We start from the raw sequence: 71,689 nt of genomic DNA on the forward strand, positions 1-71,689 counted from the left end.
TCATGTAACTTATTTTTTTACTTTAAGTTTAAAAAGAAATTAAAAAATGAAGTCAATACAATTTGTCATTTTGTCTTTCCATAACTGTCTACCTGAAATTTCTTTTGCTAAGAGTTTTTTTTGTACATTAGTGCACTTAATAGATTCCTGAAATATTGTACTTTTTTTTTAATTTACAAAAAAAATATGTTAACATAACACAAAAGAAAAAATACAAAACAGCTCAATATCACTGTTTGTTTACTTTTCGACCAAATTCCTATACAATTACACAGATTCTGAAGATGAACAACCTACAAAAAGTAGGTTCCCCTCGGCCCCTCAAGTGAAAGTTCCAGGTGTAGTATACTGTGATGTTCAATGCGTGTGTGTATTTCTGTGTGCGATAAACATATACCATTGTAGATAAGTTTAATGTAATCTTTTATTTTCTAAACAATTTTTAAACAGCCAAAAAACACTCTGCAGTCTGCCCCCCATCCCACTACTAGCAATCATCCTGATGCCCCAGGCAGCTACCAGCTCCCTTCCAGCCTAACACACCAACCTCTAAAACTCTGCAACCTCTGCAGCAAATAGAGTCTGCATTCAACCGCTTCCATACCGAAGGTTAGTGATGGGCAGATGAAGCCTCATGAAGCACCGAAGCTTTTCATCCAATTGGTTCACCCCAACGCGAAGCTTCTTGAAGCTTCATTTGCTCTAGCAGGACACCTACTGGACGTAAAAATATTAGTTGGCATGAATTTGAAGAGTGTGGCATTTTGCACACAGCCTGTAAATGTCAACAACAAAAGGAGTGTGTAAAACATCTATATTGTAGTGATGGCAGTATACTGTGTATATTTATGCTGGCAGTATGGAAAATGATTATTTGCGGCAAAGTTCGAACCGCTTCCTGAACCAGTCACGTGGTACAGCCGGGCAGCGAGGCTTCGGACGTCATCATTTTCAGCTCCTCCCATAAATGAAGCAAGCCTCGATACGCGCTTCGCGGAAACGCCCCCTCCATTACTCGACACACGCTTCGAAGCCTCGATACAGAACGTCACATCACTACCGAAGGTATGCTTTTAAAAAAGGAGTTTCATCACAATTTCCTTGTAATTATAACATCAAAACACTAATTTATATTCTCAACAACCATCTTATTTTTTTTCTTTTCAGATCCCAGACAAATTCCTTGCCAGCAAATTCCTTAAATCTTGTGTTTTGACATTTTACACAGGATTTCATATATGCAGAGAAAAATGTGACTTAAACATAAAACAGGATACAAATGTAATGTGTGCTGTAAAAGTGGTTCAAATTACCTCCTCACAAGGGCTTTGTATATTAGACCACAAGGTGGCAAACCTTGTGGTCTAATATAGAAATTACTGTCTGACTTATTTAAAAAGACTACATAGAAATTGTGACTTTTACATACTGGGGGGGAATACAGTAAAATAACCTGCCCAGAATATACTTTATTAGCACACATCTAAAGTCCTGACTGACAGTGAGGATGATGGCATTCATGAGTGTGATAAAGTGGCTAAGACTGAATTCATTTACGATTTGTCACTTGTATATATTGTTATTATGTTTTCTGTTATCTTATAGTCAATCAGTGTTTTAATGTAGACACTGCACATCTAACCTTGCCTCTGCATACTATCCCGGGTTTGTTTGTGGTAGCATTGTTTATATTCATTACATCTGTGTAAATATTGTTAAAGCAAAATGTCACTTCATCATTAGTTGATTTGAATCTTTCATTTATTTATGTAGTTTGGTTATACTTATCATTGTGTGTTCCTTTGTGCAGGTCCTATATGTGAAACAGGTATATGGGAAGGGCTGCCCCAGGACTTCCTGTTCTTATAGGTTATGATGTCATTGATCATGTCAATTGGGTGTAACCAAATGAAGGGGTGTTTCTTTTGTGTAAAATTGTTTATTTCCGTTAAAATAACCTAATGAGTCAGATTTTGTGAAGAGATTGACTTTTCAAACCATTTGCCGGTAGATCACTGACTTCCTGACGGACAGGAAGCAGCATGTGAGGCTGGGAAAGAATGTCTCGGACTCCCGGACCATCAGCACCGGCTCCCCTCAGGGCTGTGTTTTTTCTCCTCTGCTCTTCTCCCTGTACACCAACTGCTGCACCTCCACCCACCAGTCTGTCAAGCTAATCAAGTTTGCAGATGACACCACCGTTATTGGACTCATCTCGGACGGGAATGGGTCTGCCTACAGGAGGGAGGTTGAACGTCTGGTGTCCTGGTGCAGCCACAACAACCTGGTGCTGAATGCCCAGAAGACAGTGGAGATTATTGTGGACTTCAGGAAGCACACAGCCCCACTCCCCCCCATCATCCTGACTGACACCCCCATCACCTCTGTGGACTCATTCCGCTTCCTGGGTACCACCATCACCCAGGACCTGAAGTGGGAGCCCACCATCACCTCCGTCATTAAGAAAGCCCAGCAGGGGATGTACTTCCTGAGGCAGCTGAAGAAATTCAACCTGCCAACACAGACGATGATGCAATTCTACACTGCAATCATCGAGTCCATCCTCACCTCCTCCATCACCGTGTGGTACGCTGGAGCCACTATCAGGGACAAACAGAGATTGCAGCGTGTTGTGCGCTCTGCTGAGAAGGTGATTGGCTGTAGACTCCCATCTCTGCAGGACCTGTACACCTCCAGGACACTGGGGCATGCAGCTCGGATCTCAGCTGACTCTTCTCACCCTGGACACAGTCTGTTTGACCTGCTCCCCTCAGGCAGGAGGCTCCGGTCCATTCGCACCAGAACCTCTCGCCATAAGAACAGTTTCTTCCCCTCTGCTGTTGGACACATGAACAATAACCGTATGACTGTTCCCACCACTAACACATGACCCTACGCTGTGTTCACTGCATCATTCCATGTTTGGCACTGATCACCACCTGCACTCTCATTTTTATTTTCATGTCTATTTAAGCTTAATTTATAACAGTATTTATAACAGTATGTTTGCACTGAAGCACCGCAGCAATTTCCTAATGTTGTAAACCCGCTCAACATTTGGCAATAAAACCCTTTCTGATTCTGATTCTGATTCTGATTTAGTTGGGGTAATGAGTTTAAGTGGAAAAATGATTTTATCCCTGTTTCTTTGCCTAGACTGTGTTATTTACTCTAACCTGTTTTCTCAAAGATAGAGGTTAATGAGGTTCAGATGTGAATGGAATTCGGTGTAAGATTTTGACTGCAAGGTCTTATGTTTGGTGAAACAATTGTTGAAAGGTGACGCCAGAAAATAAAGAACACTTAAAAGAAACTTGAACAGTCTGCAGATGCTGTCTTCCTTTCCTTTCCATGCTGCTTTTGTTATGCTACGTCACATTGAGGAGGTAAAACTTATTACTTTCATGTGTGGAGAAAAAAGAAATAAACCTGTCAGGAGAAACTAGAGCAAGAGCTGTCTGTCTGTATGTACAGTGGGGCAAAAAAGTATTTAGTCAGCCACCGATTGTGCAAGTTCCCCCACCTAAAATGATGACAGAGGTCAGTAATTTGCACCAGAGGTACACTTCAACTGTGAGAGACAGAATGTGAAAAAAAAAAAAAAAAAAAAAAAAAAAAAAAAAAATCCATGAATCCACATGGTAGGATTTGTAAGGAATTTATTCGTAAATCAGGGTGGAAAACAAGTATTTGGTCAATAACAAAAATACAACTCAATACTTTGTAACATAACCTTTGTTGGCAATAACAGAGGTCAAACGTTTACTATAGGTCTTTACCAGGTTTGCACACACAGTAGCTGGTATTTTGGCCCATTCCTCCATGCAGATCTTCTCGAGAGCAGTGATGTTTTGGGGCTGTCGCCGAGCAACACGGACTTTCAACTCCCGCCACAGATTTTCTATGGGGTTGAGGTCTGGAGACTGGCTAGGCCACTCCAGGACTTTCAAATGCTTCTTACGGAGCCACTCCTTTGTTGCCCGGCCGGTGTGTTTTGGATCATTGTCATGTTGGAAGACCCAGCCTCGTTTCATCTTCAAAGTTCTCACTGATGGAAGGAGGTTTTGGCTCAAAATCTCACGATACATGGCCCCATTCATTCTGTCCTTAACACGGATCAGTCGTCCTGTCCCCTTGGCAGAAAAACAGCCCCATAGCATGATGTTTCCACCCCCATGCTTCACAGTAGGTATGGTGTTCTTGGGATGCAACTCAGTATTCTTCTTCCTCCAAACACGACGAGTTGAGTTTATACCAAAAAGTTCTACTTTGGTTTCATCTGACCACATGACATTCTCCCAATCCTCTGCTGTATCATCCATGTGCTCTCTGGCAAACTTCAGACGGGCCTGGACATGCACTGGCTTCAGCAGCGGAACACGTCTGGCACTGCGGGATTTGATTCCCTGCCGTTGTAGTGTGTTACTGATGGTGACCTTTGTTACTTTGGTCCCAGCTCTCTGCAGGTCATTCACCAGGTCCCCCCGTGTGGTTCTGGGATCTTTGCTCACCGTTCTCGTGATCATTTTGACCCCACGGGATGAGATCTTGCGTGGAGCCCCAGATCGAGGGAGATTATCAGTGGTCTTGTATGTCTTCCATTTTCTGATGATTGCTCCCACAGTTGATTTTTTCACACCAAGCTGCTTGCCTATTGTAGATTCACTCTTCCCAGTCTGGTGCAGGTCTACAATACTTTTCCTGGTGTCCTTCGACAGCTCTTTGGTCTTGGCCATGGCGGAGTTTGGAGTCTGACTGTTTGAGGCTGTGGACAGGTGTCTTTTATACAGATGATGAGTTCAAACAGGTGCCATTCATACAGGTAACGAGTGGGGGACAGAAAAGCTTCTTACAGAAGACGTTACAGGTCTGTGAGAGCCAGAGATTTTCCTTGTTTGAGGTGACCAAATACTTATTTTTCACCCTGATTTACGAATAAATTCTTTACAAATCCTACCATGTGAATTCATGGATTTTTTTTTCACATTCTGTCTCTCACAGTTGAAGTGTACCTCTGGTGCAAATTACTGACCTCTGTCATCATTTTAAGTGGGGGAACTTGCACAATCGGTGGCTGACTAAATACTTTTTTGCCCCACTGTATTTCCTGAGTCTGTCTGTATTGGAGCCTCACTTTCCTGTTCTTAGTTGACAGAAGGGGCACCTGGTGTCGTCTTCTGCTGCTGTAGCCCATCTGTAAATCCTATAGATGGTTGTGTTGGATGTCAAAATTGGCCTTCCCATGCTTAACTGTGAGGTTGTAGAATCACGTGGATTCCTCCTAGCCAATCAGCAAAGAACTGATTGTGACAAATAGCATTTATTATGCCTACATGAGGCACAGTTTATGATTCTAATGTTAGAGATCCTGCAACGGGCGTTTGGGCTGTGCAGAGGTCTCTCTCTTCCGGAAGATGATTGAATAAAAGAAATCGAAATGTTTTAACACACTATGAGTCGGTTTTCTCCGTTCTATCATGGGGACAAAAGAATCAGGGTTAATACCAATCAGCAGTGGTAGAAAATTTCTGTCTTCAGCGTTCTTCCAAAATCTGGGAAATTGAGTCTTGCCCCTACCTGCTCCCACACCTGTTGCCATAATACTGAAACCAGACACTAGTTCAATAGTTGTTCTAAACAATGAGACTGGTGTTGTTCTGGAAATTATAGACATTAGCTTCATAAAAATGGTAGTGCTATATGTGATTATACACCCTGTTTACCTAAAACTGGCAAAAGTGATGATACATTCATAACATTACAGATTTATTTGAAATTTTGTTCAAATTTAGACATATACCACATGTATGTAGTGAGTCATCCTTGTTTTATATCTAAAAACAAAATACTACCACAGTGGTAGTAAACAATATATTGGATATTACCACCATATAGCAATCCAGAAAGAAATGTCACATACTTGCTTAAATTTTGAGTCAACAAATGGTGAAATATATGATTTTGTTTAATGACCTTATAGCAGTTTTATTTTTATTTTCATTTAATTACATACATTGCTTTCTTCTACTGCTAAATTTGTTTATTAATTCAATGTTTTTGTTTGAATATATAATAAAATTACATTTAAGAAAAAAACAAAAACAAATGGGTACCACTAGCAGTTGTAATGCTATTCTTTACATCATTTTTTCTTTTCAGTAGATTTGATATTTATTGGTGCTTTTGTCTTTCACAGCTGGCTTCAAACATGTACTCTCTTTTATTTTTGAGCATCTACTCAACTCTTTCATAGAAGCCAGCCCACAAAGTACATTGCCATAGAATAGTACATTCTATATTTGGATGTATATACATGTTCAATTCAGTGAATGAGCCTAAATCGTTGAAGGCAAATATAAATGTTAAGTCACAGTATCTTATTTGAGATTATTACCACCTTACAGAGTTGCCAGCAAGCTCATTTTGTTCATCTGGACATTGCAGTTTCAGTCTTGGAACTCAAGAAGTCACATGCATGAGTGAAGCACTTCTCCCACTGAAGACACAATGGCCCAATCTACAGAATCATCTTTCTGGGACTTGGATGATCAGCATGCATCAGGAAACCTCCATTAAGCATTATGAAGAAGATGTCTCTGACTAGACTTTGATGTGTGTGTTAAATTTGTGGGAAGTGACAGTGTCAGTCAAGAAAATATTAATAAGAAGTATTCATTTATTCATTTAAGGTTATACATGCTTTCACCTACATTTTTATATACACAATTTTTAATGTTTATTCTAAACATCAGGCAGGGGGGGGGGGGGGCAGCTATGTTCACTTCACTGACCTTCATTTGTAAGATAAAAATTAAACATTGCGAAAAAAAAAGTCAAAAACAAACAAACAAACAAAAAGTTTTGATGCATGCTCAATCAGCCAGGTAAGTCCCAAATGGTTGATTCTGTTTATCTGGACATAATGCAATAGAGAAAAGCTTTACCTTTCATTTTTATATAATTTAAAACAGATGTTTAACAGATTCATGGCTGTAAATCATGAATCTGTTAAACCTTGATAGAAATTAGGACTAACAGCATCACAGTTCTTCCACAGTTCTTCCACATCTCATCCACTTTTACAAAAAATCACCCAAAAAACACAGACAATAAGAGCCACGGCACTTGCTGCGGGTATCCCAATTAGCAGTAACACTGCAGCAGAAAAGGTGATGCTTCTCCGTCTCTCTGGTCGAGGAGTCAAAAGACGTTGATCAGCTGCTATTTCAAAAGACCCAAACACACTTTTTGACAATCATTTACTGCCATTGAAAACACATCATACTGTATGTTTCGGTTATAAATGACAATCAAGAAAATAATGTGCTTCTGAACAGTGAAATCATATTTAAATAACAAAAAAGAAAATAGACTCGTCTTAATAACATACCTGTGACGTTGAGGTGACAGCTCTTATATCCATAACCATGATCAGTGTTCACCTCACACAGGCACAGACCCGAGTCCTCAGTCCTGAGTCTGGACAGTTGAAGTCTGATTCGTCCTTCACCCAGGGCGTCTTTGTCACTAGACAGTCTTCCTGTAAAGTCATTGTCCCTAGAATCTGTGACCTCTACACCACGATCCACATGATACAAGGTTTTGTTCGGGGTTAAAATTTCTGGGATTACAAGGTCCGGTAATATTTCATGCAATTTGTGAGACAAGCTACAAAGGATAAAAAGACTTTTGCTTGATCTGTCAGGTTTGGTGGTGAACGTCCACTCCAGTGTGATGTTGTGGTTCTCCTCTGCCTGATAGCAGTTCTGTGTCACATTGACTACAAATGATCCTGTTGAGGAGACAGAGAGGGAAAGAGAGGAGCAGACACACTGAGAAACTGCATTTACTGAGGTTTCATGAGGCTCCCAGCCAACAGAGGATGTATTCTTAAAACAAAAAGTAATAAATAGACCTTTCAAAAAAAAGGAGGTGAGGTCATGAGGTGATCATACTTTTAAAGTTGCAGTTACTAAACTTTGGAAAATACATCGTCAGCCAACTGTGAAGATGAATTTATAGTTGATTTGAGAAACTTGGTCTCAAAGGCATTTTTTTTAAATGCTGTGTACTTGTTTGGTTATTTTGCTTATGTGGCATTTAAAGTTGACCATTTGTGGACCTTACAAGACAAATAAAATTGTTAACGTTTTAATAAACACAATTCCAGCACCAGTTTTATTTAGGATGCCTCAAAGTGCTAAAATTGCCAAAATAAATCATTATAAATAAATGATTAATATGAAATGGTCTTAATGTTCCAATAAATACACCAAAAATAAATGCAGCTGTTAATTACCTTGTTCTTCTTGCTTAATTGTACCAATTTTTGTGCTAATCTTTAGTTTCCAAATGTGTTTAGCGGTTACATATGTTTGATCTGCACCTCAGGAAATAGCAGTGCATTGAAACGCAGCAAATGGAGACCTTTATAAATAAATTAGTGGACAGTTGAAGTACTTATTAATGAAGTGTAAAGCATGCTGCTTAATTGCTGTTTTCATAATCAGTTCAATAATTATTTAACACCTATATTGTTTTGTATTACTTCAGGAATTGTATGCAATTGATGTGCATTTAATAGCAATATAATTTATTAACAGTTACATTTTTTAATTCGACAACTTGCTCTGACAGTCAAATTTTCTCTTGGAATTGAAGCTGTAAACTAACCAGAGACACATGAGGTGAGAATGGTGAGCAGCAGGATCCTGCAGATCATCTTCTCCCTGTGAGAGGAGACAGAGCAAAACAAGTAAAGAAAAGGAGATGAGGTGGACGGTATGAGAGCATGACAAAACTTGTAAATGTAAATAAAAGATCTATGATTTTACATCTAAAACAATATTGATTAAGAAATTAAGGCTGTATTTAATAGCAGTTTGTATCACGAGATGGTGCAGAATGATGTGGTGTTAAAAAAAATTTTTAACCAGTAATTCAAAAACAGAATCACACACCTCAAAATATTTTGTACAATGTCAGTCTTAATTTTACAGTTTTAAACTATTTTTCCTTTTCTTCATTTTTTTAATCGTTGGTGTAAATATAAAAGTTTTTAGTGACGACAGTAGCATGAATTGTATGCAAATAATGAGCTAATGAGCTGCAATAATGCCTTTAGGTTTCATGTTGGAGTCAAAGCTGACTGGATGCTGCAGTGCTTAGAATAAATCGATCAATCTGTCTATGTAAAATGGTTCGAGTCAGGTTGATTTGATCGGTTAAATGTGCTCTAAACTCATGAATGCAGCTGAAGCACATTAGACACTGATGTGATCTTAATGCATCCTCACATCCATTACATTAATCCGATTGCTGTCCACCACTGATGATGATTGGAGTTGGCAATTTCTTTCTAAGGAAAGCCAGTGTGACTTCATCTTGTACTGGACCAGCACGCCTACCTGTGGCTTTAGTTCAAAGAACAGACAAGAACGATTCTACAGTTGATGCAACTTCTAGTCTTTTTTCAAAGAAATCCATAAAGCAAATTTCTTATTTTACAATCTGCAACTTTTTTTCCTTTAATGGGGATGTGCAAATAAATACAAATAAAACTGAAATTGGATTAAACAGACCAGCTGGTCCTTCAAATTTAAAAACTGTGTCTCTGGCTCAGTTTCAATAGGGCTGTGGAAGCCTTCGGTATAAAACATAACATTTATCAATAGTATACAAAGAGTACAAAGCTGTAGAGCTTCAATAAAATACATAGTTCAGTCATCTTCACTAAAGAATATGACTAAACATCTCATGGAAATTAAACATTATTGTGGCTTAAAGCTGCAGCACAGTGATGGAGCTGTTGGCTTTAAACTTCTGTCTGAGGTGCTACTCATAACAAAAAAATAAAAATAAAAAAAACCTACAAAAAACCTAAACCAACCAAACAAATAAAAAACATATACTTACAGCAAGAAGATACTGTCTTCGTCTGCCTCTTTGGTGCCGCTGCAACCACAAGTACTTCCCACACAAACAACTGGTGTCCAGTTTAAAACTCACTGAGAGCTCCAGAGACACAGTGGGCAGAGTCAGCTACCAGCACAGCCTAATGATGTCATATATATATATATATATATATATATATACATAGGCTTACTGTGGATTAATTTTATTTAATCACTATTAAATATTTTTCATTTTTATGTTAATCTATGTTAATCGCATTTCATTTTGCACAAGCAAACAGACTTCAGAAAAAAGGGAAAATATGTGCACTTAACATGTTTATTGAACACCTTGCACGTTCTTGTTAACAAAAAACTCTGTATGAAGATTTATCCACTCTCTCTGTCACTCTTGGGGAGCACTTCAAGTCCTTGAAACGAGGAACCAAAGCTATGTAAAGTGCATGCTCTCAATGATATTAATAGGTCTGCAGTTTGTTGCAATCCACTTGGCATTGTGTCAGTCAATATGTCCAAGGTAGACTTACTGAGTCCCCGATGCACCATGAGTTGTTTGTCACAAGCTGGGTGACGCGTTAGCGAAAGTGCTAGCAGCATCCCCGGCTAACGTATATTTTGTCTCAATGTGATATTTTAAGCTGGAAGTGCTTTGGTGAAAAGAAAATTCCTTCATGCACAATGTGTGTAACACTTTATGTCAGTCACTGTTCTGTCTTGTTATTTTTTTTAATACTCAAATTTCCCATCAAGAGGGCCAAAGCATGTTTATCATCTTCCAGATTGAGTTGATTGGTTCAGCTGCCCGCCACTACCAGATCAACTGCCCCTTTGCGCGGGTGCAAAGGTAACTACTAGAGATGGACCGATCCGATATTACGTATCGGTATCGGTCCGATACTGACCTAAATTACTGGATCGGATATCGGAGAAAAATAAAAAATGTAATCCGATCCATTAAATATCACGAAAGCACCTCACAAAACTTGCAACACGCCGTAACTCACCTCAGAACGTTAGCACGTCGCAGCAGTATGCATCACGTGATAGAGCAGCTGTGGCATGCAGGACCTGTGGTGGTCTGGATAGCATGTGGAGCTTCGCTAGCAACCCGGCATTTCATCTCCGACAAAGTTATCCCGAGAGAAGTAAAGCAAGTGTGTAAGTTCATCTCTGAATGCTTGTAAAGCATTCCTGCATTAAGCTTAACAACTGATATATGGAGCGACTGCCTCTTCTTGCTGCTACTTCAATCATGAAACTGCTTAATGATCAGCTGATCGGCTTTTCTGTCGCGAGTCCGTCTCTCTTGTTTGTTTTTGGCCCACTTTGCATCAGAAATTAGGAAACCAGCGGCTGAACAACAGCAGAACGTTTAAGCTTGATAAGCTGTTGTTAGAATGTATTTAATATTACTTTCTACACCAGGATCTTTTTTTACGCAGCTGACGGCTGTAACTGTGCAGGGGCGGATCTAGCAAAGTTTAGCCAGGGGGGCCGATAGGGTATTAACAGGGAAAAGGGGGCACAAAGACATACTTTTCTTTCTTATTCTCATTTAAAATGTCTGGCTGTTATTAAATAATTATCTGAATCTTACACCCAAAGTTTTAATCTGATGTAAAATGTATAGAAGTTAATTACTGTATATAGTAACTGTTAAGTCTAATATATATACCCTAGTAAGCTATAGTACATTTTCCTTTGGGAAGTGTTAGATTATAATATTATTTTATGCCATGTTATACCCCTAACTAAAGATTGTGAATTATTATGTAGTTCTCCTGAATTAGAAGAAGCTGATAACTATGGCATTCGTTAAACTGATTTGCATTACATTAGACTGCTGATTTATTGTGGATGAATGATATTGTTTTATGATGTTATAAGAAATACTGTTTGCAGAAAGTCATCGCCTTATTTGTCTGATTAGAAGAGAACAGAGCATGCTGGAGTTTTCTGCCCCAACTCAGCAGGAGCAGATAAACGGGGAGCCAAGGTCGTAGCTTAGGCGCCGTGTGAGAGAAAAGCATGTGAATGTTTAGGCTTTTATGATAAGGTGGGAGAACCAGAGGCTATAAGAGTTTGAGCAGTGCTCCACCATTTTGAGATCTGAGGCTGTCTGCATACATTGTCCATCTCCCACGCGTGTGACTATTAAAATCATCGTTTGACTTAACCCGGCCGGACCAGTGTTGTTATTGTGGTTTTTCTCTTGTCTCCATCCCCAATATTTTGAACCTTAACAGAAGGTACCATCTGTGCAGTCTGCAATTTTGTTGAAGAAAGATGTTGAATCTATTTAATATTTCTTGAAAAATAATTGATTTCTGTGCATTTTTTTCCACACTGCATCAAATTAAGGTTGATTACGTCGATTAAGCATCATGAGGTGGAGGGTGGGTGGTTCCCTATTTTTTATTTATTTATTTTTGTTGTTGCTGGGAGTTGGAACCCTGTTAGTTAGGTTGCTTAATATTTACGCTAAGTACTCTTTAAAATACCAGAATAGGGAGGATGGTGTAGGTTTAAGTTTATTAGATTGATCAGTATTGCTGAACTATGAATTTTTTTTTTTTTGCATACAGGTATAACAGAATAGCCTGAGTGTAGTTGTTGTTTTAAACTTGAGTATGAACTTATACAAAATGCAGCAAGATATTTAAAAAAACAGTTTTGTTGATTAAAAAACACTATATCGGATTCATATCGGTATCGGCAGATATCCAAATTTATGATATCGGTATCGGACATAAAAAAGTGGTATCGTGCCATCTCTAGTAATTACTAGGACAAACTGCCTGAAATGCACTGACAGAAACATTTCAGGGATTTGGAGTCAATCTGCACTCCAGATGCGTTAATATCGTTAAATTTTTTGTCGTGATAATCGTGATGACGGCTTAATCTGCGTTAACGTGTTCATTTTGACAGCACTAATATATATGTGGCTTGCAAAAGTATTCGCCCCCCTTGAACTTTTCCACATTTTGTCACATTATGGCCACAAACATGAATCAATTTTATTGGAATTCCACATGAAGCATGAAAGACCAATACAAAGTGGTGTACACGTGAGAAGTGGAACGAAAATCATACATGATTCCAAACATTTTTTACAAACAAATAACTGAAAAGTGGGGTGTGCGTAATTATTCAGCCCCCTTTGGTCTGAGTGCAGTCAGTTGCCCATAGACATTGCCTGATGAGTGCTAATGACTAAATAGAGTGCACCTGTGTGTAATCTAATGTCAGTACAAATACAGCTGCTCTGTGACGGCCTCAGAGGTTGTCTAAGAGAATATTGGGAGAAACAACGCCATGAAGTCCAAAGAACACAGCAGACAGGTCAGGGATAAAGTTATTGAGAAATTTAAAGCAGACTTAGGCTACAAAAAGATTTCCCAAGCCTTGAACATCCAACGGAGCACTGTTCAAGCGATCATTCAGAAATGGAAGGAGTATGGTACAACTGTAAACCTACCAAGACAAGGCCGTCCACCTAAACTCACAGGCTGAACAAGGAGAGCGCTGATCAGAAATGCTGCCAAGAGGCCCATGGAGACTCTGGACGAGCTGCAGAGATCTACAGCTCAGGTGGGGGAATCTGTCCATAGGACAACTATTAGTCGTGCACTGCACTTAGTTGGCCTTTATGGAAGAGTGGCAAGAAGAAAGTTGTTAACAGAAAACCATAAGAAGTCCTGTTCGCAGTTTGCCACAAGCCATGTGGGGGACACAGCAAACATGTGGAAGAAAGTGCTCTGATCAGATGAGACCAAAATGGAACTTTTTGGCCAAAATGCAAAAGACTGTGTGGCAGAAAACTAACACTGCACATCACTCTGAACACACCATCCCCACTGTCAAATATGGTGGTAGCAGCATCATTCTCTGGGGGTGCTTCTCTTCAGCAGGGACAGGGAAGCTGGTCAGAGTTGATGGGAAGATGTATGGAGCCAAATACAGGGCAATCTTGGAAGAAAACCTCTTGGAGTCTGCAAAAGACTTGAGACTGGGGCAGAGGTTCACCTTCCAGCAGGACAACGACCCTAAACATAAAGCCAGGGCAACAATGGAATGGTTTAAAACAAAACATATCCATGTGTTAGAATGGCCCAGTCAAAGTCCAGATCTAAAGCCAATCGAGAATCTGTGGCAAGATCTTAAAACTGCTGTTCAAAAATGCTGTCCATCTAATCTGACTGAGCTGGAGCTGTTTTGCAAAGAAGAATGGGCAAGAATTTCAGTCTGTAGATGTGCAAAGCTGGTAGAGACATACCCTAAAAGACTGGCAGCTGTAATTGCAGCAAAAGGTGGTTCTACAAAGTATTGACTCAGGGGGCTGAATAATTATGCAAACCCCACTTTTCAGTTATTTATTTGTAAAAAATGTTTGGAATCATGTATGATTTTCGTTCCACTTCTCACGTGTACACCACTTGGTCTTTCATGTTTCATGTGGAATTCCAATAAAATTGATTCATGTTTGTGGCTGTAATGTGACAAAATGTGGAAAAGTTCAAGGGGGACGAATACTTTTGCAATCCACTGTATATAGATGTATAGATATACACAGTGAGCAGACTGTCGAACGACAGCGATATCAACAACAGGCAAGCACATAGAGAGTTGGACCTGACTAAGGACTCTTCATTTATAAACAGATTATTTGTCAAAATCACTGTTGTACGGTGTACATTTTAGGACATCGTCAGTTCTCAAGAAAAAAGTTGTCAGGTATCAGACAAAAAATTGTCAGGTCAGGACAAGCCAGCCTCCTACTTTCTTCCCTCACTTGTCTTTCTCTACTTCCTTACTCCATGCAGACAGAGAAGTGGGATGAAGTTTCTCCTGGGCCTGCATTGACTACCATTCACACCTATTGTGAATCTCCTTATTATCCTAAGTTTTTAGAGACTGAAAGGATGGCAGATATCCTGCATATCTACACTCAACAAAAATATAAACGCAACACCTTTGTTACTGCTCCCATTCCCCATGGGATGGACGTAGAGACCTAAAATTCATTCCAGATACACAATATAACCATCCCTCCCAAACAGTGGTCACAAATCAGTCCAAATGTGTGGTAGTGGGCACATCTGCTATATTGAGATAATCCATCCCACCTCACAGGTGTGCCACATCAGGATGCTGATCTGACATCATGAGTAGTGCACAGGTGTACCTCAGACTGCCCACAACAAAAGGCCACCCTGGAATGTGCAGTTTTGTCTCACAGCAAAATGCCACAGATGCCACAAGCAATGAGGGAGCGTGCAATTGGCATGCTGACGGCAGGAATGTCAACCAGATCTGTCGCCCGTGCATTGAATGTTCATTTCTCAACCATAAACCGTCTCCACAGGCGTTTTAAGAGAATATGGCAGCACATCCAACCGGCCTCACAACCGCAGACCTCATGTAACCACACCAGCCCAGGACCTCCACATCCAGCAGGTTCACCTCCAAGATCGTCTGAGACCAGCCACCCAGACAGCTGCTGGAACAATTGGTTTGCACAACCAAACAATTTCTGCACAAACTGTCAGAAACCGTCTCAGGGACACTCAACTGCATGCCCGTCGTCCTCATCGGGGTCTTGACCTGACTCCAGCTCGTCGCCGTAACAGACTTGTGTGGGCAAATGCTCACATTCGATGGCGTCTGGCACGTTGGAGAGGTGTGCGCTTCATGGATGAATCATGGTTCACATTGTTCAGGGCAGATGGCAGCTGAGAATGTCCCAGTTCTTGCATGGCTAGCATACTCACCGGACATGTCACCCATTGAGCATGTTCGGGATGTGCTTGACCGGCGTATACGACAGCGTGTACCAGTTCCCACGAATATCCAACAGCCTCGCACAGCCATTGAAGTGGAGTGGACCAACATTCCACAGGCCACAATTGACAATCTGATAGACTCCATGCGACGATGTGTTGCACTGCATGAGGCAAATGGTGGTCACACCAGATACTGACCGGTTCTGGGTCCCCAGACCCCCAATAGCGCAAAAAACTGCACATTCCAGGGTGGCCTTTTGTTGTGGGCAGTCTGAGGTACACCTGTGCACTACTCATGATGTCAGATCAGCATCCTGATGTGGCACACCTGTGAGGTGGGATGGATTATCTCAATATAGCAGATGTGCCCACTACCACACATTTGGACTGATTTGTGACCACTTTTTGGGAGGGATGGTTATATTGTGTATCTGGAATGAATTTTAGGTCTCTACGTCCATCCCATGGGGAATGGGAGCAGTAACAAAGGTGTTGCGTTTATATTTTTGTTGAGTGTATATGGCTGCCTACCGGACCCCCACTTCCTCACAATTCATACCAGGGAGTAAGATAACATCCTGCATTCTTTTAAGTGCTGGAATACCATTAAGTACTTTGCCTGCATTAACCCCACCCCTCCTGAGCCACTCTCCAGTCCCCTGTGCAACTGCAGCCAGTTCAATAAACATTTGAAAACTGCCATCAGTGTATCATCTCTGTCCATGGAGACTGGCCTCTGTGTAAATTATGAAGAAACCTCTGATGAAACAGTCAGTAATAGGAAACTGTGGAGATTTACTAACAGACTGTAAAGAACATTCATGTTTGCACACTATGTCAGTTAAAGTTCACTCATACGTTTCCTCCGCTTCCTAACGTCAGTGACTCAGTTTATACATAGTTTATGGCTGCTCTATTAGTTAACAGCAATCACCAACAATAGCTTTCCATTAGTTTAGCTACATTGTAATGAAAAAAGGAAAAACATTCCATAAAAAGACAAACATTAGTATGTTTTTTGTTTGTTTGTTTCTGCATTTATTTTTTAATTTTTTTGACAGAAGTTTCTGTCAGTGTTAAATGGTTATATTTCAGTGTGTTTAAAAACATTTAAAACACATAAGAAATTCCTTATGTTAAAGTAAAAGTCTTACTGAAGGTTTATACTAAAGGTTTCACAGATTTATTTTTTTTTATTTTTTTTTATTATGGGTGGATGGAGGGTTTTTTTTTTATTATCTGTAGCTACTATACATGCAGCTATTAAAATGTGCCATTTGGTTATAGAGTTGTTGGAACTCATGCAGGATAGTAAACATTTACATAAATATTCAATAACGTGTGGTAGCTATTTCCTAAAATAATTTAGCAAATCAATGTATTATTTATTAATTGATTTGCTCAAATGCAAAAAAAAAAAAAAGATTATGGATTATTAAACAGATGGTGTTTAAAAATTGGTTGTTGGTGTTGTTTACCTTGAAAAATATGTGCCTTAAATAGTTTTTTTAAAAAAAAAGAGGTTGTAGTGTAATGGAAGCGAACTATTTAACTCATTCAGTCATAGCACCAAACAGTTATGGTTCCCAAACCTGTTAGTTAAAGGAATAGTCTAGCTTCATTTGTTTTTGTATCAATTCAGTAGCAAAGCTTGTCAGACCACATTCTTAAAAATCCCACACTCTATTATTAGACTTAAAGGCTTAATAAGGGTGTTAGTAATACTATTATTTTTGTTCTTTCCACACCCACAGAAAACCAGTATGGAATCATCAGACCTGTCACGGCCCAGCAGACCAGCCTGAAGATTACTCAGCTTTCAACAAGGCTTTGCTGTTGTTTTGCTTTCTCTCTCTCTCTCTCGCCTGGGGGAACTCTTTATGGGTTCCTGCCTCCTGCGTCTCATTATCCTGCCACTACTTATGTGGAAGAAGCGAGGCTACTCATCGCTGGATTGTTGTGTGAATCGTGTCAGTGTAGCCCCGGCTCTGAGATTGTTCATAGCTCTTGTGGGGTTTTTCCTTCGTTCTAATCTGCATTCTCTTTGCACGTAGACTCCCTGGTCCTGTTTCTGTTTACTTGTGGGGATTTTTTTGTGACGAGTGGAGAGTGACTGGCGGAGTGCAGTGTGTGGCAGAAGAGGAGTGAGAGTGATTTTCCCCGTTTCCTTCCCTTGGATTCCTTGGAACTAATTTTTTTAGTTCCAAGTACCCAAATCATATTTCATTTATTTAAGGTGTTCAAAAAATTTAATATCTTGTTATTTTGCTGTAAATTAAAAATGGTAAATAAATGGTAAATGGCCTGTATTTGTATAGCGCTTTACTAGTCCCTAAAGACCCCAAAGCGCTTTACACATCCAGTCATCCACCCATTCACACACTTAATATAAATCATCAGAAGTGTAAAAAAAATGCCATGAGTGGTTTTACATCTTAGATCACAAAATACAGCTGCAGCTAGATCATAATATAACAGTGTGTATATCCACTGGGACTTTGTAGAGCTGAGTTTCTACATCTGATGACGTAGAAACTTTTGTCGCTGGACTGTGAAGAAATGTGTAGCTTATTTGAGAGTTTAGAAATGTGTTAGGTAGGATGTAGAATTATTGTAGAGACACTGGCACTGCCCTGGATGCAATAAAGGCCTGAGTGTGTCATGAATTTAGGAGTAGATTTTTAGGAGATCCTCTCCCACTTGAACTGCGAAAGTAAGACAAAGAGAAGTTAATGCTGAGTGGAAATTCCCCAGGGGAGACCTGGATGGGGGTCTCAGTGTTTGTAATATATTAACTCTGTTTTCTCTGTTGTTTAGAGGAATTTGGTGTAGCTTGGGTGAGGAGATTACTTTTATGACCGGCAGGAAGTCACGTACACAGAGACACACACACACAGTGCTTAACAAACAAAGGAGTGCAAGATTTGCAGAGGGACACCGGCCTTGCACATCTCCCCTTCTAGAAGATGCATGCTTAAATGAAGATGAATTAAGATGAATAAAGGTTTTTGTGAAAATGACTGAGTTCCGGTGACGTCTCTGGATGCCCGAGGAATAAAAGAACCGGGGTGAAACTGATTTCGTAACAACTGTAGATGGCAACAGAGTTGCTATCAGGTCACAGTAGGGGCTGATCCTTTTCTCCACTTTCTGTGTTTGTACTTTGTCTATCTCTCTGCTGAAGAAACTCCTGAGCCTTTCACAAGTCTTCCTCATCACTGCTCACAGCTTTAGGACCTCTTTCATATAAAACTTTGATCTTTACCCGGATTTAGGATTTAGAACTTTAAAATCTTTAGAAAAAAACATTTCAAGTCTGGACAGTTGAAGTCTGATTCGTCCTTCTTTGAGGGCGTCTTTGTCACTCTGGGCTCGTCCTGAAAACTTTTCATCCTGAGACTCTGACACCTCAACACCTTCATGAACATGATACAGGACCGAGAGTTTATCCTCAGTTATCAGGTTACAGATGATGAAGATGTAGGTCCAGGATCTGTCAGGTTTGGTGGTGAACGTCCACTCCAGTGTGATGTTGTGGTTCTCCTCTGCCTGATAGCAGGTCTGTGTCACATTGATGACAAATGATCCTGTTGAGGAGACAGAGAGGGAAAGAGAGGAGCAGACACACTGAGAACTGCAACAAATCTGTTGTTGAGCTTTATTTGGAGTTCATAAAGTGAAGCTGTAAACTAACCAGAGACACATGAGGTGAGGATGATGAGCAGCAGGATCCTGCAGATCATCTTCTCCCTGTGAGAGGAGACAGAGGTGAAGAGTCATCAACACATGAGGTCAAAGGTCAGTCAGTACAGCTAGAAGAAGGAAAATCTACAGGTCTGTGTCACATTGACTACAAATGATCCTGTGGGCTGAGCAGTTGATGAAAAATGACACACAGGACACACTAAATTCTCTGAAAGTCTGAATTTAAACAGATATATGATTTAGTAGAAAGAAATTGTATTGAGTACATTGTGATTCATAAAGTTTTAAAGAGGAAAACATCTGAATTTAAAAGGGTTTATGTTAAATCGTCTTCTGACAATATGTTAAACTGTCCAAAAACTGTCCAAATATGAATTGAAGGTTAATCATTTTTGACTGAATCTTCAAATGTGATGGAAGTTCTATGTTAAGAGAAATGATGTGACTAAAATGAAATAACCTTAGGTTTAGTTTAAAGTGGGTGAAAGGTCAGACATGGAGAGAACAATATTGTGTGGCTAGATATCGGTGGATTATATGTGAACACAGCGATTGATTGTTTTAGGTGAAGAGGAGGAGTAGGCCATTAACAGAGAATAAATTGGAGTGCCTGGAGACATACTTGGTCAGTTCCTGGGAGTCCTGTGATATGAGTGTTCAAAAGACTGGATATCAGAAGTTCACTGCTGGAAATCCCAGTAGTGACACCAAAGGGATCAAACCAATTGGCATTGTGGACTTGGATTTGCCTCTTTCTCTGCTCATCTTCACCTTTGCCATGTTGGATTATAATTCTGAGAAGAATTTGCACTTCATTCGTTTTAGTTTTATCTTTAACTTTAGCTTTTAACAATTTACTTGCAGACACAAAGCAACAGCTAAAGATAAAATACCTGCTGTTGCTATCTCATTTTTTTTTTATCTCATTACGTTCTGCAGAGCTGCAGGAAAACCCAAAGGCGTAAATGGTGAACTAATGATGGGCAAAGCAAGGTTTCATAAAACACTGAAACATTCAAAGCATTTGTATCAAGACTTTGAAACAATCTGAAACCCTTGCCACAGTGACACCTGCTGACCATTTTGGCTATGACTGCATCTTGATGATGCTGTTCTGTGAAGCAGTGACATAGACAAGCGTATGGGTCTGTTTTCGCAACTTCAGATTTTTAGGTGTTCGTGTCATCAGGTTTGTTCTACACACTGTTAATCAAAGCTCGAAGCTGGCATAGCATTAGGTTTTATTTTGATTTTATTTAAAATATATCTGTTTAAAGAACTAAATTCCTTCTTCATGAAAAGGTAACATTTATCACATTTTCAAGAACTAACTCTGACCAATTGTAACAGTCCACTATATCCAGGCAAACCAGTGCATTTGTCTCTGTTTTCTCGGTGCATCTCATCTATATGACAGCAATCATTCAAAATAGGTATATATATATATATATATATATATATATATATATATATATATTATTCATAAAGCTATAAAACATCTGATTACTTGATTGCACTTTTGATTTCAGTGTTTAAGGCCTTAGATAATCCATATTGGTCTTTACAATCCAAAGGAACAATAATAATGAGAGATGGAGTATTGCTTTCTTTTACACATGCGAATGTCATAAATAGAGGTAATAGGATCAAAAAGATTAATTTGGTTTTTACAAATATCTCTAGTCGTGGAAGTTTTAAAATAAACTGTTAACACTTAATGAGCGTCTTTTGATTTGGTTTAATCACATGAGAGAGCGCTCTGGTCAAACACCAAAGTGATCTCTAACGATGGCTGCCTCATATCTTATATACACTCACAGAAACACAGAAACAAATAAAATTCTGCAGCACATCATGTAGTTCTATACCTCGAAGTTCAATTCATCCTTGAAACCTTTCCTTCAAAGTGAGAGAGACCCCTTTGTTTTTCACTTAGCCATCACCTAGAGATTTACCTCTCAGATCCTCCCTCCTTTGCCTCCCTGAAAAAGGAAGGAGTCTCACCATCTGTTTAACGTCTCTGACAGCGAGAAATATCAAATATGAAAGGGTTTATAATCATTAAGCCATTAGTACCAGAACAGGACATCAGTCCACTTGTTCTTATTGTTTAATTATGAAGAATTATCATATAAAAATAAAAAACTAAAGTTGTGTCTTAATTGATGCTATTTGAACACATATCTTGTCATTCAATATCTATATTTCAATAAAAACATTCGAAAATCAAACTTTCCCTCATTCACAGTACAGCTACACAGTACACACTGCAAATTTTGGTATTGAGCCAATTCCAAGTAAATACAGATATCAGTACCAATAATTTGAAGTTATTCAAGCAGCTATTTGGGGGAGAGTAGTGTGCCATGACTTGGAAGATGAATTCTCAATTTGCAAATTCTGGACACATTTTAATCGCCACTATATCACTGTGATTGTTACTTTCCACATTAATCAGTTAACACAACAAAACACACCTTTCAGCTTTTCATGTGTTTTGAAACTGGGGTTTTGGAGACCTGAAATGTAAAATTTTCAGTCTCTAAAACACAGAAAAATGTTCGGACGTTTTTCATAGTGCATGTTTTAGGTTTATTTTTCCAAAGAAATAATTAACGATCGATCCAATTGTGTAGATAACCTGCTGTCAGTTTGGTATTTTGTCCTAATCTGCTTGCTGTACCTCCGTGTAGGTCTGTATATGTTTTGAGTGGTGTATGTGCATTCGGTTATTGAATCCAAGCATGTAAGTTCTGTGCTGCTCTGCTGGTTAATAAAACCACGTTAACTGAATCTACTGCTTCATCATTATCATACTGGTGTACATAGAACAAATAGCATTACTAGTATTGGTTTGGATCAATCTGCCCACTTCTACTGGCAGCCACCTGGCTTCTCCTTGTCTCCTCTACACCCAACAAAGAGGCAGCTAGTTGTTTGTACTTCTGAGCATTTATGTGAGAATCATGAGCTGCAGTCTTTTTGAAAAGTGTGAGCTATTTTTAATTAAGATGTATTTGTGTTGCGCTAAGACATTTTTATACATAGTTGTTGTAAATGTTCCTTGTAAATTATATTGAGCACTGCAGCAGTTCAGTAGGAGTGAGAAGCCCTCTTTGTTGAAACCCTTTATCTCATGTTTTTTTGGTAGAAGTTTAGGTTAGAAAATTGTCTTTTGTTTGCTTTTACTTTCTGATAGGGAAGAATAGTCTTTGGGTCTGCCTTAAATGAGTCTTTTTTAGTTTCCTTTCTAAGTATATTTTGCTGCATGTGCATCTGCTCTGGGAGGGAGGGTGTAAGCTGCTGATGTGGAAAGAACTTGATTAGGAACCACCATGTTTTTATATAAAACTGAGCTCAGGAAGCACATGTATTGTTTACTGACAGATGGCTGACTTTTGTTGAATTCCGGTGTTGCTGCCTAAAGACACCTTCAAAAAAACATGTGTGCCTAGTCTTTGCTGTCTTCGGCCTTTGCCACTTAGCTTGTACAGTTAATCGCAAATGCTCAATACCAAAACATATGTATGTCACCCTGGGCCCTAACTGAAACAGAAGGTGGTGTAGTCCTTTTCAAAGACTCCCCTTAATCTGTAATCATCCAAAATACCTCATCATTTTTGACTACCCAACTGTATTTATTTCATTTTTTATGTTATTTTCTGTGTTTATAATCATTTCTTGACCTAAGAAATTGTGAGTTAAAACTGGATTATTGTCATCCTGATCTACTCTGATCAGTCAAGCCCATATATATTTAAATACTGACACAAGGTTTGTTTTTTTTCCATGTTTATTGAAAGATATTACAATTATAGTTAAATAATGGCCTTTAATTTGAGGGTATCCACATTCGAATTGGATGAAGGGTTTAGTAGTTTCAGCTCCTTAACATGTGCCACACTTTTTTTTTTTAAGAGGGACCTAAAGTAATTGGACATTGATTAAAAGGGTATTTCATGGGCAGGTGTGTGCAGTTCCTTCCTTATGTCATTATCAATTAAGCAAATAAAATGGCTGGAGTTGACCTGAGGTGTGGTGGTTGCATTTGGAAGTTTGCTGTGAACAGACAACTTGGAGTTCTCCATGCAGGTGAAACAAGATCTCCTTAAGCTGTGAAAACAGAAAAAAAAAACCCACCCGAGAAATTTCTGCAAGATCAGGAGCGGTAAACTCTACTGCGAAAACTTAAGTACTGGAAGCTCAATTGCTAACAGGTGTGGACTTCCTGTAGGAATGCACCGACTCTGCCCAGAAGTGGACCCACTGGCTCTATGGAAAAAACTCTGCACTCACCCTAACAATGACAGTTTCTTGGATCTAAATAATTATTAATAATTTTACACTATTAGAAAATCTGGTACAGATTTTCTAAAAGTTAGGAAACTCTGCTTAGTTTGAAAACTCTGCTTACATCAAGGTCACGTCTTTTTTGTTGAAAATAATGTTTGACTCTGTTTTGAATAAATATTACCCAATATTTAAACCCAAACAATTTTCCCTAAACATATCATATTTGATTGAAAGTGAAAATGAAAGGGTAATAGTCAGAAAGAGAAGAATGTTGGAACTCACAGGAAAGATAAGAAGCTGATCACATCTTGACAGGCTGACTTCTCTATGAAGTCTTCATCCTCCCTGTGAGTTTTCTTTATTTTATCAATATTCATTTATTTATTAATTTCTTACACAGCATATTGTCATGTAGTGTAGGTCGGTTAGTGTAATAATCAGGATCATGAACAGGATCAGATGTTGTAATGAGTAAATGAAGTCAGACTGTAGATTTTTCTTCTTCTAGCTGTACTGACTGACCTTTGACCTCATGTGTTGATGACTCTTCACCTCTGTCTCCTCTCACAGGGAGAAGATGATCTGCAGGATCCTGCTGCTCATCATCCTCACCTCATGTGTCTCTGGTTCGTTTACAGCTTCACTTTATGAACTCCAAATAAAGCTCAACAACAGATTTGTTCCAGTTCTCAGTGTGTCTGCTCCTCTCTTTCCCTCTCTGTCTCCTCAACAGGATCATTTGTAGTCAATGTGACACAGACCTGCTATCAGGCAGAGGAGAACCACAACATCACACTGGAGTGGACGTTCACCACCAAACCTGACAGATCCACCAAAACTCTCAACGTCCTCTGTGAACTCTTCATCAGTGATAAAGTCTCAGTCCTGTATCATGTTCATGAAGGTGTTGAGGTGTCAGAGTCTCAGGATGCAAAGTTTTCAGGACGAGTCCAGAGTGACAAAGACGCCCTCAGAGAAGGACGAATCAGACTTCAACTGTCCAGACTCAGGACTGATGACTCGGGTCTGTACCTGTGTGAGGTCAACACTGATTATGGCTTCAGTGTTGGAAGATGTCGACTCAACGTAACTGGTAAGTTTATCATGATTAATATTAATATTATTATTACCATTATTTATTTACTAATTTATTTCTATATCACTGAGAGACTTGAATGAGTCTCTCAGTGAAACTCAACGTCACTGGTGAGATGATTCAGGAGAGCAATTTAAACATGTCTAGTTTGGCACTTCTTTGGACGAATAAGATCCTTCTTAGAGATGTGAGTTATTTAATGTGGTATTAGTGTAATATTTATTTATAAGTGACTCAGATGTTTGTGTCTCTACAGCAGTGAGGGATTTTCCTGAATCTGCGAGAAAACCTAAGGCATCAAACACAGAGAGTCGAGGTGGGATCGGCCTCTACTGTGGACTGACAGCAGCTCTGCTGCTCTGCTGCTTTTCATTTATTTACTGTCTAAATAACAGGATTTCTACACAGAGTCGAGGGTTGGATGTCGGAAAACTTTGAGCTTATCAGATGAATAAGTGGAAACAGTTTGATCAACAATGTAAATGAAACTGTTAGAGGATTTGGTGGAAAGAGAATAATGAGCCACAATCTAGAGCTGATCCACAAAACAGTGTAGGAAACTCCTCTTCATGTTTATATTCTTCATTACTTCAACAGTAAACTTTTATCACACTGTCACTTATGGGAAAGGTAAGTGTTCTGCTTATTTGTTTTATTATCTCTTAAAAACTGTCAGACTGCAGTTGTGAGTTCAGGATGTTTAGGATTCATTTTTTTTTAAACTTTTGCACGCTGAACTTTAATGTTTTTAATTATCATCCTGCAAACAATAATAAACTTTATCCATATGTTTGTATATATATCTTTTATGCCTATACAACATAGTGATTTTTTAACTAATATAGATTTATACAGCTAAAATGAATTATAGTTGTATAAATTGTAATAGATTTATAACGTTACATATTGTGTCACGGTGTTTATCATTCTGTATAGAATTATATAAACATTCAGAAAATAATCAAAAGCAGAAATATGGTTTGTTTCCACCATAAACCAACAGGTGGCACTTCTTTGTCTTTTCTCTCTTTTAGAGTGTTGGATTTAAGATAGAAAATTGAGCAGCTTCAGGTTTTTGAGCTGTCAGCATGTTTATATGTCAGTGAGTTACTTTGTTTTCTTGTGTTTACCTTTGTCGCCTTCATGTGTGGACATGTAATTGAATCAGCCAGTGGGGACGTTGAATTGTTGACCGATCAGTGGAACTACTGATGATGGACAAATTGCAGAAGTTTTCACTGAAAGCATCTCACCAATACAGAGACTGAGACACAAAAGCACAAGTGTGACTGACTTTACCACTTTCTCGAAGTAAAAGAAAATGGCTTGGGATAAAATAGAAAATGCTTCTTGTTGATGATAGAGAGCTCACAATATTCTGGATTTGAGTATAAAAATTCATTTTAGTTGTAACAATTTTTTTTTAGTATATGCTGATTTTTTTTTCTTCTGTTTGTTTATGATTAACTGATTCTGATACTGTGACATGATGGAGTAGGAAGCTGGGACTATTTTGCAGAAGGCTGAAATCAGTGAGGCCAATATAAAGACATACAGGTGAGGTCTGTGAAATGTGAGCAGTGAACATTGAGCATAACTTTGTTCTGTCACTTCAAAAATAAAATAAACATTTGGCTCACTTTGAGGGAAAACAACATCTTTAATATGTTTCCGTCATTTTAGGTTCAGCAGAATCAGTGAGAGAGAGATTTGTCATGGACTGAAGAGACATGTCCCCACCAATGTCCACCGATTATTGAATTGTCCCCACCAATAATTAGATCTCTTCGAGTAAAGAAAAACGAAAAAAAAAACAAAAAAAACAAACATCTGTCAACGTCTCATTCACCCAGTGGTGCAGAAAGAGTTCAATTACGTTCTCTACTGGAGTCCTACGTCATGTGACAAATATAGCCAATGTGATTGGCTGTGCCTTTCAGGGAGCTCTGTTTAATTTTAGCAGCAGCAAGCCTGCGCTGTGAGGAGGATGGCAGCAAAAAGGAAGAACCTGAATATAAGAAAGTGTTTTTCAAAGAAACCTGTTAGTCACTTAAACTCAAGTTTACTCATAAAATGTGTCCGTCATAATAATGTTACAGGCTATGCTAGGCTTTGGCCCACATCAGTCTAAAATTGTATGTAACCATGAATGGTGGTGAAGGGTGGCTGTAGCTCAGGTGGCAGAGCAGGTCAGCCACTAATCAGAAGGTCGGTGGTTCGATCCCAGGCTGCATCCTGGCTGCAATATCCTTGGGCAAGATACTAACCCCGTGTTTGCCTACTGGTGGTGGTCAGAGGGCCCGGTGGCGCCTGTGTCCGGCAGCCTCGCCTCTGTCAGTGCGCCCCAGGGCAGCTGTGGCTACAATGTAGCTTGCTATCGCCAGTGTGTGAATGTGTGTGTGAATGGGTGAATGACTGAATGTAGTGTAAAGCGCTTTGGGGTCCTATGGACTAGAAAAGCGCTATACAAATGCAGGCCATTTACCATGAATAACGTGTTTTGGAAACTAACTGCACAACAGGCAGCACTATTAGTTCTCTCAGTCTCAGAGCAGCATTTCTAATTTTGATTGAAACTGTCAGAGAAAATGGCAGCCTCGAGCAAGCCAGGACATCAGTTTACAGAGGCTGTTAAAATTATATGTCTAACGTTAAAATGTTGGTGACACAATAATTTAATCCTAATGGTACTGACATATTCATAGGGTTAATTTCTGAGACAAAATATCATGAGGTAGTCATGATTTTGCAAATATTCCATCTTGTAGTGCAGTTTGCACAAATTGTTTTAAAAATACACTCACCCTACAAACATTACTGATGAGTGACTCATCAGTAATGTTTGTATAGTGTGCCTAAGATGTTGCATCATTTTGCTGAGAGATCTTTTACTTTGTGGCATAGCTGGACTGGCCATCGGGCAGGTGGGCCGCTGGCGGTGGGCCGCTGGCGATTTTTTGTTTTTATGGGCCGATGGATTTTTTTTTTTTTTTTTAGGAAGGGTATATATAATGAAAGGTGTTGGATTGGCCAATTGGTCATGATCGACTCTGGGCTGGACCAATTACAGCCGAGGAGGCCGAATGCACCCGCCCCCTTGTTTAGCAATCGCGTGATTTTTCGCGCATTGCATGCCGGGAACTCGTGGCAAAACAATCCAAGTACCGGCATCAAATGCAAGCATTTGCAGCACCGCAAAACGTTCATTCTCCGGTTCCAATACCTTCTTGTTTTTTCTTTGCCGCACAAAAAAGGAATGTACAAAACAAAAGGAGAACAATGCCGGTCCGTACAAAGACAGACTCGACGAAAAGACAAAGATACGAGGAAAAAATCAAAGGAGTGAAAGGGTTATACCCGTACGAGCACACAGAGTGGACAAAAGACGTCAGCGTGCTGCCCAACTTTCACCACGCTCAGATTTATAATCATACGGTTCTTGGAGTGAGTGCATACACTCGTGAAGTTTAGTAACTTCAGGTCACTGCAACAAGCCCAGGTACAGTTTACCGACGGATGGGTACAGGACCTTGAAATGCACCGTGTAGAACGAAAGACCATCGTACGAACAAAGGTAAGTTTACCAGTCTCACAAATCGTCCTCATAAATACACATTCATTAACCGTTTATTAATATAACCTTTGAGCTCAACGGTAATTAATTAGTAGTGGAAATAATTTCTGGTTCATTACAGAAATGTAGCAGTGACAATAATATTGTATGCTGTAATCATACTGGACAATTAGTGATACAAAACAACTGTTTTATCCTGTGAATAAAAGTATGTTTTTGTCAATGTACCATAATAACAGAAGCGAAACACAATATTGTGTCAGGACAATTCACTATTTATGCACAATAAATAAAGGAGCATAGCGCGACAATTTCTGTTCAGCGCCAGACTTGCTTGTAACCTATATCACCAATTATGTTAAGAAAAATGACGTATTAACTACTACAAAACTCTGACCTTTGTGGGAATGCTTGGAGCAGACTAACCTGTGAGCTGGAGTGTTCTGAGACGTTATATTTGGTATATCCAGACCATCCGTCGGCTTACTTCGGAAACATGGCTTAAAAAATTTCTCTTCAATGACGTAATCCGATAAAAAAAAAAACGATCTCTTTACCCGTCGGCTTCCCATGGCTGTCATGTGACCGGCTATTGCAGTTAATAATACAACAGCTTCTTGCCATTTTTTGTGTTTCTTTTTATCGCTGTGTAACTGAGTTCAATTGAAAGCCTGCGTGCGCTAGTACCTCTTGCCACAAGTTCCCAGAATCCTTTGCGGTTTTACCCCTGAATGACGTCACATTTTCAATCTTTATCCTGGTGGGCCGGTCTCTAGTCAAAATGCCCGAGCCGATTTTTTGTCCCAGTCCAGCCTTGCTTTGTGGTAGGGCTGCACGATTTTGCATAAAATGAGATTTACGATTTTTTTGCTTAGAATTGAGATCACGATTTTCTTTTCCAATATAAATATTTATTGCACTTATTAACTGCACATCAATTTCGTATAGTTTAGACTGAACATAAAAACAATAAATAAACATAAAAACAACAAATGTCTCACGTTTTGTTGTTGCCGCAAAATGTTGTACTGTTTGAAATTCCGTCTCCACCGTTGCTCGACACTGCGTGTATAGAGCAGGTAGTGCAACAATAGAAAAATAGTTGCGGGACGGCACTGTGTAGCGTTTGTCTAGGGTGTTGGTCATTTTCCTAAATCCCTTGTTTTGCACAGTGTTGATGGGAGCCATATCTTTGGTCAGGTGATAAGTGATAGCCTCCGTAATTTCTTTGTGCCTGCGGGAGTTCGACGGGTATAGGGAAGAGCTGTATAAGGTTCCCGTTATTGATGTTTGGGTGGTTGACTGGGACGGATTTTCTCCTGTCACTTTCTCGTCATCCCTGACGTGCTCTCCGTTGTTTTTTCCCTGCCAATTTTAGCAGCCAGCTTCTGTATCACGTGGTACAAGGCTCCGCCCTTGTCATTTGTTGAGCAGGAATAGTGAGTGCTTGTTTTCATGCAGATTACGTCCGGATCAAAATGCGGTACAATCGTCCTCGTCTTTTTTTTTTTTTTTTTTTTTAAATCGTTGTCATTTGGAAATGAGATCGCACATAAGTATGAATTGAGATCAGGGGCGGAGCGTGGGAGTGGCTTATGCTGGGCTTATGCTGGGCTTACACTGTGCGATTTTTTCAGTCGCGTGATTCAGCTCCTGCTCAAACTGCACGATTGACTCGCAGGGGTTAGAAGTTCATAGGTCACGATGCAGGGTCTCACACTATACGGCCCGATGCTCTGATGCGACCTGAGTGCTCACACTGTGCGTCCATAAAATGAAGGTTATAACAGAAATTCTGTCGCTCACTCTCCCTCTCTGTCTTTCACTCACACAGACACGCACACTGCCATCATCAACTTTGCTAAATTGCTAATGAAAAACATTGATCAGGCAGCTGTGATTGAGCAGCAATGTAAATCCAACTATTTTCACGGTTGTTGTGGTCGTGATAATTTTGTGAGGCCACATCGAAAAGGCTCGGATGAGCTTTCCAAAGTTCTACAAGTTGTACCTCCATCGCTTGTGTCCAGATCACACGCTGCACTGCCGTGCTGCGCCGTCTTTTTCACTGACATTTGTGTTTGCACGTGCGCAGTGTGACAAACTGCGGTGACACCCTCACGACCAAGCGATTGATGATCGGGAGCTGGTCGTGAGGTGTTAATCGCGTCTCGTTACCCCACGTATACTACACGATGCACGACGCACGATGAAGGCCAAAATCAGGCCGATCGCCAAAACGGTCGCACGACTCAAAAATCGGCTCAAAATGGGCCAAAAATCGCACAGTGTAAGCCCAGCATTACTGGGCTTAAGCCCGGGTTGTTTTGTCAGAAGTCCGGGGTCTTTTGGAGTGTATTTTTTTCATAGTTAGATGCCTGGCTGACAACTGCATAAAACAAAAAGTACACACAATATTCGAAGCACGTAGGTCGTGTCCAAATTCATGGGCTGCATCCTCCTGAGGCCGCATTTGTAGACCGATTACGTCACAGCGACGCGCCGAAGGCTGTCCAAATTCGTAGACTCCTCCGAATGTAGCCGACAAATGCGTCCTCCTTTTCCCCGAATTTTAAGGATGGGTCGGGTGTGTCCTTCGTGGCCTACCATATCCCAGAATTCATAGCGCGGCCCAGCCAAATTCCAGTTTCCAACAATGGCCGATACTAAGTTTTAAAATTACTCATACTAATCTTTCTGGGTCACAAAATAAACTTTTAACATATTTTCAGGCGAGGAAGTAGTTGTGTAAACATCAAATATCTGCTCGGTTTATCAAGATATCGCATATTTGCAAAAGTGCTTCGACGTTTTCGGAGACGTCTGCTACCCACCAGCTCGACAGCTAGCCGGGAGCTCGAGGGTTACTGATGCGGCCGAGAACGGCACAACTCCCGGCACATCATTTTCAGATCACCGCGGACTTTCGCTGCTCGGGTTAAACGTAATATATAAGTCACTTAGACAACCTAAAAATGTTATTGTTGGGCTTTTTTCAGTGTTTTGTTTGTTCGTGAGTAAATCGGTTTGGCTGAGATTAAAGTTATTAGATAAGATTAGATAAAATAAAACTTTATTAATCCCCCTCCTCCTTGGTTTTTACACAGCTGACTAAACGTCAAACAGAAAACTGATTAAACAGAAGTATGAGACAGTCGAGAATTTACGCCAGTGTCCTGTTATATTTTAGATAGCAAGAAGCAGACGACCGAGTTTATTAAACTCCACTGAGACAGCGGTGACGCTAATCAGAAGGCTAGACCGTCCAATTTCACGGCCGTTTACTTCCGGCCTACCCGACCTTCTGAGGACCCGGCCCACGTAGACCGCGAAGGCTGGGTCCTCAGGAGGATGCAGCCCATGAATTTGGACACGACCATAGTGCACACTGTGGGAATTTACGGCTGTGCTTGAATCCCCCTTGATATTGGTATGATCCGAGCTAAGGCACTAAGCGACTGAGCGAGGGGGCGGGGCAGCTGCCGCCTGTGAGTGCGCTGTTGGAGAAACGGAGCCAGCCATACTAAGGAGAGCTTAAGTTTAACCAGGTACCAAAGCAAATCATTCATACCGTACAAATAATGTAAATATGACGGTGTATCACTAAAGATTGATATCAAACTGATCACTTGACCAATATTACGTTACTTGCTCTTCAAGTGAATCAACAAATGGCGAAATGAAAAGCCGAACAACAACAATGCTGTTTCTTTAGAGAGTCTTAGCTTACATGTGTGTTTATTTCATATTTTCAGTTCTTACCCTCCCCGACTAAATCAGTTTCAGTTATGTACTGAAATATAAGAATGGACATTAGAGGCTTCTTTCAAAGAAAAAACTCAGGTAAATGTTATTTTATATATTATGCTTTGTATGTTGTTCAGTATATTTCTATGCAAAACAGGAGGGATTTCAGTACACAGCAGGATATTCACATTTGTAACCAGATATTTACACTTTAGGGGGAAAACATAAAATATTTTTACTGTACAACATCAATTTAGAGTAAACTTTTGTTATAGATAAATATTGAAATATATTTTGAATTAGTTAAATGTCAGAATAAAGAGAGACAGAGCTGTCTATTTTTTATCACTTTGATCAAATCTAGGAGTACATATACACTAAGTTTATTGTTAATTGATAAGAAAACTCCAGACGATTCCATTCTGAGCTGAAGAAGCTTCTGATAGGTTAGTAGAGTCCATGTGAGTAAACAGGTGGCACAGCTGTGGATGCATATAAGGCAAAACACAGAGCCTGTTTCTTTGACATGGGAAAATCAAGAGATGTCAACCAAAACAACAGGAAAAGAACTGTGGAGCTCTATAAGTGTGGCTCAATTTTGAATACAATTTGGTGCCATTTACAATTAAGAAATACAGATAGTTTCTCTCTTTACTCTTAAAGTTAACAAATATGTTTTTTATATTTAGCAATCTAAAAAAATAAACATTTAGTCTGATTTGATGTTACAATTAAAAAAGTGTTTGTGTTTTGATCTGAAGAGTGTGTAAATATCTGTATATTTGATGATTGTCAGCACAAAGAGGGAGAGAGAGGAAGAGAGATGGAGATGGAGAATGAGGACAGATCAGAGGTGGAACAAGAGCAGGTGAGACACACATGTTAGTCAAATGGTTGTTTACCAAAAGTATCACCGTATCATAGGTCCTCATGTATCTCGTACCTAGTGTTTCTTTTTAGGTTTGCTATTTTTCAAATTCTATATTTATTAAGTTATGCATGCTTGTTTGCACAACAAGGCTAAATAATTATATAAACTTTTCTCAATCTAAATAGTGTACTTTGGTAGAATTAAAAAAATAAGTGTAGCGCAGGTCTATGATGATTTTTAGTGCTACTATCATCTAGTTCTGATTCTGGTTCTGTTTTTGTTAAATCCTCAGTAGTCCTGATTTTGAACTGTTGTAGTCCTGTTTTAATTCTGGATCAGTTTTGGGTCTGGTTGAATTGGGGTGTAGTCCTCGTGTCTTGATACAGCCCTGACTTTGTTCTGCCTTGCTGCTTAATTAAAAAACTAGTTTAAGGTGTCCTGCACATGTGATATATATTTCTCCCTATATGAAGTCATTCTTTTTTGAACAAAACTCAAAACAGAGCCTATCAATCTTTCAGTCATTTCTACCCCCCCCCCCCCCCCCCCCCCCAAAAAAAAAATAAAATAAAATAAAAAAAAATAAAAAAATCCCACATGCATACTACCCTTTAGGGCTAAGCTTAAGCCTGTTTCAAATGTCTGGCTCCGCCTCTGATTGAGATCGCGATTTTCTATCGATTAATTTGTGGTAATGAGATCGCACATAAGTATGAATTGAGGTAATTTTAGATGATTAGTTTTATGGATAAAACCCACCAGGTCATTCAGTGTTCCCTTAATGCTAATTTATAAGAGATATTGGTGTCCTATAACTGAAGTAATGTTGTTAAGTCCTTAAAGTCATATTCTTTTATTGTCATGACTGTATTTGAAGCTATTTGTATTTTTGTATACCTGATTTATATGGAATATGGCTGAAGTAAACTAAAGTCTAAATACTTAGTCAGTCATTTGTTTAATAGTAATTCAACATTATATAATTCACATATAAAACTATTATAATTTTGAATTGTAATTTTAAATGTTTTAAAAGCATGTAGAATAGCATATGTAGGCAAGCATATTTCTCCTCTTTTTATCAAGAAGCAAAGACAAATAGGAAAAAAAAAAGAAACAGGGCAGGGTTTGGTGGTTGAATCATCCGTCCCCACCAATGTCAAAACCAAATCTACGCCCTTGGATGTGAGGAATATCAAATAGAGAGTGGATGGGCGGTAATGACAGCAGATAGGAAAATTGTGAGTACACCTGGTGGACACTTAAAAAAAGAGTAGAGTCTGAAAAGAGGAAAAGGAGGAAGTGGCGAAACTGTTGTGACAATCTTTATGTCACAGTCCTGGGCCTGTGGCCCAGTGTTTTGATTCTATATTATTGTTTATTGGGTTCTGTTTTGCTTTTCTAGATTTCTTGTCCTTCTGGGTTGTGATTTCTAGTTCTTAGGTTTAGTTCTGCCCTCATGTTCCTCCTGTTTCCTCTGTACTGTGTTAATATTGTCTCTGAATTCTGCCTGTGGAGTTCCTGTTTTATTTTGAAGGTCTTGTCTCATAGTGTATTCTGTTTTACTTCCTTGTCCTTACTAGCCTAATGAGTCCCAGCTGTGTGCCCACCTGTTCCTCGTTTCCTTATGTGCCTGCCAGTGTATTTTAGTCCCTGTCAGTTAGTTCTTGTTGTTGTGTCGTTAATGTCAGTTCACCCTCATGTTGTGTGGATCTTTTCCTGTGAGTCTATGTTGTTTCCCAGTTTAGTTTAGTTTGCTTTGTATGCTTGTTTTCCTGTGCCAGCAAATAAAGCTGAGTATTTTGAGTTCATCCCTCGAGTCTGAGTCCTGCATTTTGGGTCCACCACTCCTGCTTGCCTGCTTGCCACACAGCCAACCATGACACTTTATTCCCAGGTTTTGTGTCATTTCTTTTTTTTTAGCTTTGAAAACCTCACAATGTTTTAAAGTTCTCTGACTCTGTGAAATTATTTACTTTGTTAGAAACATAAATCTAAATGTAAACATAACTGTTATCATATTTACTGTTAAAGTTAACCTTACTAATCTTATAATTAGGGCTGGGCGATATGGCCTAAAATTCATATCGCGATATAATTTGAAGCATGTGCGGTAACGATATATATCGCGATATATTCTTTTCTTCTGTATAACGTATTTTCCACACTATAAGGCACACTTAAAATCCTTTCATTTTCTCAAAAATCGAAGACAGAAAACTAAACAGCAGTGGCGTTTGAGGGGTTACTGAAGTTGGACTACCTGGTATATAATGTTGTGCTACGTGATTGCTAGCGACACAGCTATGTTAGCATAACATTAGCACAGTGAAGCTGGAGGATGAACGCCAACTTTTTTTTCCACTCATTAAAATTTAACGTGAGGGATTCTGGTGGTCAGGGACAAATGCAATCGCATAGCAGGATGCTATACACGGGGCAAACTTCAGTCAGGAGAACAACTGAGATTATTCATCCACAATACAAGGTTAGTTATTAATATACTGCAACAACATGGGAATAGAGCCGCTGCGAGAGAATTCAACATTAATGAATCAATGTTACGGAAGTGGAGGAAGCGCAGTTTTTGGCTTTCCCCATATTTCAAAAGTGCTTCATCTCTTTGCTATGACTGTCAGCATAATTTGCAGATGATAATGGTTGTAGCCGCTGCGATGCTTTCGACCAAAACAGGCGCAGCTTGATGACATCATCAACATGCGCTATCGCGATAGAGCGGTATAGTCAAAATCTCTATCGTTGGCCAAATTTATATCGTTTCTATTGTATATCGTTTATATCGTCCACCCCTAATTATAATAGTGTAGCTTATTGGTTAAATTTGAGCACAATGTCATCAGCATGTATTGTGAAATTCAAAGTTGCAGTTTTCTCAGAGATATATAGTGTTTAGACTTGTTGGAATTGAATCTTTTGTCTTTCACTTGGTCTGAACATGTGTCCTTTACAGAACTGATGCCAGTAAAGTGTGTTTTTTCTTTGTTAATAGATGTTTGAAAACGTATGGTGCTTTGAAAAAAAGATTTAGACAAAGAAACTCAGAAACAATTTTCTCATAAACACAATAATTTACAAAATGAAGCAGCACAATGAAAGAAAGTCATCATTTTCAGAAGAAAAGCAGTATGTACAGCAACACTGATCATTACATTTCTATTAATTTAAACTCTGTCACATGTAAATGTTACATTTATAGCACTACCTTATCTTCTGGCTCTTGAACAGATGTTAAATGAAGAGAATCTGCTGGTTAATTATGTCTTACCAAAAAGCTCTGGAGACCCAATGTTTCTTTTCTTCGTTCTTTTCTTTTTTTGTTTTTCCTTAATACAGAATGATTGACAGCAGCCAGACTGACACACATTAGAGCTGTTGCTGTCAGTCCCAGTACAATATAAACTGAGGTTCTTTCCCGACTCTCTTCTCTTGAACTCAGAGTTGGTCTCGGTGGTTGGAGCTGATCAGCAGCTGCTGTAAAAAAGCATAAAATGTAATTGTTGACACTTGCTCGTGTTCATGATCTGGACTTAAAAAAAACCCACAGTTCTCAGCAGGACTCATTCAAGTCTCTCAGTGATATAGAAATAAATTAGTAAATAAATAATGGTAATAATAATATTAATATTAATCATGATAAACTTACCAGTTACGTTGAGTCGACATCTTCCAACACCGAAGCCATAATCAGTGTTGACCTCACACAGGTACAGACCCGAGTCATCAGTCCTGAGTCTGGACAGCTGCAGTCTGATTCGTCCTTCTCTGAGGGCGTCTTTGTCACTCTGGACTCGTCCTGAAAACTTTGCATCCTGAGACTCTGACACCTCAACACCTTCATGGACATGATGCAGGACTGAGAGTTTATCATTGATAAAGAGTTCACAGAGGATGTTGAGAGTTTTGGTGGATCTGTCAGGTTTGGTGGTGAACGTCCACTCCAGTGTGATGTTGTGGTTCTCCTCTGCCTGATAGCAGGTCTGTGTCACATTGACTACAAATGATCCTGTTGAGGAGACAGAGAGGGAAAGAGAGGAGCAGACTCACTGAGAACTGGAACAAATCTGTTGTTGAGCTTTATTTGGAGTTCATAAAGTGAAGCTGTAAACGAACCAGAGACACATGAGGTGAGGATGATGAGCAGCAGGATCCTGCAGATCATCTTCTCCCTGTGAGAGGAGATGGAGGTGAAGAGTCATCAACACATGAGGTCAAAGGTCAGTCAGTACAGCTAGAAGAAGAAAAATCTACAGTCTGACTTCATTCACTCATTACAACATCTGATCCTGTTCATTATGCTGATTATTACACTGACTGACCAAAACTACATGAATACTTTCACCTTCGTCTATAAACACACTTCAGTGTAAATAAAATCGTTGTCTTCACAATGTATTTCCTAAAGCGCTGACATTTCTCTTGTTTTTCTTTAGAGAGAAATCATCTACTGAGTTGTCTGTAAATAACTCAGTTCACATTTAAAATCATGAACATATACATCTTTATAATTAAGAGGATAACATTAACAACTCTAAAGTATTTCACTTTTTTTTAGAATAAATTTTTTCTTCTGCTTAAAAAACACAAAATATATCCTGCCACTGTTTCTGTGCAGCTAATAATTGTTATTCTGTACATGTGTTGAGCTACAGCATTTAAAACCCTCTCTTGACATCAGTGTGTAGTGTTTTTATCTTTCATATCTTTTTTAACCTGTTTTTTTATATTTTTACCTTTGCCTTTTCTTGGACTTGTCTCTAACAAAATTTTATGCAAAGGTGAAAAAACATGTGAGGAGGAAGTTTTCCTGTTAAACTTACTGGGTACATTACAGTGAGACACTGACCTGTAAAAAAATATCAGTGTTGTATATTATTATCAGACATCACAGGTAACAAAGCAGAACATTGTCCAACTTAAAAATAAATCAGGTAAAACACATAGTTTTAAAAGAACATCAAGGTTACGTGCACAGTGGTCATGTTTCAAGCCTCCTTAAAATTTCACAAAAAATTATACAGTATCTCACAAAAGTGAGTACATCCCTCACATTTTTGTCAATATTTTGTTATATCTTTTCATGGGACAACATTGAAGATATGACACTTTGATACAATGTAAAAAAGTCAGTGCACAGCTTGTATAACAGTGTAAATTTGATGTCACCTCAAAATAACTAAACATGCAGCCATTTTTTGCCTAAACTGCTGGCAACAAAAGTGACTAAAACCTAAGTTAAAATGTCCAAATTGTGCCCAATTAGCCATTTTCCCTTTTTGGTGTCATGTGACTCGTTAGTGTTACCAGGTCTCAGGTGCAAATGGGAAACAAGTGTGTTAAATTTTGTGTTATTGCTCTCAAACTCTCTAATACTGGTCACTGGAAGTTTAACATGGCGCATCGTGGCAAAGAATTCTCTGAGAATCTGAAAAAGAATTGTTGATCTACATCAGGCGTCCCCAATCCCAGTCCATGAGGGCCTGTGTCCCTGCAGGTTTTAGATATCACCCTGGGTCAACACACCTGAATCACATGATTAGTTCATGCCCAGGCCTCTGGAGAACTTCAGGACATGTCAAGAAGGTAATTTATCCATTCAAATCAGCTGTGATGGATCAAGGGCACATCTAAAACCTGCAGGGACACCGGCCCTCTTGGATTGGGATTGGGGACTCCTGATCTACATAAAGATGGACTAGGCCATAGGCCCCCAATCCCAAAGACAACTGTGTCTGGCCTACAGTCAAGCATGGTGGTAGGATGTCATTGTATGGGGCTGCATGAGTGCTGCTGGCACTAGGGAGTTACAGTTAATTGAGGGAACCTTGAATTGTAACATGTGACATACTCAAGCAAAGCATGATCCCTCCCCTTCAGAAACTGGGCCACAGGGCAGTATTCCAACATGATAGTAATCCAAAAACACACCTCCAAAATTTCCGCTGCCTTTTAAAAAATAAACCGAGGGTAAAAGTACTGGACTGGCTAAGCATGTCTCCAGACTAAAACTCTATTGCACATCTTTTGGGCATCCTCAAATGGAAGGTGGAAGAGCGCAAGGTCTCTAACCTCCACCAGCTCCATGATGTCATCATGAAGAAGTGGAAGAGGATTGCAGTGCCTGTGAAGCTCCAGTGAACTCCGCATTCAACAGAGTTAAGGCAGTTCCTCAACCTTATGAAGAGTACATTTACACAATGACTGAAACTAGCACCTCTGACTAACAATGGACTATGAGGTTAGTTCCTTGATCATTAATATGCCAGTTGTCATCACCGTTGATCACTTGAATGAGTGACAAAACATTTCTCCCACTGAAAACACTACGTCCACAATCAACTTTCTGGGACAGATTATCACTTGTTTTTGTCAGTGTCTGTACCTAAACAAGAACAACATTATAATAATACTAATAATAGGTGCATCATAATAATGACAATAATGATATTAATATAATAGCAGAAATATTGTTTACATTGAAGGGACTCAAAGTGCAGCTTCCTTTTGTGCATATTCAGTTAAACCTTCGCATTAGATCAACAAACTAAAAGAAGTCTGATTTCTAAATGATTTAATGTTCAGCTGGAGGAACAGACACAAGTTTGAATGTTTCACATGAAGACGAAGGTGCAGCTCAATGCTAGTGCTAAATGTCAGTAAAAACTGCGATACACACAAAGTGTACAAACTATTTAACTGTTGGACTCAGTCGTGTCGTGTTTTACAGTCTCTGATTAAACATTTACTTTATAGCGTAACACAATAACAAAAAAACAAACAGAAAAACTCTTCTCTGTGTAGAGATTTTTGGGTCAGCTGGACCTATTTTCTTCCTACCTTTGTTTCTTTATTTCTTCCTCTTTTTCGTGAAGCTCTGTTACTAAAATGCAGATCTAGTTGCTTGCTCAGGATCCAGCAGAACTAAGAATGAAAAAAGCACCTTGAGTACACATGATGAGTTTACTCAGAAACCAGTATGACCATCTCTTAGGTACTAAGTCCTTTCTAGGTTGTTTATTTTAGAGGATCACTTGCATCACTTCAGTATGTCTGTAAATAAAAAGGAACATGTATCACATTTGTTGTGAATTTAATAGTGCTTAAATGTGATGCAACTGTGCCACATGTGATATTTAATGGCATCCCTTGTCATGGTTATGGGTCTTTTGACTCAGCATTTTGAGTGCCATGCCCTTTTGTATTATTGTCTTCTATTTTATATAACTTAATTTTCAGATAGTTCTGTTGATATTGAGTTCTGTTCCCTATTTAGTTCATGTCTGTCTAGGTTCTTCCCATGTCTGTGTCTGACGCAGGACCCTGTAACATGCACACACGCACACACTCTCGAAAGTGAGAGGAATTGTCCTTAATTTATCCTTAATTTATTATTGGCAATAGAAGTGCGGTTTCGGCCATGATCGACGCAGAACGCAGACACTCCTCACTAGGGATGGGTATTGTTTAGGTTTTATCCGATACCGGTGCCAGACCGGTACTTTTGAAATGGTTCCAGTGCTTAAATAGATAACACAAACTTTGTCCAAAAACCTCTTGTGTTTTTATTTTTAGAAGTCTCTTTTTTTCTGAAAATGATAACCAAGTTAGCCTTTTCTGTTGATACAACATACCTCCTTTAGTTGGAAGTAGTGCTTCAACAATGGAAAACAGAAAACTTTATCCTAAAACCTCTCATGTTTAGTTTTTTTTTTTTTGTAAAAAGATAACAATGTTAGCCTTTTTTGCAGCTCTAGGGTATATATGGTATCACTCTATCAAACAGGAAGCTGCATGTAACTACGACGGTGTTTGCTAGTTCACCTTACGTGCATTAATGTAATAACGCGGTTAGCCTACTCAACGTAAATTACACACGAACAACATTAAGCTACTCACCCAGAGAAGAACGGCTGCTGCAATCATCATCATCCGTCATCATTTCTGCTACACTGGCAGGGCTAGGGGCCAGGACCCTCCTCTTCAGGTTCTTGGGGGATGTTGCTAACTCTGGGTCCGATAACAGGCACCACACCTGCAGTAGATGTGTTTGGTGCTCAGTCTTGCAGAAAGCTATCAAATATGGTGCATTTCTCGACTTTTATGCATCGCCAGGTGTTTCATCAGATTCGAGGTGTTACCTCCTTTGCACAGTATCAGCTTAAAGCACTTGTTGCAGGCTGCTGAGTTTGCATCTTTTGCTGTGAAGTACAGGAAGACTTTTGGCCGCTTTGCCTTGGGCATTTTTAATCTGTAGCTCTGCTCTAAAAGAAGGTACTTACCTGGGCCCGCCTACTATCCTTGGAAAGGTAAAATGAGCCAAATGGGACAGGCAAAAAAAAAGAAAAAGAAGGAAAGGTAAAATGATTGGCTGGAATCCAAAGTGTATGACACCTCAAGAAAAAAAAAAAGCACCGAAATGTGCGCTGCTTTTTGGTCTGGTTACTACCGTTTATGTCAGAACCGATACCAGTACCCATCCCTACTCCTCACTCTGTGGTGTAATCTATATTGATGCACATGCATGTGCCACTAGGCGGCAGTACTTACCCACTAAACAGGAAATTGGGGGTATGTAAACAGCCACGAGAAGAAGCTATATTAAAAGATTGTTGTTGCTCCACGTTATTGCTTGAGCAGGAGTTTTATTCAAGAGCCCAACACAACACACTCCATGCCACACACCTATCTTGTCAGCTCTGCGAGCTCACTGCGTCACTCCTCCACTGCAGCAGGCCAGAGACCACACCTCCGCCACACTGTGTCTTCCCCACTATGTTGGTTATGGTGTCATGTCTCCAGTGAGCGAGTATCTCAAGTCCCCTGTGTTTAAGTCTCCCTTGCCTTTTGTGTGTTTTAGTGATGTCTTTGTCTCCCATCATCTCCTCTTGTTTGCATGTTTCCCTCCTACTGTTTTATTTGGTCTCTGCTGTTAGTCATGTGTAATGTCCCCATTCATTTAGGTTCCCATTTCCCCCCTCCTCATGTTCATTCCATGACTGTCCAGAATATTCAAAAGGCTCTGTGCCATGTCTCTATACCTCCTCAAATTAGCTAAAAAAAAATAAAAAAATAAAAATGACGTAACATGACATTAAAATTGGGGTCTTAAAGCCAGTCAGCCTCACATTATGGTTCTCTTTCCTCATTCTTTCTCTGCACCGGGTTTACTGCAAAAATGACTGAAAGTACAAAAACATGACATCATTTCAGACAACCATTTTGAAACTCCGTTTGATCGACTGGAGCTTTTAGCTGTTTATTTTGTTTAATACTGAAAGGATAAATAAGAGTTTGGCACTCGTAAACTACAGAGTTCAAGAAAAGCTAAGGACTATTTTTGACTGTAATAGTATAATAATAACTATATATTTTATTTATAGGTGCCTTTCAAGACCCTCAAGGTCACCTTACAATAGTACAAAACAAATAAATAAAAACATAAGGTAAATGAAAAATTTAAAAAAACAAGCATGAAAGTATAAAAGCTAAAGAAGGTAAAAATAGACTAATCATTATGAAGGGTATGCAGTTGTAACTAATGTAAGAATGGTGGAATGATTCACACAGGTGGGTGATGTGTTTGTAGGAAAGTTGACTGCGATGTAACCTTGGATGTAAAAAAATGCAGTCTGCATTCCAGTCAAATACAAAAGGCAATGTGACAAAAGCATATAGTTCCTCCTCAAAGTTCCACTAACAGCAATAACTGATCCTTTCTGCTATACAGCATTTATGCAATTAGAAAAGCTAAATGAAACATTACAAGCAGACCTGTTTCAAATACTGTTCACATGAACTTAGAGGTATTACCTCAGCAGGAGAATTGACTCTGGTCAGCTGACAAATACAGCAAAAATTTAATCGAGAATTTTGTTGTCCAACAATTTAATTTTACTGATTGTAATAAATGTAAAAAATCTGACTTTCAGAAGAAGGACTAATATGTTTATTTATTAGATTAAAGCTTTCAGGAACAACCTGCATTTTAGGTTACATCAGTAACCTAAAAGTCTCTATCAATTATTTTGTTTTTGAAGGTACACAATCATTCATCTCAGGGACTCATACAGAATAAAATCAATACAACTTTCTGAACAAATCTAAGAAATAGCAGGATGCTAAAACATAATAAAAATGAGGAACTCATCTTTTCTTTTCTTCTTGTTAACACACAACTAAATATAATCATAGCCAAGGTGAGATCACCTTTATTCAGCCCAACATATTTTTAAAAAGTTCATTATTTATTGAACTGAACTTGATGTGAAAAGCTCTTTATTTCATTCTGTTTCGTTCCAGTAAACCTTCACTAGTTTCCCTCGCCTTTAACATGAACTAGTGTTTCATTAGAGTATGTCAGCTGCAGAAATGTTATACTGATGGAAATATAACAAATGAGGTTAAATATTTCTAACAAAGATGAAGTTTTGTGCAAATAATCAGCTTTCATGTCCACAATATTTGTCTACACTCACGTAACAAGTTGCTCAAGAAGTTAGACAAACGATCACTTCAACTTTGTTCATATTTCTGCTCGGACTGGATTTAATAACATGTCTGTAGTACTAACATGGGGCGATTGTGGCTCAAGAGTTAGGAGTTCGCCTTGTAATCGGAAGGTTGCCAGTTCGAGCCCTGGCTCGGACAGTCTCGGTCGTTGTGTCCTTGGGCAAGACACTTCACCCGTTGCCTACTGGTGGTGGTCAGAGGGCCCGGTGGTGCCAGTGTCCAGCAGCCTCGCCTCTGTCAGTGCGCCCCATTGTAGCTTGCCATCACCAGTGTGTGTGAATGGGTGCGACTGGATATGTAAAGTGCTTTGGGGTCCTTAGGGACTATTAAAAGCGCTATATACAGGCCATTTACCATAACAAGAAGAACTTATTCTATGTAAAATCTTTCATTTTGCCAATAGCAAAAAGACTACCTGTGTCTGTTTGCATTTTTTTTATTTTCATGTTGGCAGAAATGAGTCATCTTGTGACTAAAAACAGCCACAGAGTGGAACTAAAATTTGCTCACTATAGAAGTAAAACTGAAACAGTTGAATATGGTATGTGGCATGTGGCGTATACCTAATACAAACGTGGTTTAAAACACACCTATGACAGCAGTCGGTTGGTATGCATAGACGTCAAATTTCTGGAGTCCTCGTATGTAAAGTGGCACATTTCATTGAACAGACAATATGAAGTGTGCACAGAGAAAACAGTGGGAGTGAGCACGTTATCTTGTCTGTTCTTTTCTTGTATTTGTGTCTCATACTGGAGTGGAGGACTTTGCAGTGCCTTGACTACTGTGCAGTTATACTCAGAACTGTATTAATCAGATTGTACCTGACATAAATTGTTCCCACTTAGAGTTGGATTCTGTGGCTGTGAGGTGCAAAATACTGATAAGGTAAGATATTCACAGAAGTTCATGAAATAATAGCAACTGATTTGTGTTTCTGGACACAGATTATTTGTCATTCACTGGACACAGTTTTTCATCTGTGTGCTGATACTGACCATTGTCAGTCAGTATCAGTCAGTAACTCTGAGACCTGGCTCGTGCTGCAGACAAAAAATATCTTTCTTACCGAAATACATCACTTTCACATTACTGACAGTCACATAAAAAAAAAACAAAAAAACATTTGTGTCTCCGAACCCTTTTATGCATTGATTCTTTTGTGATTTTCATATTTTGCTGTGAGACCAGGCTGAGTAAGCAGGGCACCATTTACACATGCAGCATCTGTTTGGGTGGGGCAATCACTCTGCTATCGTTTGTGCTTCAGTAGCTCAGTCGTTTACACATTGACTTGACATATGAGGGGTTGATAATTTGATTCGATCCGGAGCATTGAGAACTCTGCTAAATCAAACATGAGGCACTACCTGCTGTGGTGACTGTTTATGAAAAGGAAGCAGCCAAAAGTAAAAGCCAAAATAAAGAGTTTGCATATTTATTTCATCAGTCTTGTTCATATATTCAGTTTATTCCTATCAGGATCACAAACAGGATCAGAAGTTGTAATGAGTGAATAAAGTATGACTGCAGATTTTTCTTCTAGCTGTACTGCCTGACCTTTGACCTCATGTGTTGATGACTCTTCACCTCTGTCTCCTCTCACAGGGAGAAGATGATCTGCAGGATCCTGCTGCTCATCATCCTCACCTCATGTGTCTCTGGTTAGTTTACAGCTTCACTTTATGAACTCCAAATAAAGCTCAACAACAGATTTGTTCCAGTTCTCAGTGTGTCTGCTCCTCTCTTTCCCTCTCTGTCTCCTCAACAGGATCATTTGTAGTCAATGTGACACAGACCTGCTATCAGGCAGAGGACAACCACAACATCACACTGGAGTGGACGTTCACCACCAAACCTGACAGATCCACCAAAACTCTCAACATCCTCTTTGAACTCTTCATCAATGATAAAGTCTCAGTCCTGTATCATGTTCATGAAGGTGTTGAGGTGTCAGAGTCTCAGGATGCAAAGTTTTCAGGACGAGTCCAGAGTGACAAAGACGCCCTCAGAGAAGGACGAATCAGACTGCAGCTGTCCAGACTCAGGACTGATGACTCGGGTCTGTACCTGTGTGAGGTCAACACTGATTATGGCTTCAGTGTTGGAAGATATTGACTCAACGTGACTGGTAACCTGATTTAGTTAAACTTTTTTTATTAAGTGGTTTACAGTCAATTTGTTTATGATGTTTATGTCTAGGATGATGTATGAAAACATCTCAGTCAAAGAAATGTCATCCTCTGAAAGGTGAAACCTGCAGATTATCAGTCAGCTACTCTAGCCTTAAACTTGTTTCACCAGTTAATCTCCTAAAACTTTTGCCTGTTCGTCTTAACATAGCAGGCTAAACCTGGTAAGGAGAATTATACAGTTTCTCAGTCAGATTTGCCTCTCGCTCCTCATGTCCAAATCTGAAAAAAATAAGGATGGCGACGGTAAAAACACTCAGATCAATGCTTCGTAACAGGCCTTCACTAAACAATAGATGATGTAATGTCATCGTGGCTACCTCTGTCTTTTACATAGTCCATGAAGTAGCCTTAACAGAGTTTACAAACTAAGGGCTGTTTTATTCTATACATTAAAGTTATTATTATGAGATTTTTGTTATATGATCTCTAACTAACACTATGAACTGAACTATTATCAGTTTAATTCTGATGTTTAATGTTAATATCTTCATGTCATTTACAGCAGTTTCTGACCAGCTCCAACCTCAGAGACCAACAACAAACTCAACAGCAGAAAATGGGGGAATGATTGGTTTCTACATTTCAATGGGAGTGTCAGCAGCTCTGCTGGCTGTGTTTGTTATACTTTTATTTTATTTCAGAAATAAAACCAGGATGCAGAACCCTGTAGCAGAAGTACAGATGCTGAGCTTCTTATAGTAACATCCCATCAGTACTGACAGGAACCTACAGTCCACACATCTATCAGAAAGATTCATCACAAAACATAAAGCTTCAGACACAAGTTTACTCTGCTCTAAACTCGTAACCACCAGATGACATTGTTGATGTAACAGCAGGAGAGATTTGAGTTAGCTGGTTTAACACAGAAATGAGTGAACCAGTTTCATCTGTAATATTAATGTAAATTTTGTTTATTATTGGTTATTCTTTTTACACAGCTTACAAAGTGTGTAAAACCCAAAGCTGCTGTTCATTCATGTGCTGTGTGAATACCTGCACCAATGAAATAAATGACTGGACTGCATAATTCCAACTTCAGCTTCATCAACTTACAGAAATAATCCAACCGCTATAAAGAGGACTTGTTTTTTTACTGTGTTTAGAAAATCTCAACAGCAGATTTTATGTCCGCAGCTTTATTTTCATGCTGCTCAGAAATTCTGAAGGAAAGTTTACAGACTAGATCTTCATAATGTGTGTGTGTGTGTGTGTGTCTGTGTTATATCTTACTTCCAGTCAAAGGTCCGGACACACCTTCTCTTTATGATGTAGTCACCTGAAGTGGTCTAAGGAGCTTGGAAAGAAACCATATCGTGTGATTTCCTGAGGTCAGATGGCCCAGGGTGTGAGTGGGTGTTAAGGCGTCTGGGAAGGGATCCCAAAACTGGTTTATAGATGGGAGACAGTTGGTGTCGTTCAAAGACATCTTTGAACAGAGGAGGGCCATCTGACCTCAGGAAATCACATGAGAGGGTGGGGCTAGGTTTCACAATAAACTCACCCGAAACCCTGGCTGATTGTGACCCACACCCGTTTTCACACCTTGGCTCCTGTGATTAGGTAAAGGATCTTCAGGGGGTCCTTTTGTCCTTCTTTGGGGGGGGGGATACTCCCACAGGGCTTAAATCTGAGACTCTCCACCATTTGACCCTAGAACTGAAGAAGCTTCTCGGATGAGAGGTGAAACTTCTTCAAGCAACTTAAAGAAGTCCAGACTCTTTTTCTTTCCAAGCTCCTTAGACTACGATGACCTGGATAACTGAGACCCTTCACAGACATGTCACCTGAAATGTTTTTTTCACTTCACAGGTATGCCTTGTCAGGGGTCATTTCTGGAATTTCTTGCTTTCATAACTGGGTTGGGACCATCAGTTGTGTTGTGCAGAAGTCAGGCTGGTACACAGCTGACAGCCGTATTTGACAACTGTTAGAATTCGTATTACGGCAAGAACCAATCAGCTGAGTAAAGAGAAACAACAGTCAATCATTACTTTAAAAACTGAAGGTCAGTCAGTCCAGCAAATTGCAAAAAATTTGAATGTGTCCCCAAGTGCAGTTGCAAAAACTATCAAGCGCTATGACGAAACTGGATCACACTAGGCCTAAACCCAATCAAGATGGTTTGGGATGAGATGGACCGCAGAGTGAAGGCAAATGGACCATTGAGTGCTCAGCACCTCTGGGAACTCCTTCAAGACTGTTGGAAAACCAATTCAGGTGACGACCTCATGAAGCTCACTGAGAGAATGCCAAGAGTGTGCCAAGTAGTAATCAAAGCAAAGAGAGGCTATTTTAAAGAATCTGAAATATAAAACATGTTTTGAGTGATTTCACAGTTTTTTGTTTACTACATAACTCCATGTGTGTTCATTCATACTTTTGATGTGTCAATGAGAATCTACAATGTAAATAGTTGTGAAATTAAAGAAACAACATTAAATTGAAAAGGTGTGTCCAAATTTTGGACCGGTTGTGTATGTTTTTTTTTTTCTTCAAGTTATGGAACTAACATTCTTCCTCTTGGACAGATGACGGTGCAATAAGCTCACCAGTAAAAAAAACAAAAACATTCCCTTTTCTTCTTTCTTCTTCAGTCTGTCTTCATTTTGTAGTTCTTTCACATTCTTATCTGACTTTTTACCTCAGGCCAAAGAATTTTCTGTGTTATTGAGTCATAAAACTGTACATGGTTCAGAGATACAATAATATTATCTTAAATTATATTTTTGGCAGTGCACTGGACAGCTCAAGTCAGCTCCTTAAATGAAATAACGCTGGTATTTTTAAATCAAGACTAGCAAAACTACAAACAGGAGGTGGAACAAGAACCTTCTTGCTGTGAGTTTACAGTACACACCAGTGAACCACCATCCCACTTGCACCTCTTCCGCAGATGGTCACAGTCACACACCAGAATCAGTCTTCAACCTCCTCATTAAATCTGATGATGTCTGATTTAGCATTAGCCCAGATGTTCAAAAGTGCCACTGGGCAAAAGAAAAAAAAAAGTAGAAAACTCCTGTTGAGCAAACTATTTGTATGTTGATGTGACTTTCCCATCTGGTGTTTACAATAAACCAGCAAAGCAGAGAGAGAGGAAAGAGAGATGGTGATATGCAACCAGAAGAAAAAAACTGCACTTTGATTTCCTCTGAAAATATTTCACATTTTAAAGAATTCAGAGCATCAGAAAATATTTTCTGTCAAAGGTAAATTCAAGTGACGACCTCTTTGTTTTTCCTAAAAACAAACTTAACCACACTCATGTGTTGCTCCATAAACTATCAAAATCTTTTCTAATAAACAGGAGAATGTTTCTGTTACTGATTCTGTTCGGTTTTAACTGAATCCATGAATAATTATTTCCATTAAAACCCAAAAAACAGAGTTAAAGGATGGCTGCATCAAGTCTCATGTCTCAAATTTATACAACATTTATACAACCAGGTTTCCAGTTACAACATTTTCTCCTTCCTTCTGTTTAGCATACAGCCTCAGGGTCTCTATCTCCTCCTTTGGCCAGCTTATTATCTCAGCAGGGTACTTGATCACGGGCAGGGCGTAGGTGTTGATAGCCCGGAGCTTGTTCTTACCATTCAGCTGACTGCTCAGGACTTGCCTGACCCTCTGCAGGTACTTGGTAGTTGCAGCTTTCCTAGCTGCCTCTTCATGGTTCCCATTTACCTATGTATCCCCAGATACTTATAGCTGTCCTCTATGCCCATTCCGATGTCATTGCTGTATAGCCTGGTAGTGTGGATCAGTGAATCGATGTCTTGTTCACTCTTTGCATACAGCTTGATGTCGTCCATGTACAGGAGGTGGATGACAACTGCTCCATTCTGTAGTCTGTACCCGTAGTTTGTCTTGTCAATGATCTCACTGAGGGAGTTCAGGCCTATGCAGAACAGCAGTGGGGACAGAGCATCTCCTTGGTAGATCCCACACTTGATGGTGACTTGTGCTATGGACTTAAAATTGACCTCTAGTGTTGTCCGCCACAAGCCCATTGATTTCCTGATGAAGGCTCTTAGGGTCCTGTTGCTCTTGTATAGGTCTAGGCATTCCAGGATCCAGGTGTGGGGCATAGGCTTTCTTGTAGTCAATCCAGGCAGTGCACAGGTTGGTCAGTCTGGTCTTGCAGTCTTGGCTGACTGCTCTGTCTTCCAGTAGCTGGTGTTTTGGGCCTCTGGTATTCTTGCCAATCCCTTTCTCTGCCCTGCTCATTTATTGACCTATATGCCTGTTCATCTTTGCTGCTATGATGTGTGACAGGAGCTTCCATGTGGTACTGAGGCCGGTTACTGGTTGGTAGTTGGATGGGACCGGTCCCTTCTGGGGGTCCTTGAGGATCAGGACCATCCGGCCTCCAGTTATCCATTCTCTTGTCAACTAGCAGCTGGTTCATTTGTGCTGCCAGATGCTCATGGAGTGCATTCAGCTTCTTCAGCCAGTAGGCACGAATCATGTCAGGGCCTGGTGCTGTCCAACTCTTCATACTAGAGATCCTTTCTTGGATGTCTGCCACTGTGATGGTTACTGGACCCTGTTCAGGGAGGTTGTTGTGTTCTGCTCTCAGATCCACTAGCTACTGAGCATTGCTGTTGTAGGTTGCATCATTCTTCCATCTGCTCTTCTATCGCCAAGTACTCTAACACAAAATACAACAGGCATGTAGGAACTGAATATATGGCAACAAAAAGAGTACAGATTAAGTGAAAATATTTTTTATTTGATTAAAACAAAATAAAGTTAGGTATTCCTTCTATTTTCCCTCACCGTGGTTGGCCCCTCCCTGAACTGGTGTCTCTTCCTGTTAAAAGGGAGGTTTTTCTTTTCACCATCGCAAATTCCCTATGCATACCGGGGTCATCTGATTATTTGGGGCTTCTTTCTAACATTGTGCAGTCATTACCACGCAAAGGTGGGCAAAGAACAAAAAAACGACAACTATCATCGACATACCAACCCTCAGCATAAGAAGATAAGGGGGTAAATGGCACAGATGGATCAGTGCAGGTTTGCTACAAACATGTAAGTAAAACATTCTCTATAAAATGTGTTAATAAAATGTGACTATTTAGACATAATCTTTATCACCTCTGTAGCAGATCAGAAAATCCAATATTTGATCTAATCCCTGGAACCTCTTCTCCTAAATTTCATTTGCTGATTTCTCACAGCTCCTAATTTCTCACAGCATACAATCCTCATCAATAGAAGGAAAAATAATTCTTTACTTGATAAAAGACTTACATAAACACACACTAAAAACATATTTTGCCAAAGGTGGATGGCTCAAAGTTATGAGGTTAAGAAGCGAACGCAATATATTGCTGTGGCTAAATAAGAAATTTAATTGACGAGAGCCAAACTTCACTGAACTTAAACTCGAGCGTCGAAAGCAGGAGCTGCATGACAAAAAAAAGCATCTGTGTGTCTATACTAAACAGTGCGCAGATACAGATCTATAAAAGGGCAAATACATCTTTGTATGTCTGTGTGTTTAATCTGATCTTTTGGATAAGATTTAGCTAACATAAACTAATGTAAGTCTATTAGCTAGTAAAGAACGAGCCAAACTGGTGATGTCTCGTTCTTTACTAGCACAATATGGTGCTAAACTTGTTTTTAAAACTTGAACTTCAAGCACCCTTTTCTTAAATCTAGCTTCATAGACCGAGTTATATCTGTGCCAGTTATTTAGAGCATGGCTCAATGGTGTGAATTAGCCTGTGGAGCTTTCATGCCCCCTTTAAGACCCATTTAAGAACAATACTGTGTGCTTTTGGTGCACAACCTGTACACTAAAGCAAAAGCAAGTCAATGCTCTCTGTAAAAAAAATACTTTATTTTACTTGGGGCAACAATATAACAATAAGAGGTGCTTTATTTCTTTAGAAATTAGACACTAATGTTGTAAACTAAGGAAAAATATTACAATCTTGTTATGTTTACTTAATAGTAGGAGATACAAGGATTTATTTTCTGTTTATGCATCAGTATGACCATATGATACTCTTATACAGTGAAGTCCCACTTGGAAAAGGTCTTTCACAGCTCACACGCATGCTTCCTTTTGACTGCACTTGGTTTTTAAACTGTAATCATTATTAACAGTTAATGCTGCTTCCTGTCTTTGAGTTTATTCACCGAATAAAAAATAAGGTGAGATAAAATATGCTTTATTTAACCCAAAAGCAGGGAAATCATTGTGTTATAAATGCCAAATTATTAAAGCTCTTTATATTGAGAAACCGTAGAATCCCTCCACCTTTCTTCTTGCCTCTCAGATTAATGTCTCTGTCCACTCAAAAAATTGTTCACACCATAGTCCAGGAAGTGTGGGTGCAGTGCCTTGTCCATGATTCACATCAAACTGCAATGCGGATTCTGTTCCCCAGTTTTGTTCATATCATTGATCTCTGATAGCTGCTTAGTTCTCCAGTTAGCTTCAGCTCTGAAACCATGTTGTGTTCACTTCAAAGCAAACAGGATATGCACTGCCAGAGTGATGATCTAGCAAAGAGTCTTGACTGCCAAGAGTGTGACAAAAAGAACCAGAAAAACAGGAAGCTTAAGAACACTTGTGCTGGCAGCTGTTGCAGCAGTCTACCACGCAGCACTGTGGGGACTTGACTGACAACTTTTCTTTTTTACGTTTTTCATTTTGAGAATAAGACAACATTTCTAAAAGTCAAAATATTATTTCAAGAACAGAATCAAAATATCTACAGACAAGATGTTTCAAATAAAGTTAGCATTAGTGCCGTTCATGGCCGCTGTACCCTGTACAATATGCTTTGTGCAATTTAACTGATGAAACTATATATCAAATTCCCTTTTGATAACCATCCATCCATCCATTCGCTACCGCTTATCCTTTTCAGGGTCGCGGGGGGCGCTGGAGCCTATCCCAGCTGTCATAGGGCGAGAGGCGGGGTACACCCTGGACAGGTCGCCAGTCTGCCGCAGGGCTAACACACAAGGACAGACAACCATTCGCACTCACATTCACACCTAGTGGCAATTTGGATTTTCCAATTAACCTATCCCCACAAGCTGCATGTCTTTGGACGGTGGGAGGAAGCTGGAGTACCCGGAGAGAACCCACGCAAACACGGGGAGAACATGCAAACTCCACACAGAAAGACCCCGGCCTGATGTTGGAATTGAACTCAGGACCTTCTTGCTGTGCGGCAACAGTCCTAAACACCGTGCCACCGTGCTGCCTCCTTTTGATAACAAGTAAGTTATTTCTCTCTGCATATGAACACAATGTGGTAATAGGTACAGAGAAGAAGGACTTTGAAGTGATGGTACAGAAAATTACATCTGTTCTTTCTTCCTTAAACCCCACAGCTGTTATCCCCATGATATACACTGATCTTCATTTGAGTATTTTTAAGTGAGAAAAATACATCATACTGCATATGCATTATATATGAGGAAATTAAACCCTAAATCACTAAATGTAGAATTATTTGCTTCTGAAATATCATTTCTATCAACTCTTAGTTCAAAGGCTCAATTTAGAAAAGACACAAATACTGAAAAAGATTTTCGAAAGCAAAGAATCAGCATTTTAACATCTGATTTTTTTTCTGATTTTTTTTTGGTCTTTTTTCATCTTCTAAGTGTAATTTTCTTATAGTGAGCTTTTTTTTGCTGTTGTTTATTTGTTAGTTTGTTTTTAACATTAGCACAACTGGAGCAGGTAAGAAAGTCGTTGTTGGTTTGACTCATTTGGTCAGGGACACAGTAGCGGTGTTTCATCATGTTGTTGATCTGTAATATACAACACACAACACCACAGTCAGGCAAAATCAAATGCTGACATAGTCAAACATGTAGATGCAATAAAAGTTTGCCAACGTACCGTTTTAAACCATCATGAAGAAATTTTATTAAAAGTACGATGGTTCCTGCATTTGCAATAATTAAAACTACAGCCAGAACAAACAGCACCGTTTCCTCCTGACTTGTCTTTCTTCCCGCCAGTTGTGGATCTAGAAAACAAAGGATTGTTTTTGAAAACAGTACATACAGTAATGAGTTCTCACCCTGCATGCTGTAACCTCTACTTTCTGTAACACATGCATGGCTTGTACTGTATGTGCCCCAAACCCCCCCTGCATCATTTTCCTGAATTACCTTCAGCATCACCTGCACTCAAAATCTTCATTTTGTCCACCTTTATTTTCCTCACATTCATGTACAGAAACGCAAAACCTGAAAAGAGAAAACTAAATTGTGACATATTGATTTATTCAGTGAAAAATGGAAGTTATTGTTTTAATTGATGTGTTTTACAAAAATATTTCTGACCATCTTCTTTATGGATGAGAAATGTTCCACACCAAAATAAATATTTGAATGTTACTTTAAGTTTTATCTTTATTACATTTCTATAGTTTTTTCTATAACTTTTCCTGTCAGTGCAAATCATTGTGGAGGTTATCACAACCGTAATGAAGACTAGACATTTTTAAATTAAATAATTCCACAATTTACTATAAATTTATGACACTGAACTTTTTAGACGAATAAAAATAAAATTTATTGAAACACTCTCTGAATGCAGCTCCTCAGATCTGATTTACCTTTTGGTGGTCCAAACATTGGAGGTTTGAGTGAGACATCACTGCTGTCTCCATCAGAAGTTCGACCCACACTCAAAACAAAGTTTTCTGAGGATGAAAATCTGAATGTTTGTTCATCTGCAATATAAATACAGCCCAGTCCTAAAGAGATACAGGAGTCAACTTACCATTTGTCTCGAGCCTCCATCTCTTCAGGCTGTCGTCGTAGTCGGCAGCCACGTCACACCTGTAGCTTCCAGAGTCTTCAGCTGTGACTCTGGACAGATGAAGTCTGATTCGTCCTCCTCTCAGAGCGTCTCTGTCAGTCTGAACTCGTCCTGCAAACTGCTCATGCTGAGACTCAGAGTCCTCCACTCCTCTGATCATTTTAAACAAAATCTTAGTGACGTCTGAGTGGAAAACACACATCACGTCAGCCAGAGACACGTCAGCTTGGAGCTGACTGTCCAATCTGATGGTGATGTTGTCGTCCTCCTTGGCCTCAAAGACAGTCGCAGTCCTTTTCAAAACAAACGTCCCTGTTGAGAAGACACCACCTCATTATTGTGTGTTCATTTATCCTTTTTATTTATTTATTTATTTGAATTTACCAAAAGATAACTGTGTCTAAATGTGGACACTCACAGACAGAGGACGCCAGGCCGAGAAACAGAAGGATCCTGATCATCTTCTCTCTGTCAGAATGAATCAGAGGAAGAACGTTTTAATAAATATCTTTTTTTTAAAAAAGACAATAGAAATAAAAGTGAAATATTTCACATTTTTCACCAGCTTAAAAACCACTGAGTGATTTCCCCACACAGAGTGTACACAGACACCGTTTCTGTGCAGCTCACCGGCACATGAATTAATGTACGTCTATGATCCAAACCATGATCATAATTCTGTGCATGTTTCAGCTACGAGATTTAAAATGGTCTGTTGACATCAGAGTGAAGTGTGTTTTCAGTATTACTCCAATAACATGTTTAGATGTTTTTAGGCTTAGTTTTCTACCTGTTCTTGCGTTTCTCCGTCTCTGGCAGCTGTCTCTACGAACCATGAGCTCCTCTCTACGAACACGGAAGAGCATGTAAAGTTTTCCTGTTGACTTTACTGGGTGCATTACACTTAGTGACCTGTGAAATTTAAAAAGAAAAAATATCAGTGTTATTGATTTTCATTTCATCACACCTCACAGACAACAAAACTGAACATTAGGCAACAACGATCGGTGCTCACCAGAAAATTAAATGAAGTAAATTCAGAAGGCCTCAAAGGGACAATCAAGGTCACTACTCACTGTCGGTTTAAATCTCCTTCCTGAAATTTCACAAAAATATATTTAATGAACTTTTTAGACAGATTCAGATTCATTTTGATTTATTTTGTTGATTTTTTTAAACAATTTGTTAAATGGTTTGGCAGCACGGTGGCACGGTGGTTAGCACTGTTGCCGCACAGCAAGAAGGTCCTGAATTCAAATCCACCATCAGGCCGGGGTCTTTCTGTGTGGAGTTTGCATGTTCTCCCCGTGTTTGCGTGGGTTCCCTCCGGGTACTCCGGCTTCCTCCCACCGTCCAAAGACATGCAGCTTGAGGGGATAGGTTAATTGGAAAATCCAAATTGCCATTGTGTGAATGGTGTGAATGTGCGAGTGAATGTGAGTGCGAATGGTTGTCTGTCCCTGTGTGTTGGCCCTGCGACAGACTGGCGACCTGTCCAGGGTGTACCCCGCCTCTCGCCCTATGACAGCTGGGATAGGCTCCAGCGCCCCCCGCGACCCTGAAAAGGATAAGCGGAAGCGAATGGATGGATGGATTGTTAAATGGTTAATATAGTTTTCTATTTTCAGAGGTGCACATATCCGCAGGTGCGCATTCGCTGTCAAAATAAAAGACGCGCACCAGATAAGAAGTTGCAACGCGTGTTTGCGTACATAAGATTTTCTGGAGGAGGACAGACATTTGTTTAGAACTCTTAAAGATGTCGAAGAAGCAAGCTCCTTTAAGCAATTACTCTGGTGTTCCTCCACCTCCAAAGAAATGTCAGAAGGAGTCCAAACCACAAAAGAAGCGCGTATTCTCGGAAAAGTGGTTGCAGGAGGCAAATGATGAACGCACAGAGATTTGGTGCAGAATATGCCGTGAAAATCCCACTCTAGCGGACAAAAACAGTGCCTTTTATATGTACGCGAACGCGCGTTGCATCTTCCTATCTGGTGCGTGTCTTTTATTTTGCACATAAACATTCAGTTTTCTGTTTTTTATGATAGGAAAAGCCACAAGCCTCGTGTTTTTGACAACAACAACAACAACTAAATCATTATTATTATTATTATTATTATTATTATAAACTCTTATTGACACTGTAAACACCGCTATGCCGCTATTTACTTCATGTTGCGCACTTTCATAAAACCCCCTTTGGGTTTTCATGTTTTGTATCACATGAACCAACTAAAAGCTGTTTGTCTTTCTCTGTCCTTTTTCTGTGAGATATTTGTTTTGTTTTGTTTTTCATCCTGTTTCCAATCTGATGAAAATGAGCCCACGTAGCGTATTTAAACAGTGAGTGCAACAGAAAGTAAACAACAGGAGCACACATGTTCACACAGGATGTTTTAACGTCAACTTACTTGTTTGTAAGAGAGCGATCGGCGATCTGTCCACTTTCTATCACATCAATTATATCAACTGATGATCAGCTGGAAGAACAAACAACACTCTGAATGTTTCGGATGAAGCAGAATACCACGAAGTGTTCAAACTGTTAATCCCAGTCACATCCTCTTTACAGACTGTGATCAAACGTGTTCATTATCGGACATGTAACATTTTAGTCCTGCTACTTTACAAAGGCATTTTAAGAAAGAGATAAAAACGTAATAATAATAAATAAATATCAACTGCAGTACAAAACAAAGAAGAATGACACAGAAACACAGCAAAACATACTAAAAGATCAAGTTCATACTTCTGTTGTCTCCTCTTCTTCCCGTTGGTAGCTTTTTATTCGCTTCAACGCGTCGTTTTGCTTCAGTTCTATAATAACACAACATAACTTGTGTACAAGACTCCTCCTCCTATCAGTGATATCATGATATACTGGCCAGTCAGCATTCATCTGTTGGTTTTTTTTTTTCTTCTTGTTTGTTGCCGTGTGTGTTTTAGTTTCACTTTCATTTTGACTTAAAGCACAATGACTCATGTCAGTAAAAGCTGGATCAGATCAGCTGACAAGCTGTTGCGCACTTTATTTAAGTGTCAGAGTCTCACTTGTTATTTTAGGAGGTTTATTTGGATCATCACAGGCTAATAAAGTGTTTTTGGATCCAAAAACTGTTTAAAAACTTTGTAAGGAAATTATTTTCACATAATGATTTATATTTATATTATTTATAACTCCAAATGTCTGCAAAAACAAGAGTAAGGACATCAGGGGTTAAAGTGACAAAAGAAGCAAATGCGTAAACAATCTTTCTTTTCTTTCACTTGTTAACATGTGACTGCAACACTGAGTTATTAAAGAAGAACCACACACTGCTCAAACATGTCCTGAAATGAACTCAACTCACTTTAAAAATGGCTTCTTTATTTATTTTACCTCTTAATACCAGAAGCCTGGAAACATCAGAATCAACATTAAAAAAACAAAACAAAAACAAAACATCAGGCAGAATTGGTGTCTAAATGTAATATGTTAGCTCTGAATTTCCAGAAATCAGCATGAGGATATGAGGTTGATGTTAATAAGGTTGAAAAAATCATATTCTGAATCACTTCAACAAACACACAATCACATTGGATTTTAACCTGAACACTGTGACCATAAACTGCAGTGTTTCACCAACGTAAACATTAATAATACAGAGTTAAGTTTAGAAACAGGTATCGTCGTTAGACTACAATTAACTGAGTACCTACATAGGCAAACCCAGCATTTTGACTATGTATTGTGGTCTCATGACTTTTTCTTTTGTATCAGCTGCTGTACCACTTTATATTTAATGACATCACTTTGAAATAAATAAAATCTAATTTTGTGAAAAGACATTTTCCCTCCTCTCTATGTCTTTTGTCTTTTTCTTTTGATCATCTTTAGAAGTATTGAGCACTCACTGTCATACACTTATCGTCGAGGCTCCGCTGTGTAGCAGGCAGAGTGGGATCCAAATGTGAGGCTCGGAAAGCAAGACAAAAAACCCAAATGCAGCGGTGTTAATGTAAACATAACATAAGGCAGGAGCAAAAAAATCACACAACAAAAACCTAACTGGACCCACATGAGGAGGACCACACAGGTCCATCAAGACAATTTTCCCAAGAGTCAGATCATGCAATGCCCTGAGAAACTGTGTGGATGGTTGGAAGGATTTCCAGGAGAAAGCCTCCCATCTCTAAAAAGAACACAGCCACACAGCTAGGTTTGCAAAGTTGGACAAAACACATGAACAATGCTTTTTGGACAAATAAGACCAAAGTGGGGATATTTCTCCGCAACTGATAGCCCCATGTTCAGAGAAAACCAAACCAACACAAACAAATCATACCAACTGCCTGTGCGGTGGTGAAAGGGAATGATTTGGGCTTGTTGTTCAGCCACTGAATCTGTGCACTCTGTAGTCACTGAATCAGCCATGCACTCTCCTGTGTAACAAAGTATTCTACAGCCAAATGTAAAGACATCTGTCCAAAAGCTAAAACTTGGCTTAAACAGGGTGATGATCCCAAACACACCAGCAATGAATCAAGAGGCTGCAGTGGCCCAATCAGACAAGACCTCGACTGTGTAGCGGGAGCTCAAGCAAGCTGTACATACACAAATGTCAGCAAACCTCAATGAACTGAAGCAGCAGTGCAAAAAAGATTAGGTTAAATCCAACAATGTGAGATACTGATAAAGTCATACAGAAATCAATCACTTAATGTTAATTGAAACCAAGGAAGCAGTTTGGTGGAATAGAGACTTATATATGATTCATTTCCAACTACAGCATCAGTATTCTTGTCAAATAGATGCTCTTCTTTAATAAACAAGATAGATACATGTTTATTAAATTTTAATTATAGCTATTATGCCATTTTGTTTTGTTTCTATCTTGAATTGTTCTTTGTTCCTTTATATGGATATTGAGAATTCTTTTATTCAATGTAATGACTGAATTTATTTTCCATTCAACTGGAAAATGGCCCAGTTTATTGATTTATTGTCTTAGGGCAGGAGGGAGATATTTTTATGTTGTTACATTTCATGTTTTAGAACTTCATTCTCTTCCACTTGTCCATACCAGGGTCATGAGGGTAGCTTGGATAGGCCCTATTCAGTGTAATTCAGTTTTATTTATATAGCACCAAATACGAGCAACAAGGTGCTTTATATTGTAAGGTAAAGAACCTACAAAAATACAAAGAAAACCCAAACAACCCCAAAATCAAATGACTATATGGGTAAGCCTGTGGTGAGGCAAGGTAAACCCTGGACGGGTTGCCAATCTTAGCAGGGCTGTTTAAAAGCTAAGTTTAAGTTTCTTACATTTAAAATGATCATTTATGAAGAAAATGGAGTGTCTGTTATTTAGTATTATGTTTTTTTAATTGTTCATTCAGAGAATACAATCTAAATTTCAAGAATAACATGGACTTAGATGAGCCCCGTTGTTGACCTTGTGTTATCATTCTCTGTAGGTTTATAATTGCACAGTCCACAAACAGAATCGTGCTCATAAAAAGTTGGACACAGCCCTGCACCACAGGCCTTGGAGTCCTGTCATACTGGTTTCTGGACATGTGTACTGTGGGTACTGTTGCCACCTGTTTGTTATGTGACAGTGAATCCTGAAGCATTGGCAAGTTTATTGGCATTGCCAGGCATGACAAAATAAGAATGAACAATGAAGGTAGGGTTGGACCTCAAAGAGATACTTTGTGTTTTCTGGGGATCTTAAAAAATGGTTTCCTGTCCCAGCATCCAACGGGTATCTGAGTGTCACATCTGATGTAGTGTTGTTGGATTTTAAACATATTGTTCAACAAACTGTGTCTGTTCAGAAGGGAAAATAACACATGTAAAATAATATTTACATGTCATTCTTTCAATGTAGATCTTATTCTCAAAATCAACAATTACAAAAAGATAATACTACTCAACAACCCAGCCTAAAATTATAGTGCAATTGCAGCGCTGGGGTGGTTAAGATCAGTGTTTCTGTTCTGGGATCCTTTTAAAGTACTGCAAAGTCAGTGACAAAAGAGTGCATGCAGTATAATTTGAAACTGCTGACTCCATGATCTGCTTTACTTACATATATTTTAAAGAAAAAAAAGTATGTAATGTATTTGGGAAATGGACACCATAACTCACTGGGTCTATTATGTTTTTTTCTAAAATAATTTGTTTGACTTAGAGCTAAGAATCAGTGTTGTAACATCACATATGACTTTTCTGTTTTTTCCTCATTTGAAGGAAATCTTACAGGTGCAAAGATTCCTTTTCTTTTACTTATATTTTTTATTTTTGTATTTATTTTTTAAGCACAGCAGTAGAATTAAATTAAATTAAATTCACAACATTAACAGGCAGGGAAGTCACTGTTGATTTAAGTCGTTTTATTACAGTGTGGACGTTTCCATGTGGTGTTGAACTGTAACAATAAACAGGACAGTCAGACTAAATCAAACAAGGACAAATGAGTCAACCATTTCTATCCAAAGTTTGCCAGTGTACCTTACCATCGTAACAGGTTACAAAGACCTCTTATGAAAAGTACTACAACTCCTGCAGTTGCCACATTTAAAAATGCCATTAGAACAAATAATGAGATTATTTCATGACATGCCCTTTCTTCTGCTGGCTTTGGACCTGCGTGGAGAAAACAGACCATAAAATAAACAATTTTATCAAAGCCAACAAAAGGGACGTAACAGTACAGGCACAGAAATCAGCCAATTGTGAAACACAAAAAGGAACAAATCTGGAAACTAAACATTGTATTTAGACTTTAAGGGTAAGAATTGGGCTTGTTGTGCAGCAAGAAAGCTCTGTGATGTCACAGTTGGCAAATCTTTTTGCAGTTGATCAATGAGTAAACCCACCACTGTCTTTCAAAGGAAGTCCTGAATTAACTTCAGTATCACCTGCAATCAAAACTTTATTTTTGTCGTCCACCTTTATTTTCCTCGCAATCATGTGCAGAGACGCAAAACCTGTCCAGATAAAACAAAGGTAGAAACAGGAAAACTTAAACAATAGAAACAGAAATAATAATAATAATAATAATAAACTAGGTTCAAAAGTAGATGTAATAAAAAGACAAAACCAAATACATCAATCAAAATGACATGCATCTATTCACTGAAAAAAAGTAAGTTGTTATTCTTTGTTTTGATTAATAAAGCATGAAAAACTTGATTATGAATAAGAAATTCTGCCTAAATGATAAATGATTGCATAATGTACATCATGTTATTTAAAATTATATATCTATAACATGTATTTCCCGTGAGATGTCGCCCTGTGTTCATTACATGCTTGTTTGATTGCATGGCAGCTATCACAAATGTGATGAAGTTCAGACAATTTTAACTTAAATATGTCACGGCGGGGTAGTGAAGCAGTGGACCCAAATCCAGACAGAGAAGAAGACGGAGCGGAGACTTGAACCAAAAGCGAGCTGTTTTATTTAGGCTGGTAAACATGAACAAAGGCAAAAACAGGAGCAACAACTAAACTGGAACCCATACTGGGAAAACTAAAAGACAACTGTGACGAAACATAGAGACAACTATAGAGACTATGATTTCTATGACTCGGCGTGGTAACACAGACGTTCTGACAAAGACAGGCTAAACACACACAAGGGATGATCAGAGGAAGTGGAAACACATGGGGAAACAGCTGACACTAATGAACATAATGACACCACAGGGGAACTATAAAACTAAGCACACTGAACAAGGGAACACTAGACTTCCAAAATACAACAGGAAACACAGAGACGCTGGCATGACATCACAAACCAGACAACATGAAATACGCAGACAACAAATACATGACGAACTACCTAGAGAAGACCAGAACAGACTTACAGAAGAGGACCTAGATGGACCTAAACTAGAATACACTCATCTAAAACCTACAGAACTACACATATATTTATAATAAAACACACATTTACAAAAAGCACTCAAATTGCTGGGTCATAGACCCAGCCCCTGACAGAATAATTCCACAATTCACTGTAAATTTTGAACACCAAACCTTTTAGACGACTAAAGTGTGATGTGTTAAAAAGGGTACTCAGAACTGTGGATAAAGATTGGTGATTTACCTTTTGGTAGTCCAAATATCAGAGGTCTGAGTAAGACATAAGTGCTGTTTCCATCAGAGGTTCGACCCACACTCAAAACAAAATTTTCTGAGGATGAAAATCTGAATTAATGTTTGTTCATCTGCAATATAAATACAGCCCAGTCGTAAAGAGATACAGGAGTCAACTTACCATTTGTCTCGAGCCTCCATCTCTTCAGGCTGTCGTCGTAGTCGGCAGCCACGTCACACCTGTAGCTTCCAGAGTCTTCAGCTGTGACTCTGGACAGATGAAGTCTGATTCGTCCTCCCCTCAGAGCATCTCTGTCAGTCTGAACTCGTCCTGCAAACTGCTCATGCTGAGACTCAGAGTCCTCCACTCCTCTGATCATTTTAAACAAAATCTTAGTGACATCTGAGTGGAAAACACACATCACGTCAGCCAGAGACACGTCAGCTTGGAGCTGACTGTCCAATCTGATGGTGATGTTGTCGTCCTCCTTGGCCTCAAAGACAGTCGCAGTCCTTTTCAAAACAAACGTCCCTGTTGAGAAGACACCACCTCATTATTGTGTGTTCATTTATCCTTTTTATTTATTTATTTATTTGAATTTACCAAAAGATAACTGTGTCTAAATGTGGACACTCACAGACAGAGGACGCCAGGCCGAGAAACAGAAGGATCCTGATCATCTTCTCTCTGTCAGAATGAATCAGAGGAAGAACGTTTTAATAAATATCTTTTTTTTTAAAAAAGACAATAAAAATAAAAGTGAAATATTTCACATTTTTCACCAGCTTAAAAACCACTGAGTGATTTCCCCACACAGAGTGTACACAGACACACTTTCTGTGCAGCTCACCGGCACATGAATTAATGTACGTCTATGATCCAAACCATGATCATAATTCTGTGCATGTTTCAGCTACGAGATTTAAAATGGTCTGTTGACATCAGAGTGAAGTGTGTTTTCAGTATTACTCCAATAACATGTTTAGATGTTTTTAGGCTTAGTTTTCTACCTGTTCTTGCGTTTCTCCGTCTCTGGCAGCTGTCTCTACGAACCATGAGCTCCTCTCTACGAACACGGAAGAGCATGTAAAGTTTTCCTGTTGACTTTACTGGGTGGGCTAAAGTGACACTGTAATGCACCTGTATTACAATGACCTGTAAAAGGAAAAAAGAAACGAAAAACAAGTTTAGCTCATCAGACCGGACAGGATAAGGTGAGCCTGAATCCTCTCTTAGTTATGGAGCAGTAGGCCTAGGCTGCCGTGGGATTCCCATGATGCATTGCATGTTTCTTCTTCAGTCACCTCTGTTTTGCTCACTGTGTTTATACACCTCCTGCATTTAATTATTAGTTATTATTAATCTCTTGGTGTCTTTTACAGCTTGTCAAATAGTCACGCAATAATAGTAATAGAGATACTTTTATTATTATTATTATTATTATTATTGTTATTATTATAGCCTAAGCATTAGTAGCACTGTAGACACCACTGTGCCGCTGTTTTCTTCCCGTTGCGCACTTTCATAAAACCCCTTGTGGTGTTTCTTGTTTTGCATCACATGAGCAAACTAAAAGCTGCTTTCCTGTCTCTGTCCTGCTTCTTCTGTCATGGTAGCTATTTGCTTTTGTGACGCTGCTTGAAACTGATCATGGTTTGCCCACATACCATACGGTCTTTTTTTAAAAGGCGCCTGCATCAAAAAGTAAACAACAAAAGCACACACGTTCACACAGGATGTTTTAAAGTCTACTTACTTGTTAGTAGGAGAGTGACCCGCAATGTGTCCACTTTGATTTAATAAGCTGAAAGAACAAACAACCGCCTGAATATTTCAGATAAAGAAGACGCTTCAGCTCACTGTTAAACCTGTCTATTCAGACACGTGACAAACACAAAGTGTCCAAACTGCTCATTCCAGTCACACCCTGCTTTACAGACTGTGACTAAACATTTACATTACAGTAAAACAGAGATGCCATTTTTTTGGACCTGCTACTTTACTACCTACACTTAAAGACATTTTATAGATAAATAAATAAACCATGCACATAAAATAACAGGTGCATTGTTTAAATGAAAAAGGAACACAACAAAGCCTACTCGAGAATCAAATGCAAACTCTTGTCGCTTCCCCTCTCAGTAGATTTGTATTCAGTTGGCTTTACTTTCAAGCCACGAGAACATAAGATAACATATACTCAGCACTTCTCCTATCAGTGAGGTGAGGCATTAGTGGTAAATGACCGCTCATGTCTTTGTTTATGTTTCATCTCTTCTTTCAGTTTTAGTTAAAGGTCAATAACTCCACTGTACCAGTGAACACAGCAGTAAAACTGGATCCGAGCAGCTGACAAATTGTTACGCACTTTATCAGCCTCTTAAGCCACCAAAGAAAAACATAAAGCAGATCCAATGAAGAGTAGATATAAATAAAATCATTGTGGTTTTATCAACGTAGAAACAAGAAAGCCTTCTCAAACATGAGAGCGCTTCTTGTTTTCAGTTTGCTTTAAAATGAAGCTTTGAATCAATAACTGTTCAAGGATATTTATGACACTGAACACACGCCACAATCTGAATTTCAATAAAAGTGACTTTGGGTGTATGCTTGTTGTTTTTTTGCTTGTTGTTTTTTTTATTAATGATCATGTCTTTAGTCTTACACTTAGTGTTGCTCAACTGAATGCAGGACTAATCACGGCATTTGACAAACTCAGCAAGCACTGGGCCGTGGCTGGATCTATTTTCCTGGAGCAGCCTGAAAGTTGTCTGCATACTTTAAAATGGCCCTATTTTCAAACTTACTCTAACATATATTTGTATACATTTGTATATAGGATAAATGATAAGGGTGAGTGCACAAATCCCTGTCGAGGAGCAGACCTGGTTGGACAGGACCCTATTTAGCTGGACTCTTTGGGTCCTGTTAACTAAAAAGTCAAGAATCACACCGACAAGATTTTTATTCATGTTCACAACATTTGACTACAACAAGTGGTTCACTAAGAAAACTCAGCTGACCTCCAGCTCAATACCTGATACCAGACCGTGACCCCACCATCGCAAACCTGCATCTAACATGGCAGTAAAACTAAAACCAGTACCTGACTCTTTGTCGTGTCTCTGGATTCCCCAGCAAATGACTGAAGGCACAGAGAGGAGGGTAAAAGGTGTTCCAACAAACTATATTTCATGTTGGGGTTCTTACATTCACAGCATGGAGCAATTTTTACACACACAGACAGTGAAGGTCACACACTTGAAACACAACATACTTGAGGAGTCGTCAGTCCCTTATACTAGTGCCTGAGGAGGCTGCAGTCATGTGTACTGTAAGCGCTGCTGTCACCAATTTGCTTTGAAGCTGTTGTGTAATTGCTGAAGCAAAATTCCTGTTGGTGTCTGTATGCATGACAAACTAGACCATGAATAGATGCTTTCTGTTTGTACTGATGGAAACTCTGAGACGGATACAACCTCAATTTCAGCTTCAAATAAACAATGTTTATAACATCTATATTATATCTATAGATAGATAGATAGATAGATAGATAGATAGATAGATAGATAGACTACAGTCAGTGTAGCAGAGGCAGGATTTGATACAAGAGAGCATTACAAGAGCTTGTAATGAAGCACTAGCTTCACTATTGAGCTGAGTTTGGGTGGGGCGCTCAGTAATGACATTTCCACACTGTGTTGAGCTTTCTAAGCTCAGATGTTTGGAAACACTGCTCCAAGGTGTGGTTGGGTCGAAACACACGTCATGTAAGCATGGCTAATTGCGGTATTGGGACTTCACTCAAGTTTCAACATGTGGTGTACCTGCTGCTTCCAGGCAGGCGAGGCACGGGGAATAACCTTTTCTTTTATGAACCAGAGGTTTTGTTTTTTTTGTTTTTTTTTTTTTGGGGGGGGGGGGGGGGGGGGGGGGGTTAACGCCGCACACACATGTAAGGAATAAAACAATATCTGATCTCATTATTGTTTTTGCTGTGGATTGTAAAGATCAATACAGACTGTTCAATCCCTGAAACCCAGAGTGTCATTAAATAAATATTGGCACGGAGAGAGAGAGAGAGATGTGCTCTGTGCTGTAAATTTATTAAATGATCTGAAAAGAAACTTTCAATGTCACAATAAAAGAGGCAGACATTTCTCAGTTCTATTTTTCTCTATTGTTCCTACTTTCAATAGAAAATGCTCTATAAAGTGTGTTGGGAAACCCAGCAGTACCACCTGGTGGTGAAGAAGTTAATTACAGTCACAAGACCTGTTGCCTTTCCAGCTCCGATTTAATTGCTGACTCTGCGGCTTACCGTACACTGGACATTTTCTTCTACCACACACACACACCCCATGCATATACACCCCATGTCCAGCATCATTTCTATGAAGAATAAACTATTTAACCCTGACATCCCTTCTCCTGACCCCGATCCTCGTGTTGGATCCTCTAACAGGAAACTAAGTCCATGCTGATTCTGCTTCAGCCAGCTGCACTTAATGTTTGAGTTTCCTCCACATACGGCTCAGTCAGAAACTGAAGGACGATTCATCCTGCAAAAAAGCAAGAAAAAAAATCCATTAATTGCACATGGTCTACTTCGTACTAACTCTCAAGAAAATATTAATATTATTATATTTTTTTTATTATTCCAACTGTTGTAACGTGAAATCTCATACATGCAGGTTCAATCTGAATAAATCATGCCCATGTCACCAGATATGGCTTCCAGAGCAGTAATATACTACTAATAATAATAATAATAACAATAATGAAGTTTCTTTATCCTACTTGAACAACCTCTGAATGTGTGAGGTTGAAAAGCTGTTGGTCAGTGTGAAATGGACTGTCGCGATTAAATCCGGGCGTGTTGCCGCTTGTTATAAATAGAAGCATCAAAAACATCCATTCAGTAGCAACAAGTATCAGCCAAGATGTTATAACCTGCAGGCGCCTCACCTGCTTGGAAGCAGCAGGTAAGCGAGGCCACCTGGCGAATTTGTGGTGGAGTGCACCAAAACCGCAATTAACCACAATCACGTGACCTGGGTGTTTCCAACTATACTTTGGAGCTGTATTTCCAAACACGACACAGTCTCATTGTTAGTACAGCTTAAGGGAATTTAACAGAGCAAAAACAAATCAAAACCTAAGAGTAAAGTAAACTAAAAACACAAACAAGAAATTCAAAACTGCAAAATTGTCTAACACTAGAGACTAAATAAAAAAAAAAGATAGTAAATAAAATCAAACAAAAAACATCGAAGAATTAGTTTGATTAAAAACCCAAAGTACCTGAAAAATAAGGAGAAAAGGAATTGAAACCGGTTACAGCCAGTTAACTTCACATTAGTGATGTGTAAGTTGTGAACGAAATGGCTCTTAAATTTGTTTAAAAGGAAGAAGCTGAAAATTGAAATAGTTAAAAGTTGAACTGTGAATAGTTCGTTTTTGAGATATGATTTATTTATTACATTTTATGTGGAGTGAATAAATTATATATATATATATATATATATTATATATATTTATGGTGCCCCTAGAGACAAAGCACGTACAAACTCCAAAACACGTACAAAACACAACAGAAGTGCTCCACGATGCTGGGCGCAGTGTTGAGCTTTTGTTACCTAGTGGCTACACAAGCCAGCAAGTACCAAAGACCAGATTTGGTGTGTGGTAGTAACAGGTAAATGAACTTTTTTTTTTTTTATTATTTGAATATATATGAGTGCTTGTGTATAAATACACAAACCATACAAGTATGCTTTCAATTGTGTAATTTAAGTGATCTAGTAGCTCTGCTTTGGAAGTATATTTTATTGTTTGTTTTTATTGTATATATTATTGTTAATAATAAATTAATTAAAGCAACAAAACAACCTGAAGGAAAGAGCCGGCTCTTTTTGGTGAGTAAAGCCGAAAGAGCCGGTTCTCTAAAAAGAGCCGGAAATCCCATCACTACACATAGTTTCCCAATTACGATGGAAATTTGAACGGCTGGTGTTCTGGGAATCCATCCTACCCGTTGTTTCTGAAATTAATTCATGAAATTAATTCAGTGCCAAACCATCCTACCTTTGTCAATGTGACCTACAAGCATACTTTAACAGCTAAAATTTAGTGGCAAATTGTCCTACCTTTGTGAATATGAGCTAGAAACACACTTTAACAGCTAAAATTAAGTGTCAAACCATGCTACCTTTGTGAATGTTACCTACAAGCATACTTTGACGGGTAAAATTAAGTGGCAAACCACCCTGGCTTTAAGAATATAAGCTTCAAGCATACTCTGATGGGCAACGTTAAGTGGCAAACCGTCATACCTACTTATATTTGTGCTGGAATTCCTCTGTGACTGCAGAAATGTGCATAAACTACTTACGGTAGGACGTTTTGCCAACGTAGAAGGTTGTCAGAACACCGGTTTGATCAGCCAGATCTGTTATTTGTCTCACGCACATTAGACAAACATTGTGAGTGTGGATGTTTTCCTAGTGCCCTTGAAAACAGCTGAATCGTAATAGATCACGTCAGTCCCGACCATTCCGCTTGATGCCCAAACAACACTGACAAAGGCAACCTGAACTCTTCCTTGTGTTAATAACAACAGTTAACCCTTTCACCTATACAGGAATACAAGCACATGGATAAATCAGATGTACACGAGGGCACGCGTTGTCTTCCCCGATGTGTAAAAACTGTGTAAAAAGTTGCCTCTCCAGCGTCACCGAAAAAAAGATCATAAAAAATAAACTTTTAGCTCATGTATCTGTTATACAAAATAAGCTTAACAGTGAGTTTGGACAAAAATGAATTGAATTTGTGATATCCAAATAACCGGAATATCAAGAAAAGCGGAGGAAAAAAGAAATAAAAACTCAGTCGAATTAGTTAAGAATGACTTGATTGGTCGATGGATGGCAACGTTTATAGAGGGCGGGGCTTCACTGCCCCGGGCTCACTGAAGACGACAGCGGTATATCTGAGAGAGGAAATCATAGGAGCACGGAGTTCGTTTTTGTGCTACATTTGTGTGTTTCCTTTTTTCATGTGTGAGGATGTAGCTCCGTGCTTCACTCGCTCAGCAGCGCCAGAGTTTTATTCCCACGGTGCCCTGTCCACAGTCATCGTAGGGTAAGCGGGTAAGCGCTTTTTCTCAGTGATTTCTTGGTCATTTTCACCTGCAGTGTCTTGTACTTCTGCTCTGAAGGATGCTGTCTTTTCACTCATTCATTAAACGGTTGGATCGTCTCAGTAAGGAGAGAAAAAAAGGACTTACATCGATTGGCTTGGTGAGGAAAGGATGTGCAACAGGTTTGGATTGAGGATAGAGGTGGAAATGTGCCTGCGAGTGAAGGTGGTGTGTTGAAGAGGTTGGATGGGGTACTTTGAGGAGAATGAAGAAAAATGAGAGAGAGGTGGGGGAGTAGTGATGGATGACGGTTGGTGATCCAGGAAATGCAAAGTGTTAATAAAGAGGAAGTGAGGGCAGCTGTGAAGGGGATGGAGAGTGGAAGTGCATGTGGCCCAGATGGCAAACCTGTGCAGGTGTGATATCTGGCAGAGAGAGAGAGAGAAAGAGAGAGAGCAGTGGAGTTTTTGAACTGACTGTTGAACACAATCATGGAACAAATGTGCTGGTGCTGATTTTCCAAGAGCAAGGGTGATGTGCAGAGCCCAAGTAAGTACAGGTGGCTCAAGCTGATGAGCCACACCGTGAAGATATGGGAAAAAGTTGTTGATGATCAGTGAGCAGCAGGCTTCATGCCAAGAAAGAGCTTCTTGAATGCAGTGATGATGAAGAGGCTGACAGATGAGGTCAGGCAATAGTGTCCGTGGACTGTGATGTTTGCAGATCACATATAGTGATTTGTAGTGAGAGTAGAGAGCAGGTGGAAGAAGCCTGGAGAGGTGGAGGGATGCTCTGGCTAGAAGTTGAAAGAAAGCCAGTAGAAGTAAGTCAGAGTACGTGTGTGTGAATGAGAAGGAGGCGGGTGTAACAGTGAAGGCAGATGAGTTTTAAATACCATCCAAAGCGAAAGACAAGAGAAGCGAGGAAGTGCGTGCAGGAAGGGTGGAGTGGGTGGAGACGAGTGTCAGAGGTGATTTGTGGGAGAAGGACCGCAGCTAGAGTGAAAAGACATTTTTCTTTTCCCCATATAAATATGTTGTTCTCCCAGCAGCTGTATTCAATAATCAGAGTCAACAAGACCAAAGAAGGAAATGTGCCTTTAGTACAGTAGATGAAACATTTCATTCACTTCCTGTTTCCTAAAACTGTACGCGTTGCATTAAAAAGCACACAGCCATTACCCTTTTGTGTCGACACCAAGATGTGAAGCAAGAACGGGAATAAACTTTAGTAATAATGTGGTTTACAAATTTGCAATAACAATCATGCAGTGAGAAAATAGTCTTTTGTTTATGTATATGCATCTGTTATCCTTTAATATTAGAGGAAAAAAATACTAATCTTTTTAAGAACTGAGAGGAATCCAGTGTGAGGTGAGGGGAGGAGGGGGCATGCAAACTCCACAGAGAAAGAGCGAGCAACTGTTTTTCAGTTGTTATGGTTTTAAAAATAATTTAGAAGCAGAAATAAAAGAAAAGTCTAAGGTTCTGCTGCAGGTTTCTGCTGCTAAAATATAACTTTGGATTTCTACAGAGTCAAACTAAAGCTTTGGCAGCAGCCTGCTGCTGCTGCTGCTGCTTTCATTTCATTTGCCTGTCAAATCAACACAGAGAGGCCTGATGAACTCATGTCTGTGTTATTGATGAGAATTATTAGTTATTATTAATCTCTTGGTGTCTTTTACAGCTTGTCAAATAGTCGCAGCAGATGGCCCCGCCCCTCCCTGAGCCTGTTTCTGCTGGAGGTTTCTTCCTGTTAAAAGGGAGTTTTTCCTTCCCACTGTTGCCAAAACACTTGCTCATAGGAGGTCATATGATTGTTGTGCTTATGCTCACTTTGTAGCATAAGGCACCTGCCTTATGCTACAAAGTGAGTCTGTCTAACCCAGGGTGTCTTCCCCTTATCTGCATTAACACTGCCCGCTAGAATAAA

At 39.3% G+C, this 71,689-nt stretch overlaps 5 protein-coding genes across 5 annotated transcripts in view; 2 read left to right on the top strand and 3 right to left on the bottom strand.

Moving 5' to 3' along the window:
* Positions 1-24,260: 24,260 nt before the first annotated feature.
* Positions 24,261-26,180, top strand: LOC146674128 (butyrophilin-like protein 2). Its single transcript, XM_085402357.1, has 3 exons — positions 24,261-24,324; positions 24,432-24,791; positions 25,051-26,180. Exons 1-3 carry the CDS (start codon positions 24,276-24,278, stop codon positions 25,230-25,232), a joined length of 591 nt encoding a protein of 196 aa, XP_085258483.1. The 5' UTR covers positions 24,261-24,275; the 3' UTR covers positions 25,233-26,180.
* A 9,909-nt stretch (positions 26,181-36,089) lies between these two features.
* Positions 36,090-37,166, bottom strand: LOC146674129 (uncharacterized). The gene is made up of 4 exons (XM_085402358.1): positions 37,125-37,166; positions 37,059-37,068; positions 36,651-37,010; positions 36,090-36,478 (listed from the first exon to the last, which is right to left on the bottom strand). Exons 1-4 carry the CDS (start codon positions 37,164-37,166, stop codon positions 36,258-36,260), a joined length of 633 nt encoding a protein of 210 aa, XP_085258484.1. The 3' UTR covers positions 36,090-36,257.
* A 15,486-nt stretch (positions 37,167-52,652) lies between these two features.
* LOC146674130 (uncharacterized) lies at positions 52,653-56,204 on the bottom strand. The gene is made up of 8 exons (XM_085402359.1): positions 55,536-56,204; positions 55,311-55,432; positions 54,939-54,988; positions 54,482-54,832; positions 54,315-54,401; positions 53,866-53,943; positions 53,591-53,720; positions 52,653-53,499 (listed from the first exon to the last, which is right to left on the bottom strand). Exons 3-8 carry the CDS (start codon positions 54,979-54,981, stop codon positions 53,487-53,489), a joined length of 702 nt encoding a protein of 233 aa, XP_085258485.1. The 5' UTR covers positions 54,982-54,988; positions 55,311-55,432; positions 55,536-56,204; the 3' UTR covers positions 52,653-53,486.
* A 4,692-nt stretch (positions 56,205-60,896) lies between these two features.
* On the bottom strand, positions 60,897-64,494 carry LOC146674131 (uncharacterized). The gene is made up of 7 exons (XM_085394295.1): positions 64,370-64,494; positions 63,624-63,768; positions 63,251-63,300; positions 62,794-63,144; positions 62,623-62,709; positions 61,430-61,498; positions 60,897-61,154 (listed from the first exon to the last, which is right to left on the bottom strand). Exons 3-7 carry the CDS (start codon positions 63,291-63,293, stop codon positions 61,021-61,023), a joined length of 684 nt encoding a protein of 227 aa, XP_085250421.1. The 5' UTR covers positions 63,294-63,300; positions 63,624-63,768; positions 64,370-64,494; the 3' UTR covers positions 60,897-61,020.
* A 5,044-nt stretch (positions 64,495-69,538) lies between these two features.
* The window catches only part of LOC146674132 (uncharacterized), a 6,990-nt gene continuing 4,839 nt past the window's right edge, over positions 69,539-71,689 (top strand). The window contains exon 1 of the mRNA XM_085394287.1: positions 69,539-69,759. Coding sequence (XP_085250413.1) covers positions 69,539-69,759 — 221 coding nt within the window. The remainder of the gene's footprint in view (positions 69,760-71,689) is intronic.

The sequence above is a fragment of the Rhamphochromis longiceps genome, linkage group LG3 (genome assembly GCF_057381845.1).
Source record: "Rhamphochromis longiceps isolate RC_006_pf linkage group LG3, R_longiceps_female_GT1.1, whole genome shotgun sequence".
In the NCBI taxonomy this organism is placed as follows: domain Eukaryota; kingdom Metazoa; phylum Chordata; class Actinopteri; order Cichliformes; family Cichlidae; genus Rhamphochromis; species Rhamphochromis longiceps.

What these genes read in the sequence shown, in the direction of transcription:
- LOC146674128 (XM_085402357.1), top strand. Translation starts at nt 24,276, where the DNA reads ATGATCTGCAGGATCCTGCTGCTCATCATCCTCACCTCATGTGTCTCT. An exon ending in CCTCACCTCATGTGTCTCTG is followed by an intron (nt 24,325 to 24,431) that starts GTTCGTTTACAG and finishes TCTCCTCAACAG; the next exon opens with GATCATTTGTAGTCAATGTG. An exon ending in ATGTCGACTCAACGTAACTG is followed by an intron (nt 24,792 to 25,050) that starts GTAAGTTTATCA and finishes GTGTCTCTACAG; the next exon opens with CAGTGAGGGATTTTCCTGAA.
- LOC146674129 (XM_085402358.1), bottom strand. Translation starts at nt 37,166, where the DNA reads ATGATCTGCAGGATCCTGCTGCTCATCATCCTCACCTCATGT. An exon ending in ATGTCGACTCAACGTAACTG is followed by an intron (nt 36,479 to 36,650) that starts GTAAGTTTATCA and finishes GCTTTTTTACAG; the next exon opens with CAGCTGCTGATCAGCTCCAA.
- LOC146674130 (XM_085402359.1), bottom strand. Translation starts at nt 54,981, where the DNA reads ATGATCAGGATCCTTCTGTTTCTCGGCCTGGCGTCCTCTGTCT. An exon ending in ATGGAGGCTCGAGACAAATG is followed by an intron (nt 54,402 to 54,481) that starts GTAAGTTGACTC and finishes TTTCATCCTCAG; the next exon opens with AAAACTTTGTTTTGAGTGTG. An exon ending in GAGTGCAGGTGATGCTGAAG is followed by an intron (nt 53,721 to 53,865) that starts GTAATTCAGGAA and finishes TTTGTTTTCTAG; the next exon opens with ATCCACAACTGGCGGGAAGA.
- LOC146674131 (XM_085394295.1), bottom strand. Translation starts at nt 63,293, where the DNA reads ATGATCAGGATCCTTCTGTTTCTCGGCCTGGCGTCCTCTGTCT. An exon ending in CGGCCTGGCGTCCTCTGTCT is followed by an intron (nt 63,145 to 63,250) that starts GTGAGTGTCCAC and finishes TCTTCTCAACAG; the next exon opens with GGACGTTTGTTTTGAAAAGG. An exon ending in AAATAAAGTTTTGATTGCAG is followed by an intron (nt 61,155 to 61,429) that starts GTGATACTGAAG and finishes TTCTCCACGCAG; the next exon opens with GTCCAAAGCCAGCAGAAGAA.